This window comes from Paroedura picta, chromosome 5 (assembly GCF_049243985.1).
Source record: "Paroedura picta isolate Pp20150507F chromosome 5, Ppicta_v3.0, whole genome shotgun sequence".
NCBI lineage: Eukaryota > Metazoa > Chordata > Lepidosauria > Squamata > Gekkonidae > Paroedura > Paroedura picta.
Window position 1 is genome coordinate 14962604 of NC_135373.1, and position 70019 is coordinate 15032622.

General features: G+C 50.1%; 2 protein-coding genes, 1 long non-coding RNA gene and 1 other non-coding gene across 6 annotated transcripts; 1 reads left to right on the forward strand and 3 right to left on the reverse strand.

Moving 5' to 3' along the window:
• Positions 1-5971: 5971 nt before the first annotated feature.
• Positions 5972-15013, reverse strand: CCDC97 (coiled-coil domain containing 97). The gene is made up of 5 exons (XM_077336598.1): positions 14890-15013; positions 12293-13246; positions 11132-11407; positions 6941-7070; positions 5972-6621 (listed from the first exon to the last, which is right to left on the reverse strand). Exons 1-5 carry the CDS (start codon positions 14930-14932, stop codon positions 6507-6509), a joined length of 1518 nt encoding a protein of 505 aa, XP_077192713.1. The 5' UTR covers positions 14933-15013; the 3' UTR covers positions 5972-6506.
• TRNAD-GUC (transfer RNA aspartic acid (anticodon GUC)) lies at positions 11866-11937 on the reverse strand. The gene has a single exon. It is a non-coding gene; the product is annotated as a tRNA-Asp (tRNA).
• Positions 15014-15044: 31 nt separating the features above from the next.
• Positions 15045-17004, forward strand: LOC143837110 (uncharacterized). Its single transcript, XR_013230919.1, has 2 exons — positions 15045-15124; positions 16822-17004. It is a non-coding gene; the product is annotated as an uncharacterized LOC143837110 (long non-coding RNA).
• A 3226-nt stretch (positions 17005-20230) lies between these two features.
• HNRNPUL1 (heterogeneous nuclear ribonucleoprotein U like 1) lies at positions 20231-54564 on the reverse strand. 3 transcript variants are annotated; one of them, XM_077336601.1, is made up of 15 exons: positions 54546-54564; positions 50520-50657; positions 48634-48904; positions 46208-46281; positions 44566-44705; positions 42274-42373; positions 41161-41273; positions 40519-40785; positions 36336-36458; positions 35338-35466; positions 33863-34031; positions 31839-32201; positions 29924-30177; positions 28681-28854; positions 20231-21106 (listed from the first exon to the last, which is right to left on the reverse strand). In XM_077336601.1, the coding sequence occupies exons 2-15, from the start codon at positions 50638-50640 to the stop codon at positions 20990-20992; spliced, it is 2415 nt and encodes an 804-aa protein (XP_077192716.1). In that variant the 5' UTR covers positions 50641-50657; positions 54546-54564; the 3' UTR covers positions 20231-20989. The 3 variants fall into 3 exon arrangements, with proteins under 3 accessions (XP_077192716.1, XP_077192715.1, XP_077192714.1); XM_077336600.1 differs by lacking the exon at positions 54546-54564 and adding an exon at positions 54196-54475 and having other exon boundaries at positions 28681-28851; XM_077336599.1 differs by lacking the exon at positions 54546-54564 and adding an exon at positions 54196-54475.
• Between the last annotated feature and the right edge of the window lie 15455 nt (positions 54565-70019).

A 70019-nucleotide genomic window follows, 5' to 3' on the forward strand; every position in this document is an offset into this window, starting at 1 on the left:
GGGGAACCCCAGCCATGGCAGCCACTGGAGAGCACCAAAGGTGAGCCAGCGGCAGAGTGGCAGGGCAGCCCCCGAGGCAGCAGCAAGGGAGGAGGACAAGGAGGAGCCATGGCCCGGTACCGACTGATCCATGGACCGGTCCCGGTCCCTGGACCGGGGGTTGGGGACCACTGATCTAGTGCACTGCTGCCCCCTCCAAATACTTTGGCAATGACACAAGTATTCAGAAGTAGCATTTGGTTTGATCCTTGCAGAATGCAGATACCCCCTGTACTTTTAAGGCTGACACCCCTTGCAGGTTAAAAGGACTCCAGTGGACTAAGTCAACAAGAAGCAGTTTTGTAGAGTAGTTAAGGCAGCCTTTCTCAACTTTTCTACTGACATCCTTCAGGCTTCAAGGAACCCCAGAAGAGGTGCAATCATGCAGAATGTGGTTGGGAAGCAGAGCTGTGGACACGCCCACCCAGGGCCCCTCCCCTTTGCACCCCCTCCAGGACAACAAGCGGCCATTTGGGGGGGGGCAGGTCAACATGACCATATATGGTCATATCATCCAATAAATGTTTGACAATTGTTAAGTATATATATATATAATTAATTAACTCCCACCCATTCAGAAAACCCTTTCCCGGCCATCAAGAAACCCCAGAGATTCATGCAACCCTGGGTTAAAGTGTCGGACTATGATCTGGGAGACCCAGGTGTGAATCTTGACTGTGCCACAGAAGGCTAGTCGCACACTCTCAGCCTAGCCTAACCCACAGGGCTGCTGGGAGGATAAAATGCAGGAGAGGAGAATGGTGCTAAGCTGCTTTGGGTTCCTCATTAGGGAAACGTGGGATATAAATTAAGGAAATAAATTATTTCCAGCCAACACCTATGAATCTGCCGTTTCCACACTCAGACCAGCAGCCCATCAATGTCGATTTAAAACTGTCAGGCTCTGCCTAGACCAGGGGTGGCCAAATTGTGGCTCTCCAGATTCCATGGACTACAGTTCCCATGAGTCCCTGCCAGAGCATGTGAAGACCTTTGGTCTGGGGTTTCAAGCAGAGGAGCACAGTCCTTGCGGATGAGAGTCGGCCACTCTTGACTACGACACCATCAGGGAGCCACTGGAGCTGGCGAGCAGCCTCCCATTCTGAAGCGGGCCAGAACGAGCAATGAGCCGGGTCCTGCCGACGGTGGCCGATCCTTGCTCAGGGAGCTGCAGGGCGCCATCTGGTGGACAGCCTCGAGGGTGACGGTCCACCACGAGACCCCCCATTCCATCCTTCCATTCCATCCCGCCAACCGTTTCCCCAGCCAAGAGATAACTCATCCTGGAGGGAGGGGCAGGAGGCCACAGAGGCCAGAGCGAGCGCCGAGAAAATCAGCCCTGCAGTCCTGCCAAGGATTTTCATGGAAATCCCCGTTCTGGGGGTGGAGGTGAGTCAAGCGCTTGCAGGGAGCTCTGGCACAACTGAGGCACGAACACCGTGGCCTCCAGGAGGGGGAGGGGGGGATGAAAAACAGAGGGGGGGGCGCAGGAGGGGTGTGGGGGGAGGCATCTGATGTTCCACCTATGTCTCATGTCGTGGCACATAACAGTTCTTACTAGGCTTGTGTGCTTGGGCGCACTTCGGGGTGCAAAGATGGTAAGAACGTAGGCTTGCACGGTTCGGCCAGTTCTCAGGCTTGAATGGCTGCCGAAGCACACCAGCCTACTTACCATCTTTGCACCCCCCAAAATCCTTATTTCTCTCCCTGGCTTAGGAGGAAGAAAACTCTGTAAACAGTGGAACAACTAATTCATGGCTTTATTCATACAAAAATGATAATCCTGAAGCCAAGACCCAGGAGGTTCCTTCAAAGTCACTTTCAACACTCCCCCCCCCCTCTCAGGCCTCCTGCCCATTCCGCTGTTATGAGTTACTAGGAAGTAAGCCTGCTGTGGGAGAAATACAGCGGGCGCTAGGTGTGGGAGTAAGTGGTGGCGGGCGGCTGGGCAGGTGAGCATAGCTTGCGGGGCTGGTGGGTGTAGGTCTTGGGGCGGCCTCTGATCGGGGAGACTCACCGTGGCTGGGGCGCAGCGCAATGGCGGCAGCAAGAAGGCAAGTTGGGGCTCGGGGGTGCAAGCAGTGAGGCGAGGCTGGCAAGGTGAGGAGTTTCCGTGGGCGTCTGCGGTGGGGGGGTTGTTGTGTCGGCGGCCATCTTGGGGCCGCGCGGCGAGGCGTCCGTGGGGCGTTGGCGGCGGAGTGGGTGGGCGGCGGCCTGCCAGTGCTCGGCGGCATCCTGGAGCGCGGGGCCTGGCGGCAGCGGCGACATCAGACGTCGTGGGGCGGCTTCAAAGCAGGGGGGCTCGGGGCGTCGGCGCAGCGGCAACGGCAAACTCCATGGAGAGGCGGCAAAGCGGCGAGTGTCAAGTGGGGGGTGGGAAGGCCGCAGGCAGCTCCGGGCAGCGACGGACATGTGGGGTGGGGGTGGGAGGGGTGCGTCCGGGGAGGCGGCGTAGGTAGGAGCAGCGTTGTTGTGAAAGGGCGGTCGCTGGGTGGCGGGGAAGTTTCCCCCAGCTCCAGCGGTATGGGGCGAGCCTCCTTCCTGGCGGCCATCCGGCAAGGATGCTGGCTCGGGAGGAGTGGAGAGTTGGAGGCGCGGCGTTTGGGAGACGGGCCAAGTGTCCAACGCGCCTCCCAATTGGACACTTGGCCCTTGAGTGCCACTCGGAGGAGCTTCGCGGCTCCTGATTCGCTCCTCCGAGTTTTTATCCCGGACAGAGCCTGCCCTAATTCCTCCCCACCAGCCCATACTGTTTTATTTAGTCCACGGCGCCCACAGTGCCGCGGGCGGTTTAAAGATATCCTGGCCCCCAGCTCCTAATCTACCTCTAGTCCTTGTGAGGACTGTGCTGACTCCAGTCAAAAAGACCTCTCACTTGGCTCACTGTTTGCCAGTATTCTGTCACGAACACGTTCAGTTTTTGCAGAGAGCGTGCCCATAAAGATTTAATGCAACACAGTGGCATGGCTTATGCTGGGCTAGGGTGGCGGTGCAGACAAACACTGCATCTTCTGATGGCAGGAGTGGCATCTTTTCCCATAGAGGGCCAACCCCCTTTATTCTGCAGGAGACATGTGCCTTTCAAGGAAGAGCTGGTCTTTTCATGCCTACATGCTAGACAGTAACCCTGACACCTTCTCCCCAGGGGTGAAAAGAACAGGGGGGGGTGGGTGGGAGGCAGGACTGCAACATTCCAGCAGCCACAACTGAGGCTCTTTGTGATCCGAGACAGACGGGGATGTGGCTCAACAGAAAAGTGTGCAGAGAATACTCCGAGAGAACTGTGATTGGCCCAAGCTGGCCACCTGTGGAAGAGGAGAGGGGAATCGAACCTGGTTCTCAAGATTCGAATCCACCCCTCTGAACCACGACTGAGCCGGTTTCTCATGAGGCAGCTTCATGCATTCATACAATTCGCCCTTGGGGCTCAGAATCAAGGGCTCAGTAGTGAGCTACATCTAGCACAGGCTTTCTCAACCAGGGTTTCAGGAAAGCCTGAGGTTTCTTGATGGCCCTGGGAGGATTTCCCAAATGAGTGGGTGTGAATTAATTTTTATATATTATTTAAAATTTCTTAAACATTTCTTGAGTGATATGTCCTAAATGGTCATGTTGACCCACCCCTCCTTCCCAAAATGGCCAACGATGGGCCTGGAGGGGGTGGGAAGGGGAGGGGCCCCAGGTGGCTCGGGAGGAGTGGAGAGTTGGAGGCGCGGCGTCCGGGAGACGGGCCAAGGGTCCAACGCGCCTCCCAATCGGACACTTGTGTGTCCACAGCTCTGCCTCCCAGCCCTACTCTGCACAATCACAGCCTTTCTCAATGCTGAAAAAGCTGAGAGAGGCTGGGCTAGTGGCACACCCCAGGGAAATCCAAGAAAGGCTCGGAAGAGGCAGCCTCAGACATTCCTACTGCCACAGACTTCCACAGCAGGGCCCCCAGAAGACCAAAGAAGGCCATGGCAACCAATTCCTTGCACAAAGATTGACCGGGGAGAGGGAGGGAGGGATTCCCCAAGTTCAACACGGCTCACAGAGATGCAAGGGAAATGATATCTTATACCAGGGGTAGTCAAACTGCGGCCCTCCAGATGTCCATGGACTACAATTCCCAGGAGCCCCCTGCCAGCGAACGCTGGCAGGGGGCTCCTGGGAATTGTAGTCCATGGACATCTGGAGGGCCGCAGTTTGACTACCCCTGTCTTATACAATCCCCCTCTCTAATCACGAGACCAGGGGTGGCCAAACTGTGGCTCTCCAGATGACCATGGACCTCAATTACCAGCATAATACCAGCGGGGGCTCATGGTAATTGTAGTCCATGGACATCTGGAAGCCAGTTTGGACACCTCTGCACTAGACGTTACAACCCTCCAGCTGCTGGGGAAAGAATCCAGGCGTCTAAGTCTCAGCTTACTTGTTATCTGCTGCCCCCTGCTGGCTACAGAAAGCCCAGACTACAGCTCTCTGCATGTTAACAGGAAGCATTTTCATTTTTGCTGGGGAGTGAATTTAGAAGAGTTGGCTGTTATAACCCACTTTTCACTGCTTGAAGGAGTCTCAAAGCAGCTTACAATCGCCTGCCCTTCCTCTCCCCACCCTTCCTCGCCCCACAACAGACACCCTGTGAGGTAGACAAGGTTGAGGGACCTCTTGACAGGACTGCTCTGTGAGAACAGCACTATCAGCACTGCAACTAGCAGGCTACATATGGAGGATGAACAGGGACTCAAACCCTGCTCGCCAAATTAGGAGCCGCTCGTCTTAACCATGACACCACGCTAATAATAAATAAAGAAGAATAAAACCAAGACTGTGCGGGCAGCGGCCACAGAAATAATCTCTAGACCAGGCTTTCTCAACCAGAGTTTCATGAACCCTGAGGTTTCATGACAGCCCTGGAAGGGTTTCCCAAATGGGTGGGAGTTAATGTTTTTATTATATACCTCAGGTGATTTAACCATGTGTGGTAATGTCAGTCCCCCCAATGACCAATCATGGGTCTGGAGGGAGTATGAAGGGAACAATCATACAAATCCATGCTGACTGAGGCTCATCCCATGTGGTAGCAACTGAAGTCCAGAGAGCTAACTGCTCTCATTTTAACTTAACTGCAAGAGATTTATTTACTGATAGACTTTTTGACTGCCTTTCCTAGCAGGGCTAGCCCATAGCAGGTAACAACAGAATTAAAACAGTATCAACCATAAGAATCCCCCCCCAACCCTCTCCCCAAAACCGCCCCCACCCTTACCAAGCTGCCAGAATTCTGCCATGTGTTGAGAAGCTGTAAATCAGATACAGGAAGAGGAGAAGGAGGGTTGGTTCTTGTATGATGCTTTTCTCTACCCGAAGGAGGCTCAGAGTGGCTTACAGTCACCTTCCCTTTCCTCTCCCCACAACAGACACCCTGTGGGGTGGGTGAGGCTGAGACAGCCCTGATATCACTGCAGTCAGAACAGTTTTATCAGGCCAGCCCAGCTGGCTGCATGTGGGGGAGTGCAGATTAGAACCCAGAATGCCAGATTAGAAGTCGGCACTCCTAAGCACTACACCAAACTGGCTCTGGAGGAGGGGCCAGATCTTCCTCAGTCTGGCCCCAATTGAATTCCTGATGGAAGCTCTCCATCTTGCAGGCCCTGCAGAAATGGAGAAGCTCTGGCAGGGCCCTCACCTCTTCCAGGAGCTCATTCCACCAGGCAGGGGCCAGGACCAAAAAGGCCCTGACCCTGTTTGAGACCAGGCAAACTTCTAGCCCATTTGTCCCTGCAAAGCATACAGCCCTGCAGGGGACATAGGGAGTCAAATGAGAGAGAGGCGTAGATCTGCCCCAGCTCCGTTTCTGGCATTGTGGAGGTGGAGCAGCATAGGCCTGCCCCAGCTGATTCTGAGGGGGACAGACAGACGGACACACAAACACACACACACACACAGATTTGAGGCTTGCAATTACTCAAAAGATTATTTATTTCCAACCTCTATCCCACTGGGATTCAGCTCACTTCTGAGTAATAGAGTAACACCAGTTGACTTACAATTCTGACCCAACCCCCCAGGGGAGGTCCATCCCTGCCTCCTGTGGTTATGGGCCCAGGAGAAATCGGCACTGCCGGAGGGAAAGAGGCCAGATCCCTTAAAAGGTGCATCTTCTTGGGCAAGAGGTGTCCTGGGATGCAGACAGCTGTCGCTCTACTAGCCACAAGGAAACAACTTGGAATGCAACTTCAGGGCTGGGAGATCTTGGGGGCAGAAGAAGCTACAGACATCATAGACAAATATCTTCCACCGTCTTCCTCCCTGCAATGCAGATCCATACTTCTGTGCCCCATGGGGCACTTCCATCCGACTCAGCAGAGTGAATGTCGTGCCAACTGGCTAGAGAGACCCGAGTGTGCCCCCCCCCCCACTGTTACATCCTGGTGGACCCCCCACCTCCATATCAGGGCTACGGTCTCAGGCTGCAGGTCCCTCTACTCAGCATCCATAAAATCGGCCTCCTCCGGTTCCTCTCCATCAAAATAGCGCTCCTCTTCGTCCCGAGAGACGATATCCAGGTTGTCAAAGTCGGGGTTCTCGTCCACCTCACTATAGGAGAAGGGCCAAGATCATAAGTGTGTCTGTGTGTGTGTGGTATTCCAGAAGTGCCCCCAGTGCCCTAAAGCTAGGAGGGTAGGGGGGATGGGGCCTCCATGCTGACTGCCTTCACAGCTTTTCAGGCAGTCAGCTCATGCAAAGCTGAATGCCTGAGTGAAGCTGAATATTTGGGTGAAGCTAAAGATTCAGTGGCTGAGCAATCCATTGACGGGCAGCCAACGGCAAAGCCAGCCCTTTGCTGCTCCCTGGCTGGCAGAACAGTAAACCATGGGGACCCTTTCACCCTGGCCCCCACTAATTCCTGCTTTACCTGTAGTCAAAATCCCGGTCTTTGCCATCAAGGAATCGTTGGTACATGCGGCTCGTGAATTCCTCCCGTAGGAAGGCTTTCTCCTCCGTGTTGGGTACCCAGTCGTCCGAACTGGAGTTGGACACCATAGCTGGTGAAGAACAACAGTGCAATGGTGCTGAGTGATATGAGAGTAGCTCAGCTCCTGGTTCTTCGCACCTCCCCAAATCCCTTTGGTATTCCCCAAAACATAAGACTAGAGTCCAGGTTCCCAGCCTGCAACTGGACCTGGACCTCCCCAATGCACTCGCCTGACAGACTCCACCTGGTCTGTAATCTTCTCCCTTTCCTCTGAGGGGCTCCATTCTAGCCTCTCCCACTGTCCCCAATCCAAACATTGGGAAACATATCACGAACTGAAACCATAACCAGATGAAAGCTTATGCCCAGATTTAGACTTCGTGTTGTGTTTAAGGTAAGCAGCCTCTAATAAGGGGAGCCAGGTTTGATTCCCCGCTCCTCCATATGCAGCCAACTGGGTGACCTTGAGCTTATAAATTCTGTTCTCACAGAGCAATGTTGCCAGACCTCTCTGAACCTAACCTACCTCACAGGGTGCCTGTTGCAGGAAGATGAAGGGAAGGTGATTGTAAGCTGCTTTGAGACTCCTTGGCTAGTGAAAAGTGGGGTATAAAAAAACCCAGCTCTTCTTCAGCTTTGGTGTGGCTGACCACGACTTGTTGGCCCACCACTTCAATGGGGCCTTGATTTGGGGGACAGCCCTTCAGTGGCTGTGCTCCTTTCTCCGGAACTGGGCACAGAGGCTGCCATGTCCCTTCCAACTTCCTTGTCCCCCCTCCCCTACATTGTTTAACATCTTTATGTGCCCTCTGGCCCGGCTGGTCCGGAGCTATGGGCCGGGTTGTCACCAGTATGCGGGTGACACACAACTCTATCTCCTGACGGACGGCCGCCCGGACCCCCCACCCCCCGGAATATACCTGCCAGATGTTTGGAAGCTGTCGCTGGATAGTTAGAGCAGAGTTGCCTGAAACTCAACCCCTCCGAGATGGAGGTCCTGTGGTGGGCAGGAAGGCGGCAGATCAGGAAGTGTGTCTACTCTCCCTGGCTGGGGGGCAGCTTAACATCCTGCCCTCGGCCAGGAATCTGGGGGTGATCCTGGATGCCTCCCTGTCCATGGAAGCCCAGGTCAAGGAGCAGCCTGTACGGTGTTTTTCCATCTGCACCAGGCACAGCTACTAGTGCCCTATCTGTCCCTGGATCGCTTGGCCACAGTCATCCATGCAATGGTCACCTCCGGACTGGACTTCTGCAACTCACTCCATGCAGGCCTGCCCTTGTCCCTGACCCGGAAATTGCAGCTGGTGCAAAATGAAGCTGCGAAGGTCCTCAAAGGAACACCTTGGAGGGCCCATATGCACCCAGTGCTGAGGCAGTTGCATTGGTTGCCGTTTGCACCCTGGATCAAGTTCAAGGTTTTGGTTTTAACTAGGCTGGGTGCCCGAAGCGGCTGGTCTCTCCCGATGCAGTGAGCGCTGCGCCACGGGGGGGGGGGGCAGGTGTCAGCGCACTGGCATGCTGATACCCATGCTCCCCCCCCCCCGAGGTGCGGCGTTCGCTGAGCTGGGAGAGACCGGCCGCGTCGGGTGGCGAAGCACCCAACCCTAGTCTTAACCTTTAAGGCCATACACAGCATGGGTTCCACATCCCTGAGAGACCACTTGCTTATTCATGCCTCCCGCAGGGCTCTTCACTCTGCGGCTGCTAATCTGCGGGGGGTCCCTAGCCCGAGGGAAGCTTGCCTGACCTCAACACTGACCAGGGCCTTTTCCGTCCTGGCCATGACCTGGTGGAATGAGTTCCTGGGAGAGCTGAGGGCCTTGACAGAGCTATCACAGTTCCGCGGGGCCTGTAAAACAGAGCTCTTCCACCAGGTCTTTAGTTGAGGCCAGGATGAGGAAGATCGTGAGCCCACACAGTTTGAGCAGGCAATGGGACTATTCCCCTCCCCCAAGGCATGGGGTTGTCTGGAGGGTGGGGAGTAGGGCTCTTTCACTACTGGATTAATTCACGTATTGGGGTTTTAGTGGGGATTTTAATGGGGGTATGAATGTCGTAACCCATCACGAGTCATTTGCAGGAGTATGGGCTAAAAATCAAAGCATAAATTAATTAAAATAGTCTCATTTAGGAAATGGAAGGAAGGCCTTATAGCCAAGGAGGAATATAAACAAATAACCAATGCTAGTAGAGAGAAAAGCTAAAGCTCAGTATGAGCTTAGGCTAGCGAGAAATGCTAAAAATAACAACAACAACAACAAAAAGGCTCTTTATTTATGTTCAATGTAAGAAAAAGAATAGGGACAATATAGGACCACTGTGGGGACCAGAAAGTGACATTGTAACAGGTGAGGAAGAGAGGGCTGAACTGCTCAATTCCTACTTCTCCTCAGTCTCCTCTTCTGAGGGGAATCGTGCTCAACGTGGGAAAATCATTCCACGCGATGAGGGATGGGAACTCTGGCCTAAAATCACTGTAGGGCTAGTTCATGAGCAAAAAGTTTCCTTAAATAAAACAAAGTCCTGTGGTCCAGAAGAATTGCATCTATGGGTGCTCAAAGAACTTGCAGATGTAATTTCTGAGCCTCTGTCCATTATTTTTGACACTTCTTGGAGAACAGCTGAAGTGTCAGAAGATTGGAGGGCTATCACATAGAGGATGGAGCAGAGTTGTTTCTGTTGCCCCAGAGGGTCAGACCAGAACCAAGGGGTTGAAATTAATCCAAAAGAACTATTGGCTAAACATCCGGAAGAAGTTCCTCACAGTTAGAGTGGTTTCTCAGTGAAACAGGCCTCTCGGGCGGTGGGAGGTTCTCCTTCTTCGGAAGCTCTTAAACAGAGGCTAGATAACCATCTGACAGAAATGCTAATTCTGTGAACTTTGACAGATGGGATTGTGTAGGTGCTTGGCTGTTGTGACTGTTTCCTGCATTCTGCAGGGGGTTGGGCTAGATTACCCTGGAGGTCCCTTCCAATTCTATGATTCTATTGCTGTAAGTCCCTTATAGACATTTTGCATGAAGGGAAGGGGGGATTGAATCATGATTTGCGGCTTTGATGATTAAAGGGGGACATTTTCTTGTTAGATAGAAAAAAAATTTTTTTTTCTTCTGTAATTATAGAGCAGGGTTTTGCAACTAGGTCTCATGAAACCCTGGGGTTTCTTGACAGCCCTGGAAGGGTTTCCCGAATGGGTGGGAGTTATATATTTTGAATTTTTATATATTTTTTAAATTTGCTAAAAATTAATTGGATGATATGAGCATATACCCTCCACTCCTGAAATGGCCAATGATGGGCCTGGAGGGGGTGCAAAGGGGAGGGGCCCTGGGTGGGCGTGTCCACAGCTCTGCTTCCCAACCACATTCTGCACAACTGTGCCACCTCTGGGGTTTCTCAAAGCCTGAAGAATGATTCAGTGGTTTCTCAACAGTAAAAAGGTTTTGAAAGGCTTAACTAAGCAATATGTTTCTATCTTGCATCTGCTGATCCTTTCAGCTTTGTTTCCCCTTTTTATTTCTTTGTTTTAGTTTTTTTTTTCTTTTAAAAAAGCAATAAATTTTTTCTGATTAAAAAAATTAAAAGACAAGCAGCTTTGGGTCCTCACTGGGGAGGAATGAAAGTATGCAAATGAAGTATGTGGTAGAAGAAGAAGAGCTGGTTCTTATATGCCGCTTTTCTCTACCCGAAGGAGTCTACATTTGCCTTCCCTTCCTCTCCCCACAACAGACACCCTGTGAGGGCGGTGAGGCTGAGAGAGCCCTGATGTTACTCCTCGGTCAGAACAGAAGACAAAGAGTTGGTTCTTGTATGCTGATGTTCACTAGCCGAAGGAGTCTCAAAGCAGCGTACAGTCGCCTTCCCTTTCTCTCCCCACAACAGACACCCTGTGAGGGAGGGAAGCCTGAGAGAGGCCAGATACTACTGCTCAGTCAGAACAGTATTCCACACCTGCAAAGGGGCAGAGAGAGACTGGCCCGCAACACCTGGGACAAAGTCGAGCCCAAGGTCACCCAGCTTGCTGCATGAGGGGGAGCAGGGAATCAAACCCAGATCACTGGATTGGAAGCAGCTGCTCTTTACCAGCACACCACAGTGGTAAGGAAATGGCACTGTCCCCTCCTGACCCACCTTCATCGTTGTCGCTATGGCTGTTGGCCTCCTCCTCTTCCTCCTCCTCCTCTTCCTCCAGACAGGCATCTTCCTGCTCCTGCTGGACCTGCAGCCTCTGCTGGATGATGTCCTCCTGATAGGAGTCCAACAGGACCCCCGACAGCGAGCAGGCGGCCTCCCGCTTGCAACCTTCCAGCTCCTCCAATTCCTGGTCGCTCATGTACTGGCCGATGTAATGCTCATAGAGCAGCGGGTCCCGGGAGCGCATCTGCTCGTCACTGAAGTATTCCCCACCTGCAGAGGGGCAGAGAGAGCGGCCTGCAACACCTGGGACAAAGCTGGGAGAGGTTCCCAGCTGGTGGGGAGGTTGTGAGAACCTTCCATGCGTGCCTGTCTCAGTTGGATCGCGCACATGGCGGCTTCCACCTGAATCAGACCCTTGGCCTGTCAAAGCTGATATTACCAGCATGGACAGGCAGCAACTTTCTCAGTTCTACCACCGAACCACAGCCCTCCCCCAAGACACAGGGATGGCCATTGACTGCTGGATAACTATAAAAGGGGATTCATCAGATTCATGGAAGTGGAAGATGTCTATCAGCAGCTCTTAGTCACGAAGGTTCCATAAATGGAGCCTGTGTTTTCAGAGGTACCAGTTACTAATGACAGGGAGTTAGCAGTATCAGCAAGGTGTTTATAAACACACAAATGAACACACACAAAGTCTTTCCCATCACCTCCTGCCTTTTAACTGGAGTTAGCAGGGATCAAACCTGGGCCCTTCTGCATGACATGCAGATGCTCTACCACTGAGCCACAGCCCCTTCCCTAACACCTAGTTTGGCAGTCTGAGACCCATCTGGCCCAGAACTGGATGGCCCAGGCTAGCCCAATTTCATCAGATCTCAGAAGCTAAGCAGAGTCAGCCCTGATTAGTATTTGGATGAAAGACCACCAAGGAAGTCCAGGGCTGAGGCAGGCCATGGCAAACCACCTCTGTTTGTTTCTCGCCTTGATCTGGATTGGCCAGGCTAGCCCGATCTCAGAAAGTCGGGAAAGGAAGTACTTGGAAGTCAATGGCAAAGCTAGGGACAGAACCACAGGAGTGCTGGCTTCTGCCAAGAGACCACCTATCCCCTCCGGCTGTGAGAACAAAACAAAGAGATACGGCCTCTGTACCTCGAATGAGCTGCTGTAGAGCTGCATACCGCTTGTTCCGCACCCGGGTGTGGCGTGTTTTGCCCAGGCCAGCCCGGCGCACCTCAGCACAGTAGAAGTCTGCCTCGTAGTTGCCGGCTAGGTGGCGGAAACAGGGCAGGTGGTCTTCCTGCAGGGCTGTGCGGAAGCGCTCTAGGAAGACCAGGGGCTTGGTGTGGTACAGCTCCTGTAAGATATCCAGCTTCTGCGCAGGCGTGAAGTCTGGCTCATCCTTCTGCTGGCTGCGTACTGCCAAATGGCTGCTAGCCACAGCATGGAACATGGCTAGCAAAGCGGGATCGTTGTCCTTGGCGGGCTGAAGAGGGGACCGTTCAGAGTTGACAGACTCTGGCTTTCGACTGTGCCAGTGGGAGAGTTTGATGTCATAGTCCTCCTCCTCCTCCTCCTCCTCTGTTTCCTCCTCAGGGGGATCATCGGCTGCAGGCACCATCTCAAGCTTCCCATTACCCAGGAGGGTTGGTTTGGAGGTTCCAGTCATTTTACCTGTACCTGAGATTCCTGTTTTTAATTCACCCCACACAGCGAAGGGAGAGAGCACACTGGGGAATCCATACTTGTCCAATTGAAAAGTGGAACCTGCATTCCAACCCTGCTCTTCCTTGGGACGGGATGTTTTAGAAACTCTATTTCTGTCTGAAGGGCTGCTCTGTGGGGCCGGGTTTCCAGACATCTCCTCCCCCCACAGGGGCTGCCGGCGGGGGTCAGAGTCGTATGATCGTGAGACATCTGCCATTGGTTCAGCCCTATGGGAGACCTGCAATGACATAGCACTACTCTTGCCACTTTGGGGGATTTCTGCTGTCTCTTGTGCGGAGCAAAGGGGTCTAGTAAATCCAGTCTTATTCGAAAAAAGAGTCTCTGAAGCAGCAGGGCCATCTAGTTTCCCTTCTTCCACATTCTTCAACGAATTAACACCTGCGGAGATGGAAGAAATGCTTGCATTTGTCATATACAACATTGTGGGTGTGTAAAGCTCCCAGAATTATCCCCCAAAGGACTGCATATACTCCTTGAAGTACTTTGTGCTCAAATAATATGAACAGGTTGGCCATCCCTAGCCCCTGAGACATACTTTTGGCTTCAACTAGAGCCAGGAATTGAAAACTAGAGCCAGGAATTGAATTGAAAAGCTGCAGACCCATCAGACCCAGTTTCAAAGGGCCTGCAAGACGAAGCTCTTCCGCCAGGCTTTTGGTTGGAGCCACTGACTAGAAATATCTGCATTGACCCACTCCTACAGCGATCTCCCCTGGAGATGAGTAATTATAGATTGGCAGCCGCTAGATACTGTTGGCAATAGAATTTGAAGAAATTGTTTTTTCCTAATTTAACTATTGTGATTGTAAAAATATTTTATTCTGTAACCCATTTTATATGGTTAACCGCCCTGAGCTGGCTTGCTGGGAGGGGCGGCATATAATTCCAATAATCAAAATATATTAAATAAATTACCCTTGGGAGGAGACAGCTGGAGTCATCCCTCACTACAGAAACAGACATTAATATCTGGAGAGGAATCTCAAAATCAAACTGCTGGCAATCCACAGCAGCTCAGGGGTTCACAGCCTTTTGGAGCACAGTGAAGTGGGTGCAGCAACAAAATGACCGCTGGAAGAAGTATGCTTCCGCAGCTTACCTTCTATCACACAGCCAAGATCCTTGTACTGTGGCAGCAGCTGCTGCCAAACCAGCACAGCCTATCAAACCTCCAAAGGCCAATTAGAAGCTTCACTCAGCAAATGACCCACCTCGCCCTATACTGTCTAGAAACACTTGATGGGCACCAGGAAAGGTGTGGGCAGGTGCTACAGTGCCCAAAGGCACCCCATTGGAGACCTCTGAACTACATGAAAGCATAGGTGTCCAGGTTTTTGCTAACACATATAATTTTGCAGGGGATTTTCATTTATTGTCCCTTTTGAAAAAAAAAACTATTTTGCCTTGGAGTTATGGGAAATAAACCTTCTGACCAATTTTGATACCATAGTTCCAAACAAAGGTTCAAGTCCCATTTCAGGTAAGCCATCTGCAATGCTTCACTCCCACCCCAACTGGTTACTCTAGGTGTATCATGGCAGGCAGAAAACTCAACAGGGGCAGCTTACTGGGACAGAAAATAAAGGCCTGGCAGCCTTATCTCCCCCCCCCCCCGTTGGGGAGGGAGCTAAAATCGGAAGAGAAAAACTGCTAAGGGAAAAAGGGGGTAGGAGAATTCAAATGCTCCCTCCTCACTGAAATTGCACAGGGAACCACTAAATTGAAATTGCACAGGGAACCAAACAAAAATAAGGCTCGCTATGAATTCCTCTTTTAGGGAGCGAAGGTCAGGGATGCCAGCCTCCAGGTGGGATCGGGGAACCCCCCTGTTTTACAGCTCATCTCCAGGCGAAGGAGGTCATCCCCCATGGAGGTCCCTCCCGCCCACCCCCAAAGTCATTTCCCAACCCAGAGCTGGCAGCCCTAGCGAAGGTGGGATATTGGCTTCGTCACCACCAGGCCCAAACCCAAAGGGGGGGACGCATATCTAGGCAAGACAAGCGCCAGGGAGCGCCGCTCACCCGGAGGATGCGGCTCCCGAAGAGGGTCTCTGCCCGCTTCCATCCTCGATCCCGGGGGGAGGGGGGGAGCCTTCCGACGCGCACTTCCGGTCCCCGCGACGAGCGAGGAAAGAAGTTCCCCCGCTGTGGGAAACAAGGGCGGGAAATGTTGGTTCCGGGAACGTTCGTTCTTAGTATTGGAGACAGCAAGCAAGCAAGCAAGCAAGAGCATTGAATCCGGAAGATGAGCATCTAGGTAAATAATAGGGGATGCCAGCCTCCAGGTGGTGCCTGGGGGATCCTCTCCAGCGTACAGAGCTCAGTTCCCCTGGAGGAAATGGCTGCTTTGGAGGGGGGACTCCGAGGCATTGCCCCCCACCGAGGTCGCTGTCCTCCCCAGGCTCCATCCCCCAAATCTTCTCGTGTGCCCCTTAGCCTTCCATCCGGGTCAGGAAATGCGCGGACTTTTTGATGGCGGAGTCTGGAGTGCGGGACGTGGGAGGGCAGAGGCTTCGGCCGGCCACAGTGCCCTAGAGTCCACCCATCGAAGTGGCCAGTTTCTCCAAGGGTGTCTTGGCTGCCTGGAGATCAAGAATGTTGTGCCCCCTTATGAGAACCGCCTATGCGTTTTGTGGGGAACACATAGGCAATTGCTACTTGGGATCCTCCAACTGCCATTAGAACCTAGGGTCATCTTGTCTGCGAAAGTATTGCATACTAATGTGGAAAGTCATATTGTGAGACATAAATGTATTGTTTTGAAACAAGTGTTGGGAGCTACTGAGGAAAGTGGTAATCCTGAAAATGCGAGACAATCTGGGCCTTGTTCTGATTGAACTTGTAGCCCTCAGTCTCAGCTTTTTTCTTCTCCAGTGCTTCCACCTGGGAGTTGGCAGCCTTGGTATAAAGTACTGTCAAGTTGCAGGTGGCTTTTGGCAAACCCTCCTGGGGATTTTCAAGGAAGGAGACATTCTGAGGTGGTTTGCCATCACCTGATTGGCAGCCTCCCATCCAAGTGCTCACCAGGGCCAACCCTAGTTAGCTTCCAATATCTGACATATACCAGGTCTGTAGTATGCCTGATTCAGGGGTAGTCAAACTGCAGCCCTCCAGATGCCCATGGACTACAGTTTCCATGAGCCCCTGCCAGAGAATGCTGGCAGGGGCTCATGGGAATTGTAGTCCATAGATATCTGGAGGGCCGCTGTTTGATTACCCCTGCAACAGCATGTGAAACGTATCCTACAGGGGCCATCAGAGTTGTATAGTTAGGATATTCAAATTAGGATATTCAAATTCAAATATGCTAACATATTGCAGCTTGCGCTGCAGGTATTTGAATGCAATCTTAAGGTACTTGTGGACTGTAAGCTAAATATGAGCAGACAGTATGATGCAGCAATAAAGAAGGTGAATGCCATCTTGGGCTGTATCAACAGAGGAATCACATCAAAATCGCAAAGATGTCATAGTCCTGCTGTATATCGCATTGGTCAGACCCCACCTGGAGCAGTATCACTTTAAAAAGGATATGGACAAAATTGAGAGGGTGCAGAGTGACGAGGATGATTCAGATGATTCCCTAGGAGGAAAGACTGAGGGACCTGGAAACGTTCAGCCTGGAGGAGGCTGAGAGATTGTTGTCTCAAAGTATTGGAAAGGTTGTCACTTTGTGGAGAGCAGGAGCAGAGGAGAGCAGCAGAGGAAAGGACTCGGAGTAATGGGTTTAAATTACGTATAGAACAATATTGGCTATATCTGGAAAAACATCTTCAGAGTACTTCAGCCATGGAATCAACTGCCTAAAGAGATGAGCTCCCCCTCCCTCACTGGCGGTCTTCAAGCAGTGGCTGGATACTTATGCTGGATGCTTTAGGCTGATCCTGCATTGAACAGGGGGTTGAACTTGATGGCCTGTATGGCCCCTTCCAACTCTGTGATTCTAACTTCCAGATATTGTTCACATAATCTCCTCCTGTGTCCTGATTGGCTCAATTGGAGACTTCCTGCTCCTTTGAACACACTTCCTCAGATTGCCTCCAGAAGAAAAACAGTGAGTCAATTAAACTGATATGACTACCTCTCTCCTCTGCATAGTTGTTTCTTCTCAATAAAATGTCTTTGAGAATTTATAAACTCTACCAGCACTTCTGTGTTCTTTTATGCCAGCATGCTCAATCGTCTTCTACATAGGCCACCTCAACTGCTCTGAGCTGGATCCAAATGTTGCAAAAACCACACAAGCATACATATCTTCTTCTTCTATATATCTCAGAAAACAAGTTGCAGCTCATGGAACTACATGGCAAAGTCAACTTGTGAATTCTGGTGCCACAACTCTTTGTAGTAATATTAAAGATGTTTTAATACGATCCACCGGGTGGTGAAAAGGGCTCAGAATTGTAGTGTGCCAAGGAAACATCTTCTACATCTTTAAGCCCCCTCCCTCCATTCCCTGTTCTACATCTAGAACGGTCCTGCATTGGCTAATTACCCAAACGGCTGCTTCAGTCCTTCTCTTCCTTCTCCCTGCCTTGCAGCTACACACGGCCAATTGAGATTTCTTAGACTGACAACTTTCACCTGGGCTAAGGCAGGGAGGGAAAGGATGCACAGGTAGTTTGGCAACTCAGCAAATCCCTTGCTGTAAATCTGAGAGCAGATTGAAAATTCTCTCCCCCCCCCTTCCACATACAGTTTTGAGGAGAGGAATTGGTTCTAACTCATCTTGCCTTGCGGAGGAGAATCACACCAGGTTTCTCAGACCTACTGAACCTTCAAGCAAGAACTGTGTTTACACCAGCAGGAAAATGCAGCATGTACAAATGGAGAAAGTGCCCCCAGTGGGCAGAAGGCTGGTCCCTGTGGTCCTTTCCACATGGCACTTGCTGCCACAGGTTTTAGGAAAGCAGACAAGGGTCAGTGGGGTTTGTGGCTGACCCACCTTGAGGCAAGTGATGGCAGAGCTGGTGACAAACCGGCCTGAGGCCCAAGCCTCACACTGCAGTGAAAGTACATGTGGCTCTCTCAGTTAATGGGGATGGCTTAGCCCAAGCTAGCATCAGATCTCAGAAGCTAAGCAGGGTCAGCCCAGGTTAGTATTCAGATGGGAGACTGCCAAGGAAGTCCAGGGCTGCTAGGCAGAGGCAGGCAAGGCAGACCAGCTCTGCACCAACTCTTGCTTTGACAACCTGATGGGGAAGCCAAGTCAGCCGGGACCCAACAGCAAAATAAATCAGATTGTGCATGCAGCTGTTTCAAGCCAGGGTGAGTGGTGTTCACCCAGGAAGACCTCCGGCTGGCTCTGAATCCTGCTAGATGCCCTCAAGCCAGTCTCCTACTGACCAGGGCTGGCACAACCACAGAGGAAAAGAATACAATGTACCTCCTAAACTCTTCATAAGAGCAGGGTAAAAAATGGGATTACATTGATGAAGGGCTAGCCTGGTTACTGGTTGTGTATGGGAGGGACAGGATTCCAAGGTGCTCACAGACTGGTACCAATCTAAGAGCTTGAGTAATACCCAGAAAGCATCCGGTCGCTACTCTGCCCTTTGCTGCAGCACATGAGAAGTGAGAGGTTGTGGCCCAGATGAAGAGCCCGAGAGCCAGTTTGATGTAGTGGTTAGGCGTGCGGACTTCTAATCTGGCATGCTGGGTTCGATTCTGCACTCCCCCACATGCAACCAGCTGGGTGACCTTGGGCTTGTCACGGCACTGATAGAGCTGTTCTGACCGAGCAGTTATATCAGGGCTCTCTCAGACTCACCCACCTCACAGGGTGTCTGTTGTAGGGAGAGGAAAGGGAAGGCGACTGTAAGCCACTTTCAGCCTCCTTCAGGGAGGGAAAAGCGGCATATAAGAACCAACTCTTCTTCTTCCCGTCTGCCATTTCCCGGCCAGATTCTCTGCTGGCATCAGATGTGAAAGGACTTGGCCTCAGATGCTGCAAAGCCATTAGGAGCGCAAACAAGACTGGCCGCAGTACAGGAGAGCGAAGTGAGTGGATGGGGTGGGGACAGGATGGCTCTCCCATGTACTTGAAAGGCTGTCAAATAGAGGACATGAAGGCATTCCTGATGGCAGCAAAGGATTAGACTTGGACTAAAGTTTGAATTATGGGTAGAAAGGTACCTCCCTGGCAGTCTTCAGGCAGTACAAGGCAAGCACTTGGTCAGGGATGCTCTAGAGCAGGGGTGGCTACACTCTGGCTCTCCAGGTGTCAATGGACTACTCCAGCTCTATCTCCTAATGGATGGCCACCCGGACCCCCCCCCCCCGGAACTATTCGCCAGATGTTTGGAAGCAGTGACTGAATGGTTCGAGCAGAGTCGCCTGAAACTCAACCCCTCCAAGACGGAGGTCCTGTGGCTGGGAGGCAGGGGGCGGGGCCAGGAAGCACGCTTTCCCACCCTGGCAGGGATGCAACTTAACATCGTACCCCAGGCTAGGAATTTGGGTGTGACCATTGACGCCTCCCTGACTACAGAGACACAGGGTAAGACAGTAGTCGGCCAGGCATTTTTCCATCTCCGCCAGGCCCGACTACTAGCACCCTACCTGTCCCCCGAACACTTGGCCACAGTGATCCATGCAACGGTCACTTCCAGAATAGATTTCTGTAACTTGCTCTACACAGGCCCACCCTTATCCTTGATCCGGAGACTTCAGCTAGTGCAAAACGCAGCTGCTTGGGTCCTCACGGGTACATCTTGGAGGGCCCACATCCAGCCAGTGCTGAGGCAGCTACATTGGTTGCCGGTTGCTGTCCGGATCCAGTTCAAGGTTCTGGTTTTAACCTTTAAGGCCATACGCGGGTTGGGACCGCCTATTGCCCTATGCAGGTCATTCCTGCATGTTCCCGGCCACCGGGGAAGCGTACCTGGCCTCGGCCAGGGCCTTCTCGGTCCTGGCCCTGACCCAGTGGAATGAGCTCCCAGGAGAGCTGCGGGCCCTGCAGGATCTTTCAACGTTCCGTAGGGCCTGTAAAACGGAGCTCTTCCGCCCGGTCTATGGCTGAGGCCAGGGTTGGCAAGATAGATCTACCAGCCCACCGGGGTCTTGAAGCAAACATTGTTGGGACCTGCTTCTCCTCCCCTCTAGTACTGGGGGTGGGAGTCGGGTTTTTACTTATCTTTTTCTGCCATGTTGGGAATGCTTTTATGTCTTTTAATGGGGTTTTAAGACACTGTGATTGAATAATAATAATAATAATTCCCATGAGCTCCTGCCAGAACACTAGCAGGGACTCATGGGAATTGTAGTCCATGGACATCCAGAGAGCCAGTTTGGCCACTCCTGCTCTGGAGGAAGATGTCTTCGTGCAAACACGAGAAAGGACAAACACAGGACACCAAGCCAGTTTAAAGTTCAATATTCACTCTTTTTGTTCTCCAAATACAAAAAGCCATTACAATTAAACTGAACACAAAGCATGTGCAAAGATACAGAAACTTAGACGTTGTATAAAAAGTTACACGTTTAAGATGATCTCCCTCCCCTGTTTTGTTTTCCTCTTCTGAACTGAGCAAAAAAAGGAATTGTTACCTCGGAGAAACTATTAACAGCTGCTAACCCACGGTAAAAAGTTACAGAAAAAATCTAAAAAAAATCATAATTACCATTAAGACAGCCATCTCTTTATCCTCCCCCTCTTTGTAAGTAGCAGAAAAAAAGACAGATAAAAACATCTCAAAGATGGGCGGGACACCAAACGGTGGGGAAACATTTCCAAAAGTGCCTAGAGCTGATGGTCGCTAGCAGAGTTGTGGGACGCGGATAGAGAGGGCCATGGCGAGCCTTACGAGTCGGCCCCTGGCTACTGGAGAAATCTTGACACCAGGGTGGGAGGCTTAGAAGTCTAGCTTCTTATCAATTGAAAGAAATTGCAGAAAGGGATGGGGGGGGACTTTCGAGGAGAAAGAAAGAAATGTCATTTCCTCGTGGGGGATGGAACGAAGGGAAGAAAGCATGCCTTTAGCTGTACGGGTCAAAACACAGCTACCCTCGAGGACTACAGAGAGGAGACAAGGGCAGAGAGGGCTTCCCTCCAGGGTCCCAAGACAGTCTGAAATGTCGCAGGTGACACAGTGAGCCTCTCTCCCCGAGGACGGGATGACCATCACTGAGCACTGGAGCCTCCCTGCTGGGTGCCTGAGTAGCTCCCGTAGTCGTAGCTGCTGTAGTACGGAGGCCACTGGCTCTGGTTCTGATAGTACTGGTTCCACTGCTGGGCGTACTGCAGGGGGAAGAGAGAGATTTGGAATCAGGGATGCAAACACAGATCAACAGGTCTGTTCATCAACGCATGCTCATGTGTAACTTTAATTGCAATTTAAGACAGGGAGCCCACAGGCTCTTTGGGAATTCCCACACAGCATGTTGGGCATGGGCACAAAATGGCCACTCAGAGGCGGAGCCAGCCACAAAATGGCTGCCGCAGTGACCCCCGTTGGTCCGGCACATGCTCCCAGCTGGGTGGCCTTGAGCTAATCAGTTAGGGTTGTTCTCGCAAAGGAGGACAGCCTTGAATATGGAGGACTGGGTTTGATTCCCCCACTCCAGGGGAAGTCAGCTGGGTGATCTTGGGCCAGTCACAGTTCTCCTAGGGCTGTTCTGTTAGAGCAGTTCTGTCGGGGACCCGCTTGCTAACTGAAAAAACAGGGTGCCCTTTTGAAGAAAACGTCACGCCAGGCCTGGTGAACGATACAACAGGAACAAGCTTTATTTCAGCAACGTGGAGTCCGCTGGTATGGAGTAAGAGCTTCCACTGAACTCCAGGTGGAAGCTCCCTTTTATACAAAACCCACCTCCTTAGGCTGTATTGCCCCACCCAGTACTTGCGGAGGGAACATGCTGATACAATCATGACTCATGCACATATGCGAGGTTTTCCGGGGTTCCTGATGGCCCATTTTCCTGGAACAAAGGGCCATCTCCGGGCCCTTGTCAAAAGGTGGAGGGGGACATTGAGGTTCTTTAGCGGCCATTGCCACCTCAACGATCGGGTGGGGCGCCCAGCTGCCGGCTTGCCTATGATCACCATGCCCTACCTCCGTGATCGCGGGCGCCTCTGATGGCGGGGTTCGGTCCGGTTCCCAAGCCACCAAGGACCGAACCACGACATTCTGCCCCCCCAAAGGTCCATTCTCCAACCCCCCGGGACGGCCAGGATACCGCTTGTGGAAACGTTCAGTGAGTCGGGGCGCAAGGACGTCCGCTGCCCAGACCCATTCCCGGTCCCCCAAAGCGAAGTCCTTCCATTCCACGAGGTACTGCAACTTCCCCCTGTGGAGTCTAGAGTCCAGGATATCCGCCACCTCGTGGTGCTCCCCCCCCGGCAGGACCTCGGGCGCTGGCGGGGAAACCACGGGGTGCCAAACGTCACCGTCCGGAGTTTTTTTTAGAAGGCTCAAGTGAAAGACGGGATGGATGTGCCGGAGGTTCTTGGGGAGCTTGAGCTTGACCGAAACTTCGTTGATCGGGGCCAAGACCTCGAAAGGCCCCAAAAACCGAGGGCCTAGCTTCTTGCTGGGCAAATTCAACCGTAGGTTCCGGGTGGAAAGGTAAACTCGATCCCCCGGTCGGATCTCTTCAGCTGGTCGTCTCTTCCGGTCGGCGTCCTCTTTCTGCGCTGCCTTGACTTTGTGGAGCTGCTCCTGCAGCGACTTCCAGCAGCTCCCGGCACGCTTCCCCCACTCGCGAAGGTCGGCCGATTCCCGGGCAGGGACCTCTCCAAGCTCCGGGAAGTGTCTCAGGTCTGTCCCGTAGACGACGGCAAAAGGCGACATCTCCGTGCTGCTGTGGTCTGCGTTGTTGTACGCGAACTCGGCCAGGGGGAGCAGGGGCACCCAGGTGTCTTGATGATAGGAACCGAAACACCGCAAGTACTGCTCCAGTACTTGATTAACCCGCTCGGTCTGCCCGTCCGTCTGGGGGTGGTAAGCGGAGCTCAGCCCTTGCTCGATGTCTAACAGGCGCAGGAAAGCTTGCCAAAACCGGGACACGAATTGTGAGCCCCGATCGGAAATCACCTTGTCCGGCAGCCCGTGCAGTCGGAACACGTGATCCAGGAACATCCGAGCCAATTGTGAAGCACTGGGGACACTGGCGCAAGGAATGAAATGGGCCTGTTTGGAAAATAGATCTACCACCACCCAGATCACCGTTTTCCCCTTGCTGGGAGGCAAGTCTGTTATAAAGTCCATGGAGATCACTGACCACGGCCGGGTCGGGACCTCGAGCGGGTGCAGCAGACCTTTCGGCTTGCCAACCCCCGGCTTGCAGGTCAGGCAGACAGGACAACCACTGACGTAAGCTTTTGTGTCCCGCCGCAGACTGGGCCACCAAAACCGCCGCCGGGCCAACTTCCAGGATTTTACGAAACCGAAGTGCCCGGCGGTCTTAGCATCGTGGCAGAGGCTGAGGGCTTCCCGTCGTAGCCCTTCCGGGACGTAGACAGCCTCCCCCCTCCGCCAGAGACCGGAGTCCAAAATCAAAGAGTCCCGGAGCTCAGCCAGCTCCTCGTCTGTCCCGTAGGCTGCCACTAGGCGGTCTCGGAGCGGGGCGGTCGCCGGGTCGGGCTCCCATTCCTCCCTGGCCCGACGCCTAGTGACGACCCCCCGTCCCAGCTGCTCCTCACCAAACACGGACCTGGTGCAGGGAGCGTACCCCTCCCCATAATGCGGCAGACGGGAGAGGGCGTCCGCGAGGAAATTCTCTTTGCCGGGGATGTGACCAAGCTTGAAATTGTACCGCGAAAAGAACTCCGCCCACCTCATCTGCTTGGCGTTCAGGGATCGCGGTTGCCGGAGCGCCTCCAGATTCTTGTGATCTGTCCAGACCTCGAACGGCTCCTCTGTTTCCTCCAGCCAATGCCGCCATTCGGTGAGGGCGAACTTAATCGCAAACGCCTCCTTCTCCCAGGTAGACCAGTTCCGCTCCGTTTCGGCGAATTTTCGTGAGAGGTAGGCCGCCGGCCTCAGCTGTCCCGCCTTGTCTCGCTGCAGGAGAACCGCCCCGGCTGCTGCGTCGCTGGCGTCGACTTGTACCACCATCGGCTGGGTTGGGTCGACGTGCAGTAGCGTGGGCTCGGACGCGAAAGCTTGCTTGAGGGCCAGGAACGCTGCCTCCGATTTCTCATTCCAGCCGAGCGCTGCGCTGGGCCGCGTGGCGCGAGGACCTCTCCCCTTGGTACCTAGCAAGTCCGTGAGGGGAGCCACTACGGAGGAGTATCTGGGGATGAAGCCTCTAAAAAAGTTAGCAAACCCCAGGAAGCTCTGTAGCTGTTTCCGGGTGCGGGGCCTTTCCCAGGCCAGCACCGCCTGCACCTTCTCGGGGTCCATAGCTATGCCCTGGGCTGAGATGCGGTAGCCCAAATAGTCCAGGGAGGGACGGTGGAATTCGCACTTAGCCAGCTTCACGTATAGGTGGTTTGCCAGCAGGCGCTTTAACACCTCCCTCACCAGGGTCACGTGCTCTTGGGGATCTTGGCTGTAGATCAGGACGTCATCCAAATAAACAACCACCCCCTGAAACAGAAGGTCCTGCAACACCTCATTAATTAGACTCATGAAAACCCCAGGTGCCCCGCTTAAACCGAACGGCATCACTTTAAATTCGAATTGTCCCAATTGACAGTTAAACGCTGTTTTCCACTCATCCCCCTCCCGGATGCGTACCCGGTAGTACGCCTCCCTTAGGTCCAGCTTAGTGAACAGAGTCCCTTTGCCCAGCCGGGCCAGCAAATCCGGGATCAGCGGGAGGGGGTAAGCGTTCCCCGCTGCGATGGCGTTGAGGCCCCGGTAGTCCTGGCACAGCCGTCGGGACCCATCCTTTTTCCGGACGAACAAGACTGGAGCTCCCATGGGACTGGAAGCGGGCCGGATGAAACCTCGGGCCAGATTTTTACCCAAAAACTCCCGGAGGTCCTTGAGCTCACCCTCACTCATCTTGTAGATGCGCCCTTTGGGTAGTACCGCCCCCTCTGGGATGTTGATAGCGCAGTCCGTGCGGCGGTGTGGGGGTAGCTCGTCCGCTTCCCGCTCGCTGAAAACGGCTGCGAGGTCTCGGTACTCTGGCGGGACCTCGGGCTCTGGTATCTCCTGCTGCGCCGCCGCCGCTCCCCTGGGACGCGCCGCCGTCCTCTTGTGGCTGGAATTCTCGTGGGGGACCCGATGCCGTGCACCCACCGTCAAGTCGAACTTCAGGGTCCCCGCCCGCCAGTCCACCACGGGGTTGTGTTCCTTCAGCCAATCCAGGCCCAACACCGCCCGATATCCCGCTACGGGGACCTGGATCAGCCACCGCAGCTCTTGGTGGTCCCCTATGTGGATGGCGATAGGACCCACCTCCTCCCCGAAAGGTCCCCCCTGAATCGGGCTGCCGTCCATCTGGACGAAAACCAGGGGAACCTTCCGAATGCGCTTCGGTAGCCCCAAAGCCCGGGCTATCTGGGGGTGGACCATGCTGTGGTCGCATCCAGAGTCCAAAAGAGCCTCCCCCACCCAACTTAGTCCGTTCTCCGGGTTCCGGAGCTCTAAAATTACCACGTTCGGAGGTCGCGCCTCATGCTGTAGGGGTTTTCCCTCACACCGCGGGACCTGCTGCCCGGCGCCGTCTACAGCAGGTCCTGGCCGTTTCCCGTCGCCTGGGCGCTTCCCGGTTCGTTGCGGAGGTCCTCCGCCCGGCGTGCCTGCTGGGGGCGTGTCGCACCTCCCCCCTGGGAGAGCCCGCGGTCCTCCCCCCCTTGCCGTTGGCACGCTGCTGCGAAATGTCCTGACCCCCCGCATTTCAGGCACAGACCTTCCCGGCGTCTCCTTTCCCGCTCGGGGTTCGGGGGTCGTTTGGGGCGAGAGTTGTCGGGGCCCGGTCTCGGCGCCTCGGCTGACCCGCCTTTGGCCTCCCGGGGGGGTGCGGCGGCCCAACCCAGGCTGGTTTCCAGCTTGGCGACCACAAAACACCACCCCTCCAGTGTAGACAGATCTTCTTCCGTCCCCTTGATCACGGCCCATTCCCTGAGCTTCGGGTTAAGGCCCTCCCGGAAGTACTCGATTTGGGTCTCCTCGTTCCAGGAGAACACCTTGCCTGCTTCCCTCCGGAAAATGTCTATATAGTCCATAACCCCCCTAGTACCCTGTCGAAGTCCCTTGATCCGACTCTTTGCCTTGTCCTCAGCCTGGGGGTCCTGGAATCGTCGGCGGAGCGCGACCACGAAGTCCTGCAGGTCCCGAGTTGCCGGGTCGCCGCGCTCGGCCAACCCTAGGTACCACTGACCCGCCTTGCCCTGGAGACACGAGGCCACCCCCCAGACCAAGTCCTCGGAGTCCTCATACCGGTCTCCATACCTCCGGGCATGCGTCAGCGCGTGGAGGAGGAACTGCGGGAGGTCGTCCGGCGTCCCGTCGAAACGCGCCTTAAGCTCTGGGGGGGAACGTTTTGGAGAGTAGTCCGACCCCCTCCGGATCCGGGATTCTCGGCGTCCGCCGTCTCGTCCTGCTCCGCTCCACCGGCTACCAACTTGCCCAACGACGCCGTGCCGCTCCCTGCCTTGCACGTCGCTCCTGCGTTGGTCCGGCTCTCGCCGCCCCGTCGGCTCACCCGCTCCCCCGAGATCCTCTGCTGTCTCGCCTCTCCGCTGGCCGTCTCGCCTACTCGGGACTGAAAACTGCTCCGGGTCGGGGTCCGGGGCCCGCTCACCAGTGCCGGGCTCGTCCTCGTCGCTGGAGACGTCCTCACTCGACGCGATCCCCTCCGCCGTTGTATTACCAGTCCCTCCGGGCCCGGCCCGAGCTTGCTCACGGGCTTCAGCTGCCTGCAAGCGCCTGGCCAAGTCCGCCATGGCCCGCCGCAGGTCCTCTAGGGATTCCTCAGGTCCTACCGGGCGAAGCGCCTGCCTCAGCTGGGTGTCCCAGGTTGGGGCCAACCCCCCAGACCTCGGCGCGCTCCCCGCCGTGCTTGGGAACCCCATGGCCCGGTGCCTTCCCTTGGCCGCCGCTGCCGAGGGTCTCGGGGTCCCGGACAGCTGCTCCTGGCCCCCCGATTTTCGGAGGAAATCTCCCGGGGACATTAAACTCATGTTCCCGGGGTTCGTGGGGGTCGAGACCGCCCCGTTGCTTGAAAACGCCATCTCTGGATCCGTCCCGATAAGCGCTCGGATGCGATGCCGACCCTGGAGTTCGGTGGGAAGCTCTTACGATGTCGGGGACCCGCTTGCTAACTGAAAAAACAGGGTGCCCTTTTGAAGAAAACGTCACGCCAGGCCTGGTGAACGATACAACAGGAACAAGCTTTATTTCAGCAACGTGGAGTCCGCTGGTATGGAGTAAGAGCTTCCACTGAACTCCAGGTGGAAGCTCCCTTTTATACAAAACCCACCTCCTTAGGCTGTATTGCCCCACCCAGTACTTGCGGAGGGAACATGCTGATACAATCATGACTCATGCACATATGCGAGGTTTTCCGGGGTTCCTGATGGCCCATTTTCCTGGAACAAAGGGCCATCTCCGGGCCCTTGTCAAAAGGTGGAGGGGGACATTGAGGTTCTTTAGCGGCCATTGCCACCTCAACGATCGGGTGGGGCGCCCAGCTGCCGGCTTGCCTATGATCACCATGCCCTACCTCCGTGATCGCGGGCGCCTCTGATGGCGGGGTTCGGTCCGGTTCCCAAGCCACCAAGGACCGAACCACGACAAGTTCTTCCACAGCTCTCTCACTCCCATTCACCTCACAAGGTGTCTGTTCTAGGGAGTGGAGAGGAAAGGAGTTTGTAAGTCGCTTTGGGACTCCTTCAGAGAGTGAGAAGCAGGGTAAAAATAACCAAGCTCTTCTCCTCGAATCCTAGTTCTATGCATAGGATGGCTGTACCTGGCAGCAAATCAATGATACAACGCGATAACATCTGTCCAATTGTTCTTTGGTTGGGTTTCTTTGTTCTGGTTTCAGTGGCTGTAGGGAAGGCTGAAAGAAGCCTCACTGCGAGCCATTCTTCTTCATCCCTAGACGACCTAAATTGCCAGAGGTAGAAAGGGGGATCCCTGCCTCTGAGCCTCCCCCCTCCCAGTTTCCAAAGCACTCATTTGACTTTTCCTAAGATCCTCACAACTACATTTGCAGGGTGATGCTGCTCTGACCCCCAACAGTTTTCATAGCTGAGCTGAGAGCCGAAGACGACTCTTCTCAACCCGACACTTGAACCTCGAGGAATACAAAGGAAATTGAACATCATAAATCGGCAACCGTTTACCTCCCATGCCTCAGGCCCTCCACAAAGATGACAGACAACGGGCTTTTCTGTACCCCACTTTTCTCTACCCGAAGGAGTCTCAAACCCTTCCTTGACACCGTGCAGGGTAGGCGAAGCTGAGGGAACTCTGAGGAATGCCCTGCAGGAATATCTCTAAGTGAACTGTGACTAGCCCAATGTCACCTGACTGGCTGCATGTGGAGGAGGAGGAGGAATCAAACCCAGTTCTCCAGATTATACTCTACCACTCTTAACCACTTCATGGAAGAAAAATTTATTTTTATACCCTACTTTTCACTACCCAAAGGCAGCTTGCAAAAACCTTTCCCTTCCTCTCCCCACATAAGACAACCTATGAAATAGGTGGGGCTGAGAGACCTCTAAGAAAACTGTTGTGAAAACAGCTCTACAAGAATGGAGACTAGTCCAAGGTCACCCTGCTGGTTTCATGTGGAGGAGGAGCAGGGAATCAAGCCAAGCTCTCCAGATTAGATCTGCCGCTCTTCACCATGACACCTAACTGGCTCTCTCCTGTTGGATCCGGCCTGGGCTCATTTCACCCCACCTACCTGTTGGTACTGGTTGTAATTGGGCTGATTGTAGGTCGGCTGAGCCGGAGGAGGAGGAGGTGGGGGCTGAGTGTAGCTTTGGCTGTAACTGCTGTAACTCCCATAGTTGTAATTTGGAGCATAGCTACCTTGGTTGTAGCTGGATGGTGGGCTGTAGGGTTGAGTGTAGCTCTGCTGGGGGGAGTGAAGTAGAAAGGAAGAAATTAATTCCAGCCCAGGATTTTTTTAAAATTAATTTCAAATAGAGAGAGAAGCTAAGTATGACCTGTAAACACCTCTACGGCAGGGACTGCTTTGGACCAAAAGACACACAAGTCTAATGTCTGGGGATAAAATGAAAGCTTGCTGGTACCCTGGTGTTAGGGAAAAGCCACGTTTGCTTGGTACGGTTCATGGGGCTGCCTGCTTATGCTTTGGCACAAATATGCCACAGCGCGCTTCTTACAAATGGGACATAGTCGCCTCCCCTGCCCCCAAAGCCACATCCAGGACACCGTCAATTGATCTGCAGAGGCCTTCCCTGATAAGAATATAAGAAAAGCCCTGCTGGGTCAGACCAAGGAGGGTCCATCCAGTCTATATTCCTGTCTCCCACAGGGGTCAGCCAGTTTCCCTTGAGGGCCACCCACAGGCAGAAAGGCTGAGGCCTTCCCCTGATAATATAAGAGCCCCATTAGATCAGACCACGGCGGGTCCATGTAGTGGGTCCCAAGGAGGGTCCCTCTAGTCCTGCCTTCTGTCTCATACAGCAGCCAGCCAGTTCTTCTGGAGAGCTGACAGCAAGGCTGAGCCCCTCCCCTGAAGTTGCCTCCTGGGTTTCCCTGAATGTGGAGGTTCCCCTCAATCCCCATTGCTGGTAGCCATTGACAGACCCATCCTCCATGGGTCTATCTAGTGCCCTTTTAAAGTTGCCTACTGCCACTGACCATCGCTATATCCCGTCACCAATCTTGTGTTTTAATAACTCTTCGTGTACAGAAATATTTCCTTTTTTCCTGTCTTTTCAACTGGATGGCCAGCTCTTTTTTGTGTTTTTAAACAGAACTTATGGTCCGAGTTATGTACTTGCTTCCTAAAATGCACGAGGAGTCAGGCAGGGCTAATGGACAACAGCCCAATCCTCTTTTGCACATGGCAATTATGAAAGAGGAAATATGCAAGGGTTTTTTGGGGGGGGAGGGGGGAAGAAGCCACTGAGACCTCTTTAGTATTGCCTCAACTCCCTTTGCCCAACAGTACCTACCTGTGGCCCTGGGTTGTAAGAACTGGGAGGGGCATTAGTGGGAGGGGCGGGGGCAGGAGGGGCGGGGGCAGGAGGGGCGGTGCTGTTGCTCTTGTAGGCGTTCTGGTTCCGAGCGGGGCTATAGTTGCTGGGCTGCTGGTTGTTGCGGTTGTAGTTCCCTCGACTGTTGACGCTGCCACCACTGCCATTGTTGTTGCCGTCCCGGTTTCCGCTGCCCCAGCGGCTCTGGCTGTAGTCGTTGCCCCTGTTGAAGCCTAAGTCAAAGAAGCCACAGTTGGCAAGTGGAAACAGAAGCCGTGTGCCAATGCTACCGATATAGAGGTCAGCCCTCACTTTCTCTGCCCCTCCCACCTTTATCATCATCATTATATGCAGCTTGTATACTGCTCCTCTCCGCAAATGGGCTTGGGACAGTTCACAACAGTAAAATAAAACAATCAATAAAACAATTAAAACAGCCCAGGGTGGCTCGTCTGACCTCGACCAGGGCCAGGGCTTTCTCCATCCTGGCCCCCCCAGAAGAAATCAGGATCCTGCTGGAGTTAAAAACAGTTCCACAGGGCCAAGAAAATGGAGCTCTTCCAGCAGGCTTTCAGTGGAGGCAAATGAAGCAATTCCACCAATCAGAGCCCAGAGGCCCCGCCCACCACCAACTACCAAACCAAACAACATGAAATACCAAGCTGACAAATCATAGTGTTATAGTTAAATGTTATACACTATTGTTACGAGCTCTACTATTAGAAATATTGTATCTTATCAGTTATTATAGGTTCTCAATGACAACATTCTTTATATTGTACCATGAATTTCCCTGTAAACAGCCCTGAGTCACAAAGGAGGGTGGTGGAATTAATGAATTAATGTATGAATTAATGAATTAATTAAAACATACATACTAAAATTAACAATGAGCTGCCAGCAACTAACAAAGCACCCCCCCGCGCCCATCCACCTGGCCTGCAGGGTCAGTAATGGGTCCTCAGCCTCTGTTCTCCCTCCCATCAGTTCAGCCCCACCCTAAGGTCTCAGAGCAGGTAATGCTAGAGAAGCCATGTTGGATCAGGGCAGTGGCTCATCTAGTCCACGGCCACTTCCCACAGCAGTCAGAGTGGGAATCACTGCAGCACCCACAGGCCATGTTCCTAGCATTGGAGGGCTGCACCATGGTTCCTTCCCTCACACACCGAGACCAAGGTCTGACCCGCTGAGACATTCACAAGACTCCACCAACATCACCCTTGCTAGAGAGAGGGCGGAACCATGCCCTGCTTGGCACTGACCAAACAACCTCAGCTGTGGCTCATGCAAGCCCATTTCAAACACAGCTTCATATCTGGGACTGCTGTCGATCCTGAACCTTTGCTTATATATTCCAGCATGTTTTGTTCAGTAGCAGAACATCTGACTGGCATATAGAAAGTCCCAGGTTTTATTGGTGGCATACAGCTTGGTGGCATAGTTAAAAGCGGCAGCCTCCAATCTGGAGTTCCTGGGTTTGATTCTGCATTCCTCCTCCACATGCAGCCATCTGGGTGACCTTGGGCCTTCTACAGTTCTGTCAGAGCTCTCTCAGGCTCACCTGCCTTACAGATGATGTCTGTCAGGGGGGGAGGAAGGGAAGGCGACTGGAAGCCGCTTTGAGACTCCTTTGTGTAGTAAAAAGCAGGGTGTGAAAACCCCAACTCTTCTTCTTCTCTATTAGAAAAAGCTCAGGTGATGGCAACAACTGTTGCTGGTTTGAACAGTGCAGACCTTGACAAGCCAGGGATGTGACCCAGTCGCAGGCAACATCATCTGTTTGAGTGGGAAATTGGAAGCAGAGTTCCTTTCCCTTGCTTCCCCAGCCGCCCCACCCCATGAATGCAGGCTGCAGACAAGCCAACACCAAGAAATTCCATTTGGCCAGACATACCTCCGCCACCGCCGCCACCGCCGCCGCCGCCGCCACCGCCCCCTCCTCCTCCTCCTCGGAATCCTCCACCCCCAACGGAGCCGCTGCCGCCACGGTTCTGGAAGCCGCCTCGGTTTCCTCCCGCCGGGCCCCGGTTGTCGAAGCGCTGGAAGCCGCCGCCGCCGCCTCCTCCTCCTCCTCCTCGGCCCCGGAAGCTGCTTGCCCCGCCGCTGCCCCGGTTGTCGAAGCGCTTCTCGGGCGGGGGGCCGGCCTTCTTGCCTTCCTCGTTGTACTGCCTCACCAGCTTCTCGGCTTCGTCCTGCTGCAGTTCGATGTAGACCACTGAGTCCAGAAAGTCGCCCGCATCAGGGAGCGTGAAGTTGGCTGAGGACAGAGAGAACGCAAAGAGGGGGAGAGATGCCTGTCAGCCATACACAGGGCACCAAACACAACGAGAGAGCACAATTTGGTTCCAGGGCTCCCAAAAGGGGGGGGGGGGGAGTGATAGAGAACAGGCGGGGAGAAGATAGCGATATGCCAGACCAGACGCCTGTGTCCAAGGTGACATGCTCCCTTCCTGCTAGGCTACTGTCCGGGCGGGAGAGATAACACTGCAGGAATTCCTAATGTAGTGCCCACCAGTTGTTTTTCGAAAGTGGGCAAAGCCAGGTGGGGCTTTTGTTCAGGAAAGCTTCTGATGGACTGTTGGGGAACTGAATGGCTGTGCAGATTTTTCAAACCATTGCTTGGAAAGCAGCTGCCACCACAGCTGGACAGCAAAACAGACAGAAAGTGGATTATTCCGCACAAGTCAAAGAGCCCCTGGTGAAGCTACTGCAGCTGGGGGTGGTGTGGAGAGCAGCCTCAACAGTGGGGAAGCCTAGGGAATCTGAGGATTTGCTCCGGCTGTTGGAAACCTTTGTGAGGATCTCAAGGGAAGGGCTCCAGCCCCACTTGACCTGCCTCTGTCTCAAAGAAAGGCTAAGACTGGCCACTACGATGTGAGAAGGGTTCCTCCCGGAAGAGTACCAGACCTTGCCTCTCTGCAGAGGCCAAACCCCACAGTCTTGCTGGATTTAGTGGGATTTGCAATGGCGCTAGCAAGCAGAGAACTGGGCTGTGAGGGCACAGACATATTAGAAGTCAGAGGCATGATGCAGGCTTTCTGTGCTGTGCAGTGCAGTTTGGGTGGAAAGATTTCTGCCAGAGAGGGAAACACAACTGCAAGGTTGGTGTAATGATTAAGAGTGGCAGCTTCTAATCTGGCCAGCTTTGATTCCCCACTCCTCCACATGCAGCCTTGGGCCAGTCACAGCCCTCATAGCGCTGTCCTGACCAAGTAGTCCTGTCAGAGCTCACTTGGCCCCACCTCCCTCACAGGGTGTCTGTTGTAGGGAGAGGAAAGGAAGACAATTTCAAGTCGCTTTGAGATTCCTTTGTATTGTAAAGCAGGGTATAAAAATCAACTCTTCTTCTTGTGCAAGGATCCCCAACAGAGCGCTCGGGGTACTGCTCGCTACCTCCTTTTCTAGTGCCCACCAGTGATTTTAGAAAGGGGCTTTCCCCTGTCAAAGCTCCTGACTGGCCACTGTGAGACTGGACAGGCAGTGCCTGTTTTTGAAAACATTGCCCTGGTAGCAGCTGCCACTGTAGTCTGAGGATCAAGACGGCATAACAGAAAGTGGGCCACAGCAGCTGTTCTGTAGCTGGATCAGCCTCCCCAAACTGCCTTTTGTGGCTTTGCCCACCAGCCTGTTGTCAGCATTCCAAAGGGCCATGTGGGCTCAGAAGGGCTGGGGACACCTGGCCTTGTGTATTCTTACTTTGGTATGGGGGAGGGACAGAAGGGGAAGTGTTCACACTGACTGGGGGGGTGAGGAGCAGAGAAGGTGGGAGAAAGAAAGACAAGGGAGAAAACTGAAGGATTACAAGGAGGGGTGTGTGTGAACTATTGCCTCAATAATTACCGTTCAGGCACTGTTTCCCCTGTGTCATGTGTGCACGTGTGACCTCCACCCCGCCTCTTCTCCCCTGCAGGACCCTACCTTTCATTTCTAACACTGCGTGATCAGGCACATCCTTCCCTTCCTCATCAGTGCGCTTGATTGTTCGGTCTTTTAAATCATCGTCCGTGGGACAAATTACAATGGCCTTGCGCTGGAAACCTTCAAAGGGGCGCATTTTTCGCCTCTGGGCAGATCCGTAAACGTTGGTCTGGCGACAAAGAAGGAGCAGAAAAACTGCTTGTTACTTGGCAGTTTGGCAGCTGTTAATATATATTTTTATTATTTATTTAAGAGCAGGGCAGTCTAATGGAAGTGAGGACATGAGACGTGTCGCCTCTCCAGCTGCACGCATACATGGAAGGATGCTCCTGCTTCAGTAGCTACAGGTGAATGCCCTCAAGTGGCCTCTAGCCTACCTTTTAAGGCTCTCCACTCCCAGTTGAAGAAATAAATAAATGTCCCTTTTCAAAGGAATAAACAGATCACAGGCACCCCAGTGTGCTGCATCCTTTTGCAATTCAAATAAGGTTTCCTAAGAAAACAAGAGTCCCTTTGTTCAGAAAGGGAAAGCCATTTCCATTTTGAAGAGGAAGCTGACAAAACAGCTTTGGACAGCTTGAATATAATAATTTCTCTTGTTTAAATGGCAGGCTATTAAACCTTTGAGTGGTACAGCCAGGCAGAAGGTGATAGGAAAGACTTCCACCTAAGACCCTGGAAAGCCATAAAGTGGGGCTGGAAAGCCATAAAGTGGAAGAACCTCTGCTATATATGCAGAAGGTCCCAGGTTCAATTCCTGGGATCAACAGTTTAAAGCAGGAGGTGACGAAGACCCTGGGGAGCTGCTGCCAGTCTGAGCAGACAATACTGGCTTTGATGGACCCAGAAGCTGAGGCAGTTTCATGTGTTCGCCAGAATTACAGAGGCCTTGTGAGTGAACCTGATACTCTTCCCAGGCCTAATTTCAGCTAAAGAACCACCCCTGCTGGTATCAAACCAATAGGTCCGATGCTTCTAGCAGTCCAATGTTGTTGGTCTTGAACTGGTTGAGAGCTGGCTCAGTGTAGCAGTTAGCAGCAGCATCTAATGTGCCGAACTGGGTTTGATTTCCCACTCCTGCTCATCCGTATGCAGCTAGTCCCAGTTCTCGCAGAGCTCTCAGCCCCACCTAGTTCACAGGGTGGCTGTTGCAGGGAGAGGAAGGGAAACAGCTCTGGGACTCCTTCAGGTAGTAAAAACAGGGGTGCAAAAACTCAGTTCTTCTTAAAAGTGACACTGGACTCAAACCTTGTCCTATTGCTTCAGACCAATACAGGGATGCAGCTGAATCTACACATTATTATGACCTCAATGGCCTTGCTCATTTCAGAAGTAAAGGAGGAAGATAAAGCACACCTTTTGTCCACACTCACACAGCCTGGTCAGCCGGCAGGAGACTGACCGGTTTGTCATGGTGCTTTTTGGAAGAACGCTGCCTGGGCACAGCCCCCTGGTGGCACGAAAGAGTTCAGTACCTGATCAAGAATGTAGTTGCGCTTCTTCCGGGCTGCGATTTGGATCAGGCGGTTCAGGCACTGCGTGGCTTGCTGGATGAGGACGTCCCAGCGGCCGGCATAGTTGCGCTGGCGTCGAAGTCCCATTACCTGAGAAGACAAGGGCAGGCTTGGTTCAGGGAGCATTAACGACTGGATGGTAGGGGTACCCGGGAGGGGGGGGGGCATTTGAATAGGTGAACTCAACCTGTGTTCTGTGAGCAAGGTATCAGCCTCAGTGTCAAGAAGAGTTGGTTTTTATACCCTGCTTTTCACTACCTAAAGGAGTCCCAAAGCGGCTTACGATCGCCTTCCCTTCCTCTCCCCTCAACAGGCACTCTGTGAGGTCAGTGGGGCTGAGAGTGCTTTGAGAGGACTGTTCTGGCCCAAAGTCACCCAGCTGGCTGCACCAAAACCTGGCTATCCAAAATAAAGATCGCCACTCTGGATCTCCAAGTGAGAAAACAAACCTTTGTGACTAGATCTAAGAACTTTAACCTGTCTTGAACCCATTACACTCTCTGAAAACATTACACTTGCAGATTTTGCTGAAACCATTATTCTGTTATACTTCTAAATAAAGTATTTAAGAGACAATAGCTGTATTATTGAGAGTATAAGGCCTCCTTTTATCTCAGAGCCAACGTGACGCATTGGCCATTCTGTCATCCTAGCAAATGCAACTGAGTGAACTTTTTGTGTTCAGCTAAGAAGCCTAAGGTGAAAGGCTCCTGGAGCAGCATAATATGTGGCACTACAGAGAGGTTCCTTGACAGTTGCTATCTATAAGGCACGGGTGGCCAAACGGTGGCTCTCCAGATGTCCATGGACTACAATTCTCATGGGACCTGGAGAGCCACCATTTGGCCACTCCTTCTAAAAAGCAAAGATATCACAGGTCTGAAAAGAGAGTTGAGTTTGTTTCATCTGCAAGAGCTGAGTAGGCGATGAGGAGCCGCAATGCATGAGAGGAACATTACCCTCATTTTGTCCATGATGGCATTTGTCCCCAGAATGTTGTACTTCTTAGCCGGATTGGCTGCCGCGTGCTTGATGGCCCACGTGGTCTTCCCAGCAGCAGGAAGCCCCACCATCATCAGGATCTGAAAGGCGCATCCAGAAGACAGTAGGGATTTTTAAAAGACACCCTCTCAAAACCAGTTTTTCACAAGGGGGGGAGTGTCCTCACAGCACAGACCAAGTAACGGAACTAGAAGGGAGGCATCTCGGCCCCACCCTGGAGGCGTGCTCCACCCTGCCTCGTCAGCCACTGCTGACAGTCAAGTCTCAAGCTCACACATGTTCCATTCCCTTTCCAGAGAGGAGAAAGCAAAGGTGGGTCACTGAGAACCTGAGGATGGGAAGGACCACTGCTATTAGTCTGCAGGTCCTGCATATCTGAAACACCACCTCTATCTATACTCTCCAAAAAGAACTCCGTTCTTTGAATACCAAGGTGGTCCCTGGCCCAAGGAGATACCTCTGGCCTCATTTTCTGTCCTGGCCCCTACCTGATGGAATGAGCTCCTGAAGCACATCAGGGCCCTGTCAGAATTAGCACAATTTTGCAGGGCCTGTAAGATGGAGCTCTTCCGCCAGGCTTTTGGTTGGGGACAAATCTAACATCTATTTACCTACCTATTTGTGACCCTGCCGACTCATGGGTCCAAATAATCCTTAATTTCTGGGGAAATTCAGCACCCACAATCAACACTTTATGACAGTATTGTTGCTGTTTAAACCTGCCACAGTTTATTTGACTCACAATTTTAAATTTAATTTTATCTGTAGTAATTCCGTATTTTACATTTTTGCACATTGCCCAGAGTCAGCTTGCTGGGAGAGCCAATAACCTAAACACTAACTAGGGCAAACCTTGCTTAGCTTCCAAGTTCACCAGAAATGGGGTTGGACAGGCAAGAGTTGGTGGATGAGGTGAAGGGGGTGGGGACCCTAGGAGGAAGTGACCATGTCCTCATAGAATTCTTTTTGAGATGGGGAGCCAAGGAAGCTTGTAGCCAGACGCAAATGTTGGATTTTCGTAGGGCAAACTTTAATAAACTCAGAGACATGATGAGTGTCATACCATGGACGAGAATGCTGGAAGGGAAGGGAGCATGTGAAGGGTGGGCGCTACTCAAACAAGAGCTATTGCATGCTCAATCAATGACTATCCCAGAAAGACGAAAACACTGCAGGAGCTCTAAGAAGCCTATTTGGATGAACAGAGAACTTCAAGAGGAACTAAGAAAGAAAAGGAAAATGTTCAGGAAATGGAGGGAAGGACAGAGCTCTAAAGAAGAGTACCTACAGGTTACTAGGCACTGTAGATCAATCATCAGAAAGGCCAAAGCTGAGAGTGAGCTAAGATTGGCCAGGGAAGCCCATTGTAACAAGAAAAGATTTTTCAGTTATGTGAGGAGCAAACGTAAAGGAGGCAATAGGCCCACTGTTGGGTGCGGATGGACAAACTCTAACGAAAGATGCAGAGAAAGCAGAAAGGCTTAGTGCCTATTTTACATCTGTTTTTTCCCACAGGTCAAAGTGTTTAGGCACATCTAGAGATGGCCGTAGCCAAAGGATAGTGTCTGGGTGGCAAGTTAACATGGATAGAGAGGTTGTCGAGAGGCATTTAGCTGCACTGGATGAGTTCAAATCCCCTAGTCCGGATGAAATGCACCCGAGAGTACTCAAAGAACTTTCCAGAGAACTTGCACAGCCCTTGTCCATCATCTTCGGAACCTCTTTAAGGACTGGAGATGTCCCGGAGGACTGGAAAAGAGCAAACGTTATTCCGATCTTCAAAAAAGGGAGGAAGGATGACCCGGGAAACTACAGACCAGTGAGTCTGACCTCTGTTGTGGGGAAGATAATGGAGCAGACATTAAAGGGAGCAATCTGCAAACATCTGGAGGACAATTTGGTGATCCAAGGAAGTCAGCATGGATTTGTCTCCAACAGGTCCTGCCAGACCAACCTAGTTTCCTTTTTTGACCAAGTAACAGGTTTGCTGGATCGGGGAAATTCGGTTGATGTCATTTACTTGGATTTTAGTAAAGCTTTTGACAAGGTTCCCCATGATGTTCTGATGGATAAGTTGAAGGACTGCAATCTGGATTTTCAGATAGTTAGGTGGATAGGGAATTGGTTAGAGAACCGCGCTCAAAGAGTTTTTGTCAATGGTGTTTCATCAGACTGGAGAGAAGTGAGTAGCGGGGTACCTCAGGACTCGGTGCTCGGCCCGGTACTTTTTAACATATTTATTAATGATCTAGATGAGGGGGTGGACTATTCATTAAGTTTGCAGATGACACCAAATTGGGAGGACTGGCAAATACTCCAGAAGATAGAGACAGAGTTCAACGAGATCTGAACACAATGGAAAAATGGGCAAATGCGAACAAGATGCAATTTAATAAAGATAAGTGTAAAGTTCTGCATCTGGGTCAGAAAAATGAAAAGCATGCCTACTGGATGGGGGATACGCTTCTAGGTAGCACTGTGTGTGAACGAGACCTTGGGGTACTTGTGGATTGTAAACTAAACATGAGCAGGCAGTGTGATGTAGCGGTAAAAAAGGCAAATGCCATTTTGGGCTGTATCAACAGGGGCATCACATCAAAATCACAAGATGTCATAGTCCCATTGTATACGGCACTGGTCAGACCACACCTGGAGTACTGTGTGCAGTTCTGGAAGCCTCACTTCAAGAAGGACGTCGATAAAATTGAAAGGGTACAGAGGAGAGCAACGAAGATGATCTGGGGCCAAGGGACCAAGCCCTATGAAGATAGGTTGATGGACTTGGGAATGTTCAGCCTGGAGAAAAGGAGGTTGAGAGGGGACATGATAGCCCTCTTTTAGTATTTGAAAGGTTGTCACTTGGAGGAGGGCAGGATGCTGTTTCTGTTGGCTGCAGAGGAGAGGACACGCAGTAATGGGTTTAAACTTCAAGTACAACGATATAGGCTAGATATCAGGGAAAAAATTTTCACAGTCAGAGTAGTTCAGCAGTGGAATAGGTTGCCTAAGGAGGTGGTGAGCTCCCCCTCACTGGCAGTCTTCAAGCAAAGGTTGGATACACATTTTTCTTGGATGCTTTAGGATGCTTAGGGCTGATCCTGTGTTGAGCAGGGTGTTGGACTAGATGGCCTGTATGGCCCCTTCCAACTCTTTGATTCTATGATTCTATGATTCTATAATGGGTTTAAACTACAAGTTTACAATGATATAGGCTAGATATCAGGGGGAAAAATTTCACAGTCAGAGTAGTTCAGCAGTGGAATAGGCTGCCTAAGGAGGTGGTGAGCTCCCCCTCACTGGAAGTCTTCAAGCAAAGGTTGGATACACACTTTTCTTGGATGCTTTAGGATGCTTAGGGCTAGTCCTGCGTTGAGCAGGGGGTTGGACTAGATGGCCTGTATGGCCCCTTCCAACTCTATGATTCTATGATTCTATCCAAGTCAGAACGTAATGTTTTTTATTCTTGGTGCATTCTGAGACCATCTCCTTCTCGCAAAGGGTAAAGGTTTGGACAAAGCTGACAGCCTTCCCCCACCCAGAGATGATCGAGAACAGCCCGAGTCTTGCTCAGCCAGACAGCTTCCTTCAGAAATCTTACAACCTGAAGAAAACCTCCTATGCAGAGGCTGGGCAGTAAAGAACACTACTGATGTTGTGTTGAGGCCTGTCATCCTCCAAACCTCTTTGCTAGACAAAGATCTCATATCAAGTCTAATCAGACATCAAGTTCATACATTAATATTTGCAGGGGAGACACTCTCTCCCCTCTGCAAACTGCCTACACCAGCCTCGCTCAACTTTTTTACCACTGAGAACCCCCTGAAACATTCTTCAGGCTTCAAGAAACCCCAGGAAGTGGTGCCATCTTGCAGAACATGGTTGGGAAACACACCCACCTGGGGCCCTTCCCCTTCCCAACCCCTCCAGGCCCGTCATTGGCCATTTCGGGAGGGAAGGGCAGGTTGACATGCCCATATATGGTTATAACACCTGATAAATGTTCAACAAGATAAATGTTCAACAATATGTTAAATACATATACAAATGTTAATTCACTCCCACCCATTCAGGAAAAATATCAGAACAGACAGCACTAAAGGCCCTGGGAGAGCCCCAACCTCCACTTCCCTGGACACCTACTTCACATTCCCCTTTGTTCTTTGGTCCAATTGTCCCCCGGACTCGCTCTGAGAGGGGAAGATGCTGGATGAAGGTGAAGCCAGGTGGAACGGGGAAGTAGGCGTCCTCTCTCTGGCCGAAGTTGAACTCAATGGCGCAGTTCTTCACCAAGACATGAGGGAAGAGTGCATGTCCACCCAAAGTCTCTTTCCGCACCCGGTATGCCACCCCAAGCCACTTTCCATTCTTCATGAAGGACATTTCAATGTCATCGCCGCACTCAAAATCCTAAAGGGAAGGGAGGTCAGACAACAAACATGACTGCTGGGATTGCATCTGCAGGACCAGCGTCTATGTCTGAAGAAGTGTGCATGCACACGGGTTATGTCCAGAATTAATCCTTGTGGGTGCTGTGGGACTCAAAGATACCCCCCCCCGGCGCACATACACATGCCGAGCACATTGGCCTCCTAACACTGACTTCCTAACAGACAGTCGTTCAAACTTTCTCACATTGGAGAATCCCACTTCCTAACAGGCAAGTCTTTCAGAATTTGGAAATTCCACAGGCAGTCTTTTAGAATTTCTCACATCGAAGAAGCCCCCAACTCAACAGAAGAGAACAAACTATAGCTCCCAAAACAAACCACAAGCAAGGCTAACCACGAGGCAGGTGATGACATCATTCTCAGTGAAGGTTTCGCCGTAGTTTTCAAACTTGCAGTTGGTGGATTTTTTCCCAGTGCCTCCGTAACCGTAAGAGTAAAGCTCTTCACCTAAGTAGACAAAAGAAGGTGTCTGAGGTTCTGCGGTGGCATTGTGCAGCGGACTGAAAAGTCCCAGTGTACTTTTTAAAATGAAAACATCAGCTATCTTCTTACATAAAACAAAGTACATTAAAAAACAGTTCAGAACTGCTAATAATCAGATGAGGTCATAAATAAAACTGTCTTTGGCCTCCTAAAGATCAAAAAGTATGGAGGCCAGGCACACCTCCCTGGGGAGGTTGTTCCATAATTGTGATGCTGCCACCAAAAAGGCCCTCTCCAACGTTTGACTTACGAAGATTCTCACAGTTAGTCAGAACTAAAGTTGCAGACTTTTGATTGACAGGGAAGTCAGGAGGGCCCCTGCCTGTGGTTTTAATTCTCAGGTAGGAACATATAAGAGAACACAATCCTTCAGATACCCCAGTCCCAAACCATGTAGGGGTTTAAAGTAGAAACACTGTTTTTTTTGTACCCCACTATTCGCCACCCAAAGGCGTTTCAAAGCAACTTACAATCGCCTTCCCTTCCTCTCCCCACAACAGACACCTTGTGAAGTAGGTGAGTCTGAGACCTCAGAGAACTGTGACTGGCCCAAGGTCACCCAGTGAAAGAATAAATGGGATTTTAAAACTCCAGCTTGTTTAGCTTAGCAATGGAACTCCAGCAGAAGAAGAGTTGGTTCTTATACACCGCTTTTCTCTACCCGAAGGAGTCTTCCCTTTTCTCTCCCCACCACAGATACCCTGTGAGGTGGGTGAAGCTGATAGAGTCCTGAAATTGCTGCTTGGTCAGAACAGCTTTATCAGTGCTGTGATGAGCCCAAGGTCACACAGTTGGCTGCAGGTGGAGGAGCAGGGAATCAAACCCAGCTCGTCAAATTAGAAGTCCACACTCCTAACCACTACACCAAGCTGGCTCACAAGGGATGTGGTTTCCAAGACATAAGTAGTCTCCATGAGTAAAAACAGATGCACGGCCTCCCCCTTGCCCCCATTCTGTGTCTTACCTAACTGTGTGCTGCAGGAATCCAGGGACCAACCGATCCGCACAACATGAGGATCAGGTTCAGTGGGAGGAAGGTGCTTGACAGAGATCTCTTCGTTGATCTAGGAGCAAAGAGGGCAGCCACTGAGAGGTACTGTGACATGCCAGGAATGGATTTATAATAACTGGCCTTGAATTACTGGAAAAGGGTACGCTTAAGGCAATGTTCCAAGTTCTAAGAAGATGGGCAATGTAAACTTGACACACGTTTCAGGAATGCCCCTTTTTATGTATTAATAAATAAATATCTTTAAACCACTCCTGAGGAGTGGATTAAATAAAAGGGTAAGGGCTGTTGGGGAGGTGTTAGGGCGGGCCCTGTCCGGGATAAAAACTTGGAGGGGCCAATCAGGAGCCGCAAAGCTCCTGATCACTTCGCCATCGCCAGTTGAGACTTTTTTCTACTACTCTTCTTCAAGATGGGCAGCCGTGCATCAGTCTGTAGCAGCAGAAAAGAGGAGGAGGCCAGGAGCATCTTAAAAACTAACACAATTTGCAGCAGAGTAAAAACTTTCACGAGTCGCTTCTTACTTTTTCCGCTAAGGAAAGCTCATCCTCTGCCACAAACTGCGTTAGTCTTTAAGATGCTCCTGGCCTCTTTCTCTTTTCTCCAGTAAGACTGAAGAATATGGCTGCCCATCATGAAGAAGGGAACAGTGACATCTGAAAGCTCCTCTCCTGCCAGCAATCATGTCAGCCTTTCAGGTGCTCCTGGACTCTGGCCGTTTTCTCCTGTTACAGACAAACTAACAAGGCTGGCTATCTTGATGGAGTCAATCCATCCCATGTTTGGTCTTCCTTTGTTGCTTAGCACTCTTCCTAGCACAACTGACTTCCCAGTGAATACTGTTTTCTCATAACAGGAACAAAGTACAATAGCTGAATCTTTTTTGCTTCTAGGAAAAGTTCAGGCTGGATTCAGAATCCACTGAATTGTCTTTCTGGTGCTCCATGGCACTGGAAAAACTTTCATTCAATGCCACATTGCAAAAAAAAATTTTTTTTTTTGGCACAAATATTTGTGTGTGATTAAGACCCGCAAAACTGAAGCAAGGAGGAAACCTCAAACTAAGGAGTGCCTTTTCTCATTCTCGCAAACAGTGGCTTCACTGCCAACAACATCATCATCATAGTAATAATCCTTATCCATGGTTCCTTTATATACTTGTGAAACAGCCTGGGGAGGTGGAACGTGTTCAGCTGTCCAAGTTGGAATAGAGCCATTCAGGCCCTGATTGGCCCTGCCCCTACAGCTCTCGCCCCCTGTCCCTGGACTCTAGCATCTTTGCTCTCAGATGCACCTCAGTGCCTGGAGCCAGCAGCAGGTAAGGGCAGAGGGCCCTGGGCAAAGGGCCGTGGTGGACGGCCTGCTAACGAGGGCCTCTTGGCCTGCTAGGCTGGGCCTGCGAATGAGGGCCTGTCACCCAGCTGACTGCCTGCTAAAGAGCTCTGTCCCGGGCCTGCTGACGAGCTGCCCAGCCCCCACCCGCCCCACTTGATCCAGCTGCGAACAGCAGCCCAAAGCCACCTTAAGCTGCCTGGCCGGGGGCCAAGGGAGGGGACCCTTTCAAGGCCCATTCTTAGGAACGGGCTTTGAAGCTAGTAATAATATTTTTTTATTTATATAACATAAAAATATACAAAACTCAAAATTTTAAACTGTGCCCCTGACTAAAATTCCAGTGGGGGAGGTTGTGGCTGGAGCTGACCTTCAGCATTCCTTCTCTCTTCCTCCTCTAGTGGTGAGGCCAGCCTTATATGGCAAATTTTAGGCCTCAACTCTTAGCCTGGTGAAACAGCTGTTTTGCAGGCCCTGTAGAACTGGTTTAGGTGCCACAGTGCCCTGATCTTTTCTGGGAGGTCATTTCACCAGGGCCTTGGCCTTGGTTGAGGCCACGTTTACCTCTTTCAGGCCAGAGAAGAAGAGTTGGTTTTCTCTACCCAAAGGAGTCTCAAAGCGGCTTACATTCACCTTCCCTTTCCTCTCCCCACACCAGGCACCCTGTGAGGGAGGTGAGGCTGAGAGACTCCTGATAATACTGAAGAAGAGGAAGAGTTGGCTCTTATATGCCACTTTTCTCTACCTGAAGAAATCTCAAAGCAGCTTACAGTCGCCTTCCCTTTCCTTTCCTCTCCCCACAGTAGACACCCTGTGAGGTGGGTGAGGTTGAGAGAGCCCTGATATTATTGCTTGGTCAGAACAGCTTTATCAGTGCTGTGGCAAGCCCAAGGTCACCCAGCTGACTGCCCTTACCTTCATCTCAAAGCAGACCCTCCCTCGCCAGACTCCATACGTGGCTCGTGCTCCTGACCACAAATAAGCAAACCCCTCTATAGTCAGAGGGTAGCCGCTGTATCGGTCCCGGGCAACTTTGAAATGCAGGTCACAATTATCTGGAAGGGAAGAACAAAACAAAAACAAAGAGAGGATCTGAAAAAGGGTTTGTGGCAGCAAAACCCACCACCTAAAGCATCACAAGGATTATGGCTTGGAAGTCAATGCATCTGCACTGATTTTCATCCAGCTTTTCTCCATCCAGCTGGGACTCCAAGGGTTCCTCTTCTGCTTTTCTAATAACAATCTTGTGAGGCAGGCCAAGGCAGGAGGTTGTGATGGGCTCATGTTCACCCAGTGAGCTTCCACTGCAGGAAGAGAGGATTCAAAGCAGGGTGGCCCAGACTCCCAGTCCAGCACTTTCTCCAGGACACCATGCTGGATCTCAGTTGATGTGCATCTTGGAGGGATAAACGCTACAAATGTTATCAGATTCCCAAAGGGTACCACTGAACGCATTTCTCAATAGGGGCTGGTTCACAAAGTACCAAATACATGGCAATCAATGACGCAGCAGCTGGTTTAGAATCTAGCAGGCCTAGCTCCATCAGGTGGATTAAAAATAAAAATTGGTAATGGTTTAGCCACAGGCCGCTCTTTTGAAATACACCTGAGGTGAAGCAGCCCTGCGAAGGCTCACAAACTCACATCCATCCTTCTCCCAGGCTGGATGTGGATACAAAGAATGCAGGCTTCTCGGAAATGCAATGCCAGCTGCTTGGCCTTCATAAGCTCTCCAGGACCAGAAGATAGAGGGAAGCAGAACTCAGAGGATGATTAAATAAAGGCTCCTCGATCCTTTTGAGACATTGGGCACCTTTGGAATTCTGGCACAGCCACAAAACAGCTGATGCAGCTCACCTTCAGCCACCCAATGAAGAACGACGTTCTTAAAAATCTGCACATCCAATAAGAATACTCGCCAGGCAAAGGCCTTCTGGCAACACTCACTTTCCAAAAAACCACTTGTGGGTAGGGCTGTGCTCTTCGGCATGGTTCGGCCACCTCAACAATCACCGAAGCCCAAGATGGCCAGCGCAGCGGAGAGGAGGTAGTGGCACACCAGCTCTCCACCCCTCTTTCCTGTGCTACTGGCCTCCTACATGGCGCTTTGGGCTTTGGTGACTGCTGAGACAGTCGAACCACGGCAAAACGCACAACCCTAGGTGCCAAGAAAACAACTGGTGGGCTCCATGGCACCCACTCGGCACCACCCTGGGGAGCCATGACTTACCCTGTGAGGTAGATGAGAGAGCCCCGATATGACTGCTCTGTGAGAGCAGAGCTGTGATGAGCCCAAGGTCACACAGCTGACTGCATGTAGAGGAGCGGTGAATCAAACCCAGCTTTCCAGATTAGAAGCCGCACATCTTAACCAGTACACCAAGCAGGCAGGGTATCCAACTGCAGAAAAGGACACCTGTCCCCTGGTGGCCAAATCACAGCGAGCCATTGGGGCACAAAGAGGCATCCAATGAGATGCTTCCTCTCAATGCAGACTAAGAGGAGAACCAGCATGGGACAGAACGGGCAGCACGTGGCTGCTGTTTCAGAGACTCACAGGTGTCGATGGCCACCAGTGCTTCATCGAAATCTTCCTCATCATCCTCTGCGGGCGGCTGAGGAGATCGGCCCCTGGAAGAGAGAGAGAGAGCACAAATGTGGGCCCTGTTCATCCATGGGAGGGGGGCCCAAGAGACAGCCTGCAAAGCAATTGGCTCTCCAATCCTGAGTCACTCAGTGACCGGCTGGAATTAGACAGGCTAAAAAATACAAATGGGGATATACACAGTGTGTAACAGTTATACAAAAGAACAAACTCCACTGTGGAAAGACAACACAACAAGAAGTGGTACAATGTGAAGAAAAGCTTTTATCAAATGCTTTGAAAGCACGAACAATACATTGAAATAATCCAGAGATTAGTTAACAATCTGTAGGAAGGCAACTAGAAATTCAAAAATCCAAATGAGGAACTGGCGAATCTTGCACTTTGCTTGGAAATGCTTCTGCAGTGGACTCCAACATAAACTTTGCGGCATAAGTGCCTGGAGGCCTCTAGATAATGTTCACAGTCTAAGGCATTTCTTCATAGTTTAATTGCAGAGTGACAAACCTTCAAACTAAAAGATCGTAAGGATTCCAGAGGCAGTCCTCCAGCTTGTTGTGTTTCTGATTCTGTGAAGATTCAAGGGGTGGCAGGTTACAGTGGATGAGCAATAGGGTTAGAGCTGGAAGGGACCTCCTGGGTCATCTAGTCCAATGCCCTGCACCCGTAGGGTTCTGAGCGTCCTGCATAGTGCAGGGGGTTGGACTAGATGACCCAGGAGGTCCCTTCCAGCTTTATGACTCTGTGTTGTTTGTTCTTTTGGAATTAGACAAGCTGGTTGCTGCTCATGAACAAAAGCTAGAATTTACAGGCAAACTGTAAATTTAAACCCTGACCTCAAATCACTTCAGGGTAAGAAATGAAGGCTACGGTGGTGAACAAGAAAAGGAACTGATTTTTCACATTCCAAATTAAACCCTGACTTGGATGATCTCGGCAGCTAAGCAGATTTGGCCAGCCTCAGAAAGTACACAGTCAGGAGACCACCAAGGCTCAAGAAGTGGGCTAAACTGAATAAAATGAAATTCAATAGGGACAAATGTAAACTTCTGCATTTAGGTAGGGAAAACCATATAAACCAATACAGGATGGGGGATACTTGTCTTGGCAGTAGCATGTGCAAAAAGGATCTAGGAGTCTTAGTAGACCATACATTGAACATGAGTCAGCAGTGTGACTCAGTGGCTAAAAAGGCAAATGGGATTTTGGGCTGTATCAAATGGAGTATCGTGTTCAGATCACGGGAGGTGATGGTACCACTTTACTCTGTCTGGTTCGGCCTCACTTGGAGGACTGTGTTCAGTTTTGGGCACCCCAATTGAAGAGGGATGTTGACAAACTGGAACATGTCAACTGGAGGGCAACAAAGATGGTGAGGGTTTGGAGACCAAGACATATGAAGAAAGGGCAAGGGGTTGGACTAGATGACCCAGGATGTCCCTTCCAACTCTATTATTCTATGATTTTATGAAGGATGTCCAGGATCCCGACATAAGGCCAATTTATTCTCTCTCAGCAAATTTTATGTGTTCAGTCTTAAATTTCTTAGAAGGCTACAGTGAAGATGATCCCATAGGTATGAAGATCCCATCACCTTTTACATGGTCTTTTCAACTGGAGATGTCAGTGATCAAGCCTGGGATCTTCCACATACCAAGCAAAGGCTCTCCAACTGACCTACAGCCTCACTTTATGGCTCTCCAGGGTCTCATCATCTCCTGCCTCGTCCTTTTAACTGGAGATGCCAGGGATTGAATCTGGGTGCCACTTTTCTCTACCCGAAGGAGGCTCAAAGCGGCTTACAGTTGCCTTCCCTTTCCTCTCCTCACAACACCCTGTGAGATGGGTGAGGTTCAGAGAGATCTGATATCACTGCTTGGTCAGAACAGTTTTATCAGTGCTGTGGCGAGCCCAAGGTCACCCAGCTGGCTGTACGTGGGGGAGTGCAGAATCAAACCCGGCATGCCAGATTAGAAGTCCGCACTCTACAAGTACAACAATATAGGCTAGATATCAGGAAAAAAATTTTTCACAGTCAGAGTAGTTCAGCAGTGGAATAGCCTGCCTAAGGAGGTGGTGAGCTCCCCCTTACTGGCAGTCTTCAAGCAAAGGTTGGATACACACTTCTTGGATGCTTTAGGATGCTTTGGGCTGATCCTGCGTTAAGCAAGGGGTGGACTAAATGGCCTGTATGGCCCCTTCCAACTCTATGATTCTGTGATTCTGTGACTCCTAACCACTACACCAAACTGGTCCCAAGATGCCCCTGTCAATTTTGCCTAAACTCCTCCACCTACCAAGAGGGTGAAAAAAAAGAAGTGGCTGATGTAGGAGTAGCGGCAGCTACCGACGTCCTCCAAAATCTTGCCTGTACGCACCTTTTATCATCTCGGTGTTCGTAGTAGCCACGCCCCCTTGATTCTTCAAACGGCCTCTTCCGGCCTTGCTGCTGCTGTTGCTGCCAGGACAGAGATGAGTCAGAGGAGCCTAAGCCAGAGGGAGGTGCATTGTAACTCAAAGAGGAGGCACTGTAACCCAAAGTGTTGTAGTTTTGGCCCGGTGCACCATAACCAGAAGCTGTGTTGTAACCGGAGGCTGATGTGTTGTAGCCCAGGGCTGGCTCTTCTGCCTTCACTTCCACCTTCATATCTGCATTGAAATACCAAATAGCACATTTCACTGAATCAGAAAATTATGCATGGTCAAGTGCAACAGCAGTGTTAATCCTTCCAAAAGAAGGAGCCACTGATGTGATCCTGAAAGATTTGCCGCTCAAGGATTTGCCTATTTGCCAAATAGCTTGGTTTTAATCCAGCATGCAAAAGTCTGGTAGGTCTCGTGGACAGACTGCAAAGTAAATGCAGCTAACATCAACAGGATTACCTATTTAATTGCCATTCACTGTACCACTCATGCTTCTAATAGCCCAGCTGAACTGCACTCTCCTCAGCCTGAGAGCAAGGTATGCCGCCAAAGGGGCTGGGGGCAACCTTGCCAACATCTGATTCTACCTCTGTTACCTTCTGTTAATGTACCAGATGACAAGGCTATCAGCCATTTGTTGGATGATAAATCCCCGGAAATTACTGAACAGGTCGCAGAATTTTTATCTATGGTTATGTTGCTTAGGTCTAAAGAGTAAAGGTTTCTAGATTGCCTAATTGTTATCAGATCTATACTTATATCATTGTACGTGCTCTAATTGTAAAATCTTCTGTTGTGAAGGTTACTTGCTGTAAGTTTTATTGTTCTTTTAATGTCATTAAAAGTTTGTGTATATGTGTGACAAAAAGACTGGGGCCACATGAACAAAATGTGGTTCAATTCCTACTGTGGATGGAAGTAAATGGGCTGGGAGCTTAGGATGTGGCTATAAAATGATACAGTGTGCTTTGTAATTTCGACCAGAGTTCCCCAAACTTCTTGAACCAATGGCCAACCTTTGGAATGGTGGGTGCAGCCATATAAATGGCTGTTCCAAAAGGCAGGGCCTGCCACAAAATGGCTGCTGTTGTTCACCTTCAGTCATACAGTGAAGTGCTGTGGGAGGAGCTGCTGCCAAAGCAATGGTCTTTTAAAACCTGCACAGCCAATCAAATCTCCAGTAGCCAATCAAAGCAAAAGCTACACCTAGCCTATCTCACCTGCCATGAATGGTATTGGCAGGTGCCACTGCACTCCCAGGCACCATGTTGGCAATCTCTGACCTAGACAATGGATTTAGAAGAACTTGTTTTTATACCCCACTTTTCAGTGCCCAAAGGAGTCTCAAAGTGGCTTACAAGTGCCTTCTTTAGCACAAGTAGGTACAGCTCTACTCAAAATGGTATCTCTATGCACACACCTTAATTTTCCCCACATGAACAAAAGTCTTTTAAAAAACCACTAGAAGTGGTTCCACATTGATGGGGGAGGGGTGCAGAGAGGGCAATTTATGACTGCACAGAGAAACTGTACAACACACCCATAGAGAAAATGCCTATGCAGCTCACAGGGTGGACCTCCTCCCAGTCACATGCATTGTATCTACAAGTGTTCTCCAGTTAAATAAAAAAGCTACTGCTTTCGTAGGAGGGCCTGTTTATTTATCTGGTAGGGGCCATTTTAAATATTAATTACATGGTTTTCTTTCAAAGCAGTAAACATCTTTTTAAAAAAGTCTCCCTCTGGAGTCACACAGAACATCTTGGCCAGATCAAATGCAATAATATCTACAGCACCAATTCTTTATTTTAAAGGGCACTTCTTAAACACTAGTTCTTACCTGGTCGCAAGCCAGGATGATCAGGGTCTAGAGGCCTCCTCTCATACCCGGATTCATTCTCCTGTTTAATGTTGCAGCGCTCGTAAGCTTGGTGATATCCTTGCATGCTGTCCTGATGCATGCCGCTGCGGATGCCATCTGGAAACAGAAAGTGCAAACGTGCAGATTAAGAGCGCTGTACTGCTCCATTTGTATGGAAAGGACCCTCACCAGGAATTGAACAGGCAGTACTGTTTCAGAATATTCGAGGGGGGGGGGGAGAGCAGGGAGATTGCATCACTCTGCACTGCCTTTCCACAATGTCCCTATATGCACAGAAACTTAGAGCGACTCCGCAGCCTCCAACACAGCAGGCTCTTTCCCCCTACTTGATTAAAATTATTCCTCAAACAGGTTTTTACAGAGCAATTCAGGGCGATTCCACAAGGATCACTGTTTCTAAAGTTGCCATTAGACCCACATTTTTATAATGATGTCTGAGGCTGTTTCATGTGTAAAACACACTGGTTCAAAAACTGCTCATCTTTTCTCCCTGCCACCTTGTGTGCTTCTTTCAACCAAATAGCTGTTTTATGAATGCTGGCTTTGAGTCCAATCACAGCTTAGAGATCAAAAAGACTTTGGGGAAGCAGAAACTTTTGAGTGTCAAGACTCCTTTCTTCCAAAAGGAAGGCAACTTTGACTCTCAAAAGCTTCTACCCCAAAAACCTTGTCAATTTCTAAGGCAGAGGTCACCAAACTGTGGCTCTCCAGATACCCATGGACTACAATTCCCACAAGCCCCTTCTGGCGTTGCTGAACTCAAACATCATGGTTCTACTGCAGATCAACACAGCATCTTCCCAAAAGATTATAATTGGATTATACTGCCTGTTTGAAATGGGCCTGGAATACTGAATCTATGCCTTGCAAAAACAAACAGCAACGTGGTTCCAGGGACACAGTTCCTCCACCTCCCAGACACATTATTCATCCCCACTGTTTCCAGTTGTCTTCTTCTCCAGTGGGTCTCTCATCTCACACTAAGGCAGCGACTCTTCTTCTGCAATCTCTAGCACTCAACTCTTTTGACACGCTCTCCCTTTGTGAGGTGTGTGGAACCCACATGGATCATGGCAAAATGTCAAGCATGGCCCAACCAGCACCTCCGGAGGTGGCCCACTGGCCTTCCAAGGCCCATTTTTTAAAATGGGCTTTTCTCTTAGTGTCAGGAATAAAGCTTTGTCAGTCTGCAAGATGCCACTGGACTAAAACTTTGTTTTATTGCTTCAGACCAACACAGCAATCCACCTAACTAATCTTCACACATACACTTAAGGCCACAGAAAGTCAGAATGCTAGATTGGCCCAGTGTTCTGTACCAAAATCTCAGCAACCAACATGCTACAGGCATCCCCCACTAGAAATTGGGAAATCCATCCTTCACAACCACAACACATAGAGACCTTTGTGCACTTGAGACTGCAGAAGTCCAAAGTCTCCCAAAATTTCAAGCCAAGGTTTCCTTACCCAGACATCATGAGATTGCATATCTACGCTCACGTTGTAGTCAGTACTCAAGAGATTCTCATGTAACCAGCCCCTCAGCAGCCCCACAACAGCTGTGCTATCTAGAGAATGAGAGCAAGGGAATGTTTCTCATGCCAGGAGCATGCAATGACATGCAACGGAGTGCTGTCTGGAGGGACAGCTTTTCAACCAGCAAACACAGAGCCACCTGCCATTTTATGTGGGATTCTGCTGCTGGAAAACTTCAAGCAAGCCAGTGTATGAAGTATGCCTGGTGGGGAGTATATGCAAACAGGTCAACTGGGAAACACTCTCTCCTAATGAAGTTTGAGCCTAGTGACACCTTTAAGACCAACAAAGTTTTATCCAAGGTATTTGTTTTTGTGTGCAGGCACACAAAAGCTTATGCCTTGTGTGCAGGCACACAAAAGCTTATGCCTTGAATCCGCTGGCCTTAAGGGTGCTAATGGACTCAAACTGTGTCCTACTGCTTCACACCAACGCAGCGACCCACCTGAATCTAGCTTCCCCTGAATATTATCTTCTGTAAAGCAGTGTTCCCATAGAGAGCAGGTGCCTCCTTCTACCTCCAACTTGGCATCTGGCTATGGAGAACAACAAGAATATTTCACACATGTCTAGGGTGCTACAGTCCTTCAAAGCCCTGCCCATTCATTACCTTATGAACCTTTCCAAAACTGAAATGCTCTAGTCTAGGAACAAATGAAGGTATCCTGTAACTCCAGAAAGCCTAGGAAGCATGAAAACCAGGTCCATGTATCAGTATGCAGACACACCTAACCTCTCCACTCCTGATGGAGAATGTTCCCCCCACCTCCTGGGCAGGCAGGCTCTGCAAGCACTCATCTTCATCTTACCAAAGTTGTGCCAGAGCTCCAAAGTCCTGAATCAAGGGGGGGGGTAGAAAGCTAATTCTCCCCCCCCCTTAGAAGCTCCTACCCTTTACTGAGGGGGCCCACTCGTTCTTGGTCCACTGGCTGGCCACAAGGTTTTCTTAACCATTACTAAGAACTCATCCTCCCTCAATCCAAACAATATGACTACTGCAATTATTTTATTTATAGTATCTTATATAGTATATATATTATGATTACCATCACATAAATTTATTTTCAACAGTTTTCTGACACTTCTACTGCTAATGGAATTGTTTGTGGCTTAACAATATCACAACAAAGTCTACTATCCCTGACAATAGTACTGTCTTTGTTGATAGTCATATACTATACAGTCAATATAATAACTGAGAATCTATAGATATTTAAACATCCTTCTTGGAAAAGTGGGACTTTTATTTCAGTTTCTGAGGTTCTCAGTGGAATGTTAATGTAGAAAATTATAGCGGGGGTTGGGTTGCCAGCTACCATGTGGGACCTGCAGTTTCCCCCAGAATTACAAGCGATCTCCCGACAGGAGATCCGTCCTCCTGGAGATAATGGCAGCTGCAGAAGGCAGACTCCATGGTGGAGGTGGCCAAATGGACATCCCGACAGGAGATCCGTCCTCCTGGAGATAATGGCAGCTGCAGAAGGCAGACTCCATGGTGGAGGTGGCCAAATGGACATCTAGAGAGCCACCGTTTGGCCATTCCTGGCCTATGATATCACACCTTGTTTGAATGCCTGCCCCTCCCCTAGCTCTGCCTCACCAAGGCTCTGCCCTCCAACTATGATTGCCAGGTGGGCATCAAGGAAAACGTGGAAACTTTGGGAGTGAAGCCTGTAAAAACCAAGGGAAGGGACTTCAGCGGTGTATCATTAGAGATGTCAACTTTGGACTGGGAAATACCTGGAGGCTTTGGGGGTGGATCCTGTAGGGGGCGGGGCATGGGGAGGGGAGGGACTTCAACAGGCTATGATCAGAGGTGCCAGCTCTGGGCTGGGAAATACCTGGAGGTTTTGGGGGTGGATCTTGCAGAGGGTGAGGCTTGGGGAGGGGCTTCAATGGGATATAAGGCTATGCAATCCATCCTCCAAAGCGGCCATTTTCCCCAGGGATCTCTGTCGCTGCAATTCCATAGAAGCCCCCGGTCTCGCCTGGAGGTTGGCATCCCTAATCCCCCGCAGAACCGGCTCCAGAGGGCCCCCGGCGGCCCCCCAAAAACCCCTCCCGGGCGAGGCCCGCCCAGCGACTCTGCCTGGCTTACACTGTCCGTCCGGCAGCGGGTCCAGCGCTCCGTCGCGGCCCTGCTCGGCCTCCAGCGCCGCCTGCAGCCGCTCGGCCAGCTCGGCCTTCAGACCGCGGGTGTCGAGGCCGCGGCGGGCCAGCTCCTCCTTCAGCTCGTTGACGCGCAGCCTCCGCACGTCCATGGCCCTCTCAGTCGCCGCCACCGAGTCGCGCTCGCCCGGCCATCGAGCCTCCGTCCCGGGCCCGGCTCAAAATGGCCGCCATCGCCCTCCTCCCTTCCCCGGCCCTCACCGCCATGCAACGACGCCTCCGGTTGGCCAGCGGTCGTGTAAGGGGATGTAAAGCGCGCTCTGATTGAGCGGCTCTTACCTTAGCGCCCGCCCTTCTTTCCCTCCGACTCCCGCTCGTTCTCGGACTGTGAAAAAAGAGCACTCATTGGACGTGAACAGGAGCCGGTCTATAAAGCGCTCCTTCATTGGTTGGAAACGGATCTCTTCCGCTCGAGCCTTTTGAAACCGTCGCGAAAAGATGCTGAGGGAAAGAATGATTGACGGTCACAAGAGGGTGGACCGGCTTCCTAAAGGCCAATCGGAAGTCCTTCTCCGTTCTGATTGCCCAATGGCGGAGCCTTGAATTTGTTGGCTAGATTTTTTTTTTCTCTCCCCTTGCTTTTTCCTCATTGGCTGGTCTTTATTTTGGTGTTTATATCCAGAGTTTCCAATGGTTGACCCCGGCGGAGGGGGCTTCTTCCAGGTGTTTCTTTATTATTGTTGACGTTTGTGGAAAATGTTGTGCTTTTGGTTGATTGGAAAAACTATTTGGCTTATGAACGTTCTATCTCACCTTCAAACTTGGTCAAATCAAATCACATATTCAAGCATGTCATTTAAAAACCAACAATCCTTCAGTGTGTGGGGAGGGGGAGGTGCAAACAGCCACCCATCACAAAATTTAAGCAATAAAATGAAACCCAGAGACCACTGGAATAGCAATGCTTGAGGCCTTCCTTTAAATGCCATCAAGGACTGACTTTGCTATGCTTCGGTCTGCAGCACTCCAGCAGGTGCAAGTGCAGGAAGGCACATTTCTGTATGTGCCGTGGAGTTGCCAGATCCACCTTAGAAATTCCAGGAGATTTGGAAATGGTCCCTCAGGATGGAGGATTCTGGGAAGAGAAGGGAGCTCAGTTAAATTGTAATGGCATTCTAGCTGGCACCCACTCACTTAAGTTGCCATTTGTTGCAGGGTTACTGGTCTTTGTAGAAGACTAAGGGTTTTCCCCACATCGAAAAAAATAGTGTAATGCCAGTGAAATAGCGTGACACTATTAAAAATTATCCTGCTCCCCGCCATTTCTCACCTTCATGCGCTCCCGCTTTCTTTTTGCTGCTTCCTGGCACTCTGCACAGCTGCCTGAAATGGCAGAGGAGAAGGAAGTGCTATACGCTCATGGCAGGCAGGCAGGCAGCCAATCTCGTATCTCCCTGTTTTAAAGGGACAGTGATACAAGCATGTTTTTTTAAGTGAAACTTTTCCATTGGGATGTGTATACATCTATTCATAGTTGCACAGTGCTCATTTTAATGCCACACCCCCAGCCTTGAAGCTCAAGAAAAATTTTTTTCACAATATTGTGGGGGGGGGGTTGGGGAGGTATGCTTTGTGTGTCAACTGGTGGAGGACATTTTTTTTATCTGCCTATGTTAAGCAACCAGTATTTGTTGCTCCAGGCAGTTTGCTCAAAAACAAAAAGCAAACAAAAAAAAAACCCGTTCGGGGTAGAAGGAAGAGGGAGGTGAGCTTGAGGGCGGGCACTGGAGACAGAGATTGTGCTACTTTGCCCACTTGCCCAACATGGCTGGGGGAATCCACTTTTTGGGATTCCCCAGCTATTACTTTAAAAGAGAGGATGTAGCTGTCGGTTTGCTGCTAGAATGCTGGACGTTAGTGACATCACGCAAAACGTCAAGAATATGGTGTCTGTATAAGGTATTTCACTTTTTTTATCGGGTGTGGAAAGGCTCTAAAGTTTACAGGAAAAGCACTTTACAGAGGAAGACCAAAGTGGTCACTCCATCACACAGAAGCTTAGACCAGCATTTCTCAATTTTTAACAATTAAGACATCCCTTCTTCAGGCTTCAGACTCGTTAGCTGTCATAGTAAGTTTTTAAAAACCTTACCCTAACTTTCTAAAAAGCTTGAACTTCATTGTTTCCTGCTTGTTAGCTAGTGTCATTTAAAGCTAGCCAAGTTTAGCATCAGTTTTCCTTGGTTGTTTAAAACCCTCAACAGAAGACAGAGAGCAGCAAAAATCTCCTTAGAAGTCTCGTCAGGTTAGGCTTTTCCAAGCAAACAAAAAAATAGCTGGGAGAAGGTATCATAGCAAGTTTTCTTTAGACACAGATGTCAGTGGAGTGCCTTCAGGGCCTCTAATTTCCATGTACCTGAAGTCAGATAGAGTTTGACCAAGGATTAGGAATGAGTGACAAGCAGGAAGATCAGAGGAGCCCTAGGAACAAGCCCCACTGGAAGACTGGAGGGGGAGGGAGATGTCTCTGTCCTTCCCCCCACCTATGAAGAGGCCCGCCTTGGCACTTTGACCTCTGGCCAGAGTGGTGCAATAAAGAGTGTATGCTCTTTATGAACCAATTTCCTGGTTAATTAACCTGCTGAAATTATTTTTTCCCATCATTGAAGTCTTTGGGGAATGGTGTCACCCTCTTTGGGAGCCCCTAGGATTGGACCCCTTGTTCCAATTTTCTTGAAACTTGCAGAGGAGCTCAGGAAGAGTCATCCCTGAGTCCTCTGCAAGTTTCAGGAAGATTTCACCAGGGGCTCCTAAGGGCTCCCAAAGACCATTCCCCATAGAGGTCTATGGGGAATCTAGTTCAGAATAGAGAATCTAAATCTCCATTTTATCCAATGGAGTGGCTAGGAGTACCCTCTTTGGGAGCCCCTAGGATTGGATCCCTTGGTCCAATCTTCTGGAAACTTGAATGGGAGATAGGAAAGACCTTCCCTGAGCTTCCCCAAAATGTTTGAGGGGTGCAACTTATACCCCTCCCCCCAGCCCCCGGGAAAGATGGGGGCTGGATTTCCCATTCAAGTCAATGGCGCCATTGACTTGCAATTTATTTATTTATTTATTTATTTATTTATTTATTTATTTATTTATCATGCTTATATGCCGCCCTCCCCGAAGGCTCAGGGTGGTTTACATATAACAAGGTACAATACATAAAACGGTCTGCCTTTGTATGCCTACAAAAGGAATTATTAGGCTTTCTATGCATGACTAAACAAAGCTGCCCGCAAAATAATAGCTCATGTAATAACCTGAGAACAGAATCAAGTGTCAAGTGCTAATACGGTGTACTTACTTCAACCAAGTGACAAGACTATTTGAATTTTTCAGTTACAGAAACCAAGTTACAGAAACCAAGTCTGAAGAGTAAACTGCTTTCACCTATCTCAAATGGCTCCAAATCTATTTGGATCGATTCGGACAAACCCAAATCGGCTGAATCCGAACCTGAATCAGTGCAAATTGGGTTCATCTGAACCCAAATCAATCTGAATCGGAAGAGCCCTGCTGGGTCAGATCAGGGAGGATCCATACAGTTCAGCCTCCCATCTCCCACCGGGGCCAGCCAGTTCCCCTTCAGGTCCAGCCACAGAGCAGAGAGGCTGAGGCGTTCTCTGACAAGAATATAAGAAGAGCCCTGCTGAGTCAGACCAGGGAGGGCCCATCTAAGCTGGCATCCTTTCCCATATAGTTCCTCTTCAAGGCTGACAACATGGCACAGAGGCCATCATGCTGTCTTTTTACATCTATTACCCTGCTCCTTATTAATTCTTTCGCCTTGTCATGTCCCAGGCTCAGAACAAGTTGATAGGACAGACATAGGAGCCCAGCTTCTCTAACCGTGCATTTAATCAGGGCACAACAAATGAATCTGTGAGTAGGAAGCTAATAAGGCCCCTCTGCTGAAATATCAGTTTTAGCCAGAACATAAAGGTTGCCACCCAGAGCCTACTCTGTACATTAACCATTCCACTCTCTTTCCTAATTGCAATATTAGAAATGTTATTTGGCAATTGGAAAATAGTTCTCAAAAATTTAGACTGGACCTTCTCTAAGTTAGACAGGTTATCATGGATGCTTATTGGGGCCCCATAGGTCAGTTGAGCAAGGCTTTAGACTTGAAGATGTTTATGGCCGCTGGTATGCATCTTCCATCTTTTTTCCAGAAAAAATTCTGAATTGCACTTGAGCTTTTCCGCACATCTGATGAAATATAATTTATATATGTGCAGTTCTAGCTTGTGTGGCCTGAATTATAACTCCCAGATATTTGTAGTGTTTTACTTGTTCTATCAGGGTCCTGTTTATTCTCCAGATGTGAGATTTTGGCCTCTTTCCACAAACCATCATTTTGGTTTTATTATGGTTCACTTCAAGGTAGTTTGCACGGCAGTAGGAGTTTAAGGCACTCAGAGCTCTTCTCATTCCTATGGGAGTCCTAGAGAATAAGGCTAGATCATCGACATAAAGTAGAAGTGAAATGTGTTTTCCACTGATTTTTGGAGGATGGAAATTTCGGTTTATGAGATAGCTACCAATGTCATTAATAAAGAAATTAAATAGGAGGGGGGGCAATATGCATCCCTGTTTGACTCTCTTTGTTCTCTTGATTAAATCTGTGAGATGTCCTTGAGGGCTACATTTAACTCTTATGGCAGTATTTTCATGTAGTTTTTTAATAAGTGCAAGTAGCCACCTGACTATGGAGGTCCTGCCCAATTTGGCCCATAGCAGGTTGATTTCTTATATACCCTCAAGGCCATTCGCTGTCAGGGCCCAGTGTACCTGAGGGACCGCCTCCCTGCCTATGCCCCCAAAAGAGCTCTGTGCTCCACCGCCACCAACCGGCTAATGGTCCCTGGCCCTAAAGAAGTCCGCCTGGTCTCGACCAGGGCCAGAGCATTCTCTGTCCTGGCCCCCACCTGGTGGAACGAACTCCCGAAGGAGATCAGGGCCCCGACGGAGCTTAAACAGTTCCGCAGGGCCTACAAAAAGGAGCTCTTCCGCTAGGCATTTGGTTGAGACCAGGCACAACCAACAGCGAATGAAGGGCCCCCGCTCCCCCCGCTCCCCCCTTCCTCCCAGAACTCCACCAGAGCGCTCTGGACCTGTTGCAGTATTGCAATGTTGCATCGTTATACTATTTATTATATTATTATACTGTTATATTGTTATACTGTTATACTGTTATTAATTACTGTATGTTTTTAACGAAGACTGTTTCATGTATTGTTGATTAGTTTAATGTAAACCGCCCTGAGCCTTCGGGGAGGGCGGTATATAAATCTAAAAAATAAATAAATAAATAAATAAATAGGAGTATTTAGCTATTAGATGATCTACCAGAATACAATGATCCAGTGTGGAATATCCTTCTCTAAAGCCCCCTTGTTCCTCTGTTAGGATGTTCTCTTCTTCTAGCCAGTCTTTTCCAGCATAGGTGCCTAGCATAAAACTTACTTATGGTGCTGAGGAGGCTTATTGGTCTATAATTTTGGAGTTCCTTCCTATTTCCTCTCTTATATATGGGTACCACCACTGCTACTTCCCATCCTTTTGGAAGAATTACCTGTTCTATCAATTGTTGTAAACAGCTTAGCCAATACTGGCACCCACCATTCTATGTTCCTTCTCATTAGTTCGGGAAGTACTAAATCATAGCCAGGGGCTTTCCCTGATTTAAGGGTACCAATGAGCTTCCTGACTTCTGAGTGATTGACTTGTGGCCATTCTGGTAACCTGGCCAAATCTCCCACATCTGTTGACTGGATTAGCTTTATCTCTAATGAAGAGTATAGCACCTTATAATGCGCTTCCCATATTCCCGGTGGGATGGTTGAAACTGAAACTGATTTTGTTTTACAATCTGACACCAGTTTCCAGAACCAAGATGAGTTTTTATCGAGAACATCTTGCCTGATTTGTTCCCAGGCTTCTTGAGCAGCCTTCTTCTTTTTAACAAGTATCACACTTTTATACTTCTGTTCTCTGGAAAGTTCTTTGAGTACTCTCGGGTGCATTTCATCCGGCCCAGGGGATTTGAACTCATCCAGTGCAGTTAAATGCCTCTCGACAACCTCTCTATCCATGTTAACCTGCCATCCAGACACTATCCTTTGGCTACGGCCATCTCTAGATGTGCCTAAACACTTTGACCTGTGGGAAAAAACAGATGTAGAATAGGCACTAAGCCTTTCTGCTTTCTCTGCATCTTTCGTTAGAATTTGTCCATCTGCACCAAACAGTGGGCCTATTGCCTCCTTTACTTTTCGTTTGCTCCTCACATAACTGAAAAATCTTTTCTTGTTACAATTATTATTATTATTATTATTATTATTATTATTATTATTATTAGATTTATAGCCCGCCACTCCCTTGCGGCTCGTGGCGGGTAACAATATCGCAAATCCCCATTAAAACCCCATAAAACAATAATAACATTGCCAATATTGCCGGCATGGCAAGAATGGCAGCTCAACTCCCCCCCCCCCCCACTCCCTCCCACTGCTAGCAGGTGGAGAGGAGGTCCTGATGATGTTTTGCTTCGGGTCCAGAACCCGAGTCCCCGGGGGAGGCATAGATCTATTATCAGCCCCGGCCTCAACCATAAACCTGGCGGAAGAGCTCCATCTTGCAGGCCCTGCGGAACGTTGAAAGATCCCGCAGGGCCCGCAGCTCTCCTGGGAGCTCATTCCACCAGGTCGGGGCCAGGACCGAAAAGGCCCCGGCCCTGGTCGAGGCCAGGCGTGCTTCCCTAGGGCCCGGAACGACTAACAGGTTTTCACCCGCAGAGCGCAAGGCCCTGCGAGGGGCATAGGGCGATAGGCGGTCCCTCAGGTATGTGGGTCCCAACTCGCGTAAAGCCTTGAAGGTTAGAACCAGAACCTTGAACCGGATCCGGGCAGCAATTGGCAACCAGTGCAGCTGCCTCAGCACTGGCTGGATGTGGGCCCTCCAAGATGTGCCAGTGAGGACCCTAGCAGCTGCGTTTTGCACTAGCTGAAGTTTCCGGATCAAGGACAAGGGAAGGCCCGCGTAGAGCGAGTTACAGAAATCTATTCTGGAGGTGACCGTTGCATGGATCACTGTGGCTAAGTGTTCGGGGGACAGGTAGGGCGCTAATAGTCGGACCTGGCGAAGGTGGAAAAACGCCTGGCCCGCTACTTTTTTGACCTGCGCCTCCAAAGTCAGGGAGGCATCAATGGCCACACCCAAGTTCCTGGCCTGGGACGTGATGGTGAGTTGCGTCCCCGCCAGGGTGGGTAAGCGCGCTTCCTGGTCCTGCCCCCTATGTCCCAGCCACAGGACCTCCGTCTTGGAGGGGTTGAGTTTCAGGCGACTCTGCTCGAACCATTCTGTCACTGCTTCCAAACATCTGGCGAATGGTTCCGGGGGGGAGTCCGGGCGGCCGTCCATGAGGAGATAGAGCTGGGTGTCATCAGCGTACTGGTGGCAACCCAGTCCAAAACTCCGTACCAGCTGGGCCAGAGGGCGCATAAAGATGTTGAATAATGTGGGGGAGAGGACCGCACCCTGAGGGACCCCACAAGGGAGTCTATAGGAACGCAAGAACTCATCTCCCACTGCAACCCTTTGGGTCCGGTCCTGGGGAAAGGAGCGTATCCAGCGTAACGCTGTGCCCCCATATCCCCGTGCCGGCAAGGCGGTGGACCAACAGCTTGTGGTCCACGATGTCAAAAGCAGACGACAGGTCCAGAAGAACCAGCACTGCCGACCCGCCCTTATCCAGCTGGCTTCCCTGGCCAATCTTAGCTCACTCTCAGCTTTGGCCTTTCTGATGATTGATCTACAGTGCCTAGTAACCTGTAGGTACTCTTCTTTAGAGCTCTGTCCTTCCCTCCATTTCCTGAACATTTTCCTTTTCTTTCTTAGTTCCTCTTGAAGTTCTCTGTTCATCCAAATAGGCTTCTTAGAGCTCCTGCAGTGTTTTCGTCTTTCTGGGATAGTCATTGATTGAGCATGCAATAGCTCTTGTTTGAAGAAGAAGAAGAAGAAGAAGAAGAAGAGTTGGTTCTTATATGCCGCTTTTCCCTACCCGAAGGAGGCTCAAAGCGGCTTACAGTCGCCTTCCCATTCCTCCATTGAGTAGTGCCCACCGTTCACATGCTCCCTTCCCTTCCAGCATTCTCGTCCATGGTATGACACTCATCATGTCTCTGAGTTTATTAAAGTTTGCTCTACGAAAATCCAACATCCGCGTCTGGCTACAAGCTTCCTTGGCTCCCCATCTCAAAAGGAATTCTATGAGGACATGGTCACTTCCCCCTAGGGTCCCCACCTCCTTCACCTCATCCACCAACTCTTGCCTGTTGGTCAGCCTACTGGATGGGGGATACGCTTCTAGGTAGCACTGTGTGTGAACGAGACCTTGGGGTACTTGTGGATTGTAAACTAAACATGAGCAGGCAGTGTGATGCAGCGGTAAAAAAGGCAGATGCCATTTTGGGCTGTATCAACAGCGGCATCACATCAAAATCACAAGATGTCATAGTCCCATTGTATATGGCACTGGTCAGACCACACCTGGAGTACTGTGTGCAGTTCTGGAGGCCTCACTTCAAGAAGGATGTCGAAAAAATTGAAAGGGTACAGAGGAGAGTGACGAAGATGCTCTGGGGCCAAGGGACCAAGCCCTATGAAGATAGGTTGAGGGACTTGGGAATATTCAGCCTGGAGAAAAGGAGGTTGAGAGGGGACATGATAGCCCTCTTTAAGTATTTGAAAGGTTGTCACTTGGAGGAGGGCAGGATGCTGTTTCTGCTGGCTGCACAGGAGAGGACACGCAGTAATGGGTTTAAACTTCAAGTACAATGATATAGGCTAGATATCAGGAAAAAGTTTTTCACAGTCAGAGTAGTTCAGCAGTGGAATAGGCTGCCTAAGGAGGTGGTGAGCTCCCCCTCACTGGAAGTCTTCAAGCAAAGGTTGGATACACACTTTTCTTGGATGCTTTAGGATGCTTAGGGCTAATCCTGCATTGAGCAGGGGTTTGGACTAGATGGCCTGTATGACCCCTTCCAACTCTATGATCCTATGATTCTATGATTCTAGGGGTCAGTTCTATAATGGATGTATAATGGGTCAGTTCTATAATGGATGTCTTAGGGCCCATTTTATGGCCCTACATCCTTCATCAAACCAAATATTGGAATGGCTCTTTTTCTGCTTATTTTTACCTTGCATAGCATTAGATAGTGCATCCTGAAAGACTTCAGCCAAGCTCTCATACCTGTTTAGAATTGAGGTGCTTTTGGGAGTTAGAAAGAAATTCTTTTGTTTTGTTAATAAAGGATGTTAGGCTAAGCAGATCACTAATTATTTTGTCTGTCTTGATGTCCCATTTAATTCTTGGTAGGCAGTTCTCATCAGCTACAGGACCCTCAAACCGCTGGGTTAACTGGAGCCGATTAAATGGAAGGGTACAGAAGATTACTAAGGGAAAATGATCACTATCATAGAAGGAACTTGCATCAGATTTTTGGAGACAATTATATAATCAATTGTACTCATTTTATCTCCAGCCCAAAATGTAAACTCAGCTGGATGGTCCTCAATTGTTGCACCATTTAGAATAACTAAGTCCAATTTATGTGCCATCTGGGCCAACATAAGACCGGCATAAACACTGTTGCAAGTAATGGCTCAGGTGTGTCAATTTCAGGTACATGTAAATTATAGCCAGCATATAGGGCACAATCATCATAACCCATCCTGGCATTGAAGTCTCCTCCAAGTGTAAGAAATGCAAAGGGATGAGCATGCATTAGTTGACTTACATACCTCTCAAAGCCCTCCCAGGTAGTCTCCACTTCTGCTTTTGTTCCCCCTGGAGGAAAGTATACATTTACAAGCAAGAATTTTGTCTGTTGGAATGTAAAGATTACAGCCATGGCTAGCTGTCCAAAATTAGACAGAGATTCTGATTTTATCATTAGCTGAGTGGACACTAAGATGGCTAGCCCCCCTTTTGCTCTACCATGCAAAGAAGCCTCTGCTGGAAGATCAAATGACTTATAGCCAGGTAAATATGGGGAATCTAGAAGCCATGTCTCCTGAACCATGATAATGTCAAATCTATTAAGGAACTTAGAGACTTTTGGATTGGTTTTCCTAATAGTCCAACCTCTGGTGTTCCATGATATCAAGGTAAGGTCCTGTCTACCCACAACCTTTTCCTTCAGTTCTTGTTTATCTAGTCAGTCCAAGGTGATGAGATCCAGCTGGCCATCTTGATAGTTAAAAACACATCCATTCTTTGGTGGCAAATGTTCTTTCCCCGTGATGTGTTGATGTTTCTGTGAGGCATTATCATTAATCAACATCTGGGGTAATTTTCCAACAGAGTCATTGGTGTTCTCATGTAGGGGAGCCACATCCAGAGTCATATCAGTGCGCTGAGCTGATTCCATCATTGATTCCATCATTGTACTAACATTTTCATAGGTAGTTGTATAAGTCATTTCCATTCTATTTACACTAGTCGCTACTTCTTCTAACTTAACCCCAAGATCCTTCAAGCAAGCGTGATGTTATTGCATCCTGTTCAACCTTGGGCAGCTTTCCAAAAGACTTTAAAAGATCTTCCTCTATCGAGCTTTCCAGATAAGATGTCCCAGCTGTCTCTGTCTGTCCATTATTTTTGATTTGATTAGCCAATCTGCTGGAATTTGATTCAAAACTGATTCTTCTTTCAGCTGATGTTTATAGCTCAAAAGGGGCATGATATCATTGTTCTTAAATACCCTACATGGGAACAGCCCCATCCTAGTCAGCCTTTCCTTCTGCATCATCAACAGCCTTGGGACAGTTGCAGAACTAAAAGTTAATAATACTTTCATTGTGTGTTTCGGGCTGTTTAGCAACTCCATTGCAATCATGTCGATGGAATTTAGTGGTCTCCTTAAGATGTTGCTCAGATGTCTTATTGTTTTTCTTAGGGGGCCCCATGGTGGGTAGGAAGCCTCTATGTCAGGCAAATTTTTTATTTTTGAAGAATAAGCTTCTGGGTATAAGACAATGCTTGGGTAGTCTGAGATGTTGGCCAACCAACACTTCTGGACATCCTCTCACAAGGCTTGGTGAAGCACTGGGTGGCACCTTGTTTTAACTGTATCGCATTTATTAGTGGTTCAATTTTTAGAGAGATCTCTCTCAAATCCTTTTTGATACCTGCTACTATATCAAAGATATTCGGTACAGTACGAGCAGTCAGAGTTGCATATCTGACTCCAGTCTCCTCAGAGCTTATCTCCTCATAGCTGATTTCAGGCTTCTCATTCCCATTCTTCCTCTCAATTAGAGGCTGTGGTCTGCTCAAGTTGTCTTGCCTTTCTGACAAGATCGAATAGCGATTTGAGACTGACACATTAAATGCCGTGGATCCTTTCTTTTAAAAAAAATCATCAATCTTCTTTTGTTTGTTAGCTGGCAAAGCGGCCTCCTCCTCTTCTTTACGATCCCCCTCTGCCTTTCTTCTCCTCTTGCTTCCACCCATTGCAGCGCTCGTTAAAGTAAAATAACGTGCTACAAGTCAGCTACTTTGAATATCTTCTGGCACTCAAACGTCCAGCCTTAGCTTCCAGAAATGATTACTATAGAGGTTTTGCAAAGTTTTGCAAGGTTTTATGGCATATGAATGGGGGGTGGAGAATGAGAACGAGAGGTGAGAAGAATTATCTCGGTAGGGAGTCCTTATCTTTATGCTCAGCTAGACGAAACAAGTAGTTAAAATTCCAAAGCAGTAGACGGAGCTCCCAATATAGCATCACTGTACTGAATTAAGCGTTAGATAAAAGTCTCAGCTGTTAATGTTATAATCCTAAAGAGAGAGCGAACCGTCCTGCATCCTACCTCCTTAGTAGCTCAACCGGAACATCCACCACAAATCTAACAGGTGGGTGGGTAGTTCAGAATCAGAAACATCATAGAAGTTGCACATGAGAGAAACTGGCTTATTATGAAGGGGTTGCAAGCCTCCCTGGAGTTTGTCCTGGATCACAACTGATCTCCAGATGAATCATTTGCCATGGAGCGCTATGCATACCTCCCCACAGAGATCCTCCCCTTCCTCGTATCCCACTGTCTAGTAATTTCACAGCCCACAACTGCAATCATAATTTTTACACCCACCTACTGGCAGATGACTCACTTGCAGATCTGTGCACATTGGCAGAGCAATCCAGAATTAAGTTCCAGTGTGTTAAAGGGGACTGGTTCATGCCCTGAATAAAACTTTGTTTGTCTCAAAGGTGCTACTGGATTTTATTGTGCTACTTCAAACCAACATGGCTACTCATTTGAATCTATGCTGATGAATTGGAAAGTGTTCAGTTTCTGAGCTCTTACCTACAATGGAGATATTTGGCCACCAGAGGGCAGCTGTGTCACACCCAGAGCAGAAATGAAATTTGGTGCCAAACCCCTTTTGCTCTCTTTCGAGAAGGGGGCGGGGGCGAGGGGGGGAGGTAAAGAAAGATTCCATCAGGGCATGTTTCTCTTGGGGAAATTCCCATTCCAACTCCCCAAAAGCCCTTTCCATTGGAATGCTTAAAGAGCATTACGAACACGAAACAGGGTGCAATTATATTCAGGGGCACAAACTTTTCAATTTCCAGTGGCATCATAGAGAGGGGGAGCCAGTGATCACAGGGAGGAGCCTATGGAGGTGGGGCGAGGGGGGACTTAGAGAGGGAAAATGTACAGATTTCAGGGTTGTGTGCTGAAGCAGCCGTTCCAGCCCATGGCGCTGGCTGCTTCGAGCTGGAACGGCTTCTTTGGTGGCCTAAGTGCACAACCCTAATTCAGACAGAGTGCTAGCAGCTCTCATCTCACTTGAAAGTCATGCCCTGTAAGTGAGAGCCAGCATATGTTGAGGCCCTCCCTACCAGCGCCCATAGTCATGGTGCCACTATGCCACCCAGCCACTGGTAGCCAGTGCAGTTGCGGAAGGATTGGGGTAATGTAGATTCTCCATGGGATTCAGTAAAGATGTGAACAGCTGCATTTTGGACCAGCTGTGATTTCTGGATCAGGGAAAAGGGAAGGCCTGCGTAGAGCAAGTTACAGTAATCCGGCCTAGAGGTGACCCTTGCATAGGTCATTGTGGGATAGAACAATGCCAGTGGAGCTGCTTTAGAGACTTGAGCTTCTATGGTCAAGGAAGCATCACAGATCATGCCTAAGTTCCTGGCCAACTGTGCGGTTTTAAGTTGCACACTGTTCAGGTTTGGGAGGTGCTCTTCCCGGCCTGACCCTTTCCCGCCTATCCCAAGGACCTCTGTCTTTGAGGAGTGGAGTTCATTTGACAGCGCGGAGACCATTCCGCTACAGAGAGCCAGCCACAAAGTCTGAACGGCAGAGGTCTGAGATCCACGAGACTTGAACAAGGACACACATATTGTAAATTGCAGTATGCACATTTTGTCACAGCCACTGCTGATGTGCTCCTTCTAGATGGGGGGAAGTTTCTTCTCTCTCCACAGTCAAACCAACCAGCCCAAAACAGATGCCTTCTCCTGGCTTCCTCTGGCAAACATGGAGGGTTGTATTTCCTGCAGAGTGGGGTTTTTTGCTGCTTTTGCCTGTCGATACAGCAGTAGGGCAGGGCATTTGTGTGCCTTGGCTGCCATTGACCCTCTCTGTCAATATGACTTGGGACTGGTAGTCCGGGGAGGGGTTGAGCCCCCCCTGGCCAACCCCAAGGGGGAGGGCTTGAGCCCCTCAGTCCCCCCAAAGTTTATGTCCCTGAAAATATTTAAATCTATAGATCTTCAAAAGACAGAAGACATCAGATAGCAATTGGTGTGTCGCAGGCTTTGAACGCTCCCCTAGGCTAGGGTGTAGGAATCTATCAGATCCATAGTGTGCATGATTAAAAAGAAATGGAAAATGCCCTACAGGGGGCATCAGAGGAGAAGGGGAGTTAGCATTGTTAGATTAGGGCATCCCTTTTCAACCTTTTGACTATAAAGGAGCCCCTGAAATAGTTTTTTGGACTTCAAGGAGCCCTGGAAGGGATGTCAACTGGCCACGCCAACTGCCACACCCCTGGAAGTGACACATCACTACCCACATCCTTAGCCCTCCTTAGGCTCTGTCCCGCCACCTGACTATGAGCCACTCTGAGGCCCATGCGGCCAGCTGGGTGACTTTGGGCCAGTAACGGTTCTCTCAGCGCTCTCTCAGCCCCACCTGCCTCATAGGAAAGGAAGGGGAGGTGATTGTAGAACACCCTGAGTCTCATGAGATAGGTCAGTTAATAAATGAAATAATAATAAAGTGTCGTGGAGGGCTCTTCCGTATCCCCTTCTCCAGACTTACAAGGGCACTTTAGCCATTCCATCTGCACTTTCTTTGTTTCAGGGGCTTAAATAAATAAATCCATCCTGCCGTCCATCCCTGTTGCCATCAGACCTATTATTTTAGTTGTAAGGCTTTTACCTGTATCAGACACATTAATTCCATCAATTCTTTTTCTTCTGCAGCCTGGGTTTCCTGGCCCTTTGACACCTGGTGAAATCCATTGCAGCCTTCCTTTCGGGTATGGTTGTGGCAATAAAGAAGAAGTTGGATATTATGCCCTGTTCTGCTCTACCCAAAGGAGTCTCAAAGTGGCGTACAATCGCCTTCCCTTCCTCTCCCTGCAACAGACCCCTTGTGAGGCAGGTAGGTCTGTGAAAGCTCTCAAAGAACTGTGACTAGTCCAAGGTCACCCAGCTGCCGGCATGTGGAAGAAGAGGGGGGAATCAAACCTGGGTTTCCAGATTGGTGGTCACTGTTCTTAACTACTATACCACTCTGGCTCCAACTCTGAATCGCCAACTTTGTAAAGTGTATCCAACTTTGGAAATGATTTAGAAGAAGTTTACTTGCCGGCCACCAGGGGACAGTGTTCAACTGTTCAATGAGTTTTAACCCCAGAACCTCTGGAGAATGGGAAGCGGTGTGTGTGTGTGTGTGTGGGGGGGGGGGGGAGTAGAGGTGTTAGAGAGCAAACCGCCCCCTGAAAAAAGTAGGGAACACAGTGCAGCTGGTGAGCATCCGTTCAGGACTTGATTTGTGCTGGAGATTTGGGAGGAGTTTTTTCTGTGTTCCTATTTTGACATCGGACAGAGTCAATAGAGTGGAAAGGGACCTCAAGGGTCATCTAGTCCAACCCTCTGTAGAATGTAGAATGCTGGAAATAGGGGGGGTTCTGCGCATGCGGTAGAAGGAAGAGGTCGCCTTTTTCCCCGCTCCGACAACAGAAGAGATTATAACCCAACAAATTAACAAAACAGCTTTTTGGGAAATAAATTTGTTATCTTTGGAAGCCTCATCTGGACGGCTGCCAAGGAAAACTTCAGAATCTGTAAGTGAAGACTAAAAAGCCTGCTAATTAGCTTCTCTTGCTCTCAAGGCTGCTGGTAACAAGCGTGGAAATGGCCACACCTGCACAATTCAATCCACCGAAAAACCTAAAGGAAGTGGGAGAAATGCTGTTTAAAATGGAACAGAATATAAGAGGGGACCTTAGTAACCTGCAGGCTGAAGTGAATTCTGTCGGTGCAGAGATGGCAGAGGCAAAAAAGGTGGCGGCGGAAGCAAAGAGGAAAGCAGATAACAATGACCGAAGGATAAATCAACTTACTGCCCAGATGGGGCGACTGAGTGATAGAACAAGAAGATCAAACTTGAGATTTACGGGCTTCTCAGAAGATATCCCACGGCAAGAGGTGGAGAAAGAGCTGTTAAAAT

Coding starts and splice junctions, on each gene's coding strand:
- CCDC97 (XM_077336598.1), bottom strand. CDS start 14,932: ATGGAAGCGGGCAGAGACCCTCTTCGGGAGCCGCATCCTCCGG. Junction 11,408..12,292: donor TCTACAGCAGCTCATTCGAG/GTACAGAGGCCG, acceptor GCCCCTCTGCAG/GTGGGGAATACTTCAGTGAC. Junction 6,622..6,940: donor GACCGGGATTTTGACTACAG/GTAAAGCAGGAA, acceptor CTTCTCCTATAG/TGAGGTGGACGAGAACCCCG.
- HNRNPUL1 (XM_077336599.1), bottom strand. CDS start 54,358: ATGGACGTGCGGAGGCTGCGCGTCAACGAGCTGAAGGAGGAGCTGGCC. Junction 44,706..46,207: donor ACTGGTGGCCATCGACACCT/GTGAGTCTCTGA, acceptor CTTCCCTTCCAG/ATAATTGTGACCTGCATTTC. Junction 30,178..31,838: donor CGGTGGCGGCGGTGGCGGAG/GTATGTCTGGCC, acceptor TCTTTGACTTAG/GCTTCAACAGGGGCAACGAC.